The sequence below is a fragment of the Haemaphysalis longicornis genome, unplaced genomic scaffold, assembly GCF_048455015.1.
Source record: "Haemaphysalis longicornis isolate Haplotype H1 unplaced genomic scaffold, Haemaphysalis longicornis Haplotype H1 scaffold_6, whole genome shotgun sequence".
Taxonomy (NCBI): domain Eukaryota; kingdom Metazoa; phylum Arthropoda; class Arachnida; order Ixodida; family Ixodidae; genus Haemaphysalis; species Haemaphysalis longicornis.
Genome location: NW_027526407.1, coordinates 70,001,218 through 70,069,269, shown reverse-complemented (window position 1 = coordinate 70,069,269; position 68,052 = coordinate 70,001,218). Strand labels below are relative to the sequence as shown.

The 68,052-nt window shown below is 47.2% G+C and overlaps 1 protein-coding gene across 4 annotated transcripts; it reads right to left on the bottom strand.

Annotated features, from left to right (window-relative positions):
- Positions 1-12,095: 12,095 nt before the first annotated feature.
- On the bottom strand, positions 12,096-58,017 carry LOC144142902 (atlastin-2-like). 4 transcript variants are annotated; one of them, XM_077674734.1, is made up of 11 exons: positions 57,758-58,017; positions 55,659-55,755; positions 30,620-30,931; positions 30,353-30,565; positions 30,035-30,262; positions 29,640-29,804; positions 29,529-29,585; positions 29,398-29,469; positions 29,181-29,330; positions 24,756-25,028; positions 12,097-14,558 (listed from the first exon to the last, which is right to left on the bottom strand). In XM_077674734.1, the coding sequence occupies exons 3-11, from the start codon at positions 30,926-30,928 to the stop codon at positions 14,448-14,450; spliced, it is 1,578 nt and encodes a 525-aa protein (XP_077530860.1). In that variant the 5' UTR covers positions 30,929-30,931; positions 55,659-55,755; positions 57,758-58,017; the 3' UTR covers positions 12,097-14,447. The 4 variants fall into 4 exon arrangements, with proteins under 4 accessions (XP_077530861.1, XP_077530860.1, XP_077530859.1 ...); XM_077674733.1 differs by lacking the exon at positions 55,659-55,755; XM_077674732.1 differs by lacking the exons at positions 55,659-55,755; positions 57,758-58,017 and adding an exon at positions 34,275-34,459.
- Between the last annotated feature and the right edge of the window lie 10,035 nt (positions 58,018-68,052).

The following is a 68,052-nucleotide window of genomic DNA, read 5'->3' as shown; positions in this document are numbered from 1 at the left end:
TTGTGGGACGATATGTCATTCTGCAAAAGGGTTTAAGCGAGGGATCAGGTAATCACGTACCATGATATAGCTACGCATTATCGCCTCGCTCGCCGTCAGTACCTTCCTGCCTACCTTGAATGAACCATCAGGAGCGCTTATAGTGACTCCTGCAGGCGAACTCCTTGGGCTGCCGAGCATTTCTATACCGAATTCATCCCTCGCAATTACCCTCGCTGAATTGTCCTCACTGTGGGGAACTAGCCACGCGGATACTCTTTATGTTGGATTGCACTCAAGGTCCCTTTGCCTGCAGAGTTAACGAAGAGCAGTGGGATAGAGGGCTGCGCAGCTTGGACCGAGAGGTTTAGATACTTCTGGTCACCCGTGCGGCCAACGTCGCTGCCGGCCTCAAACCGGCGGCCACATTGCTCCCCTAAACCAGCATAAGGCTCAATAAGGTTATTTCTCTCTTTTTTCCCTACCGTCTGCGGGTGTCCTACTCCGTAAACTCTGCAGGCGTCCTACTCCGCCATTGCCTTTCGCCTCATGGGTGATGGTGACCTGGTTTGCAGGTTCAATTTTTACGTGCGGAGTACTTTAAAAGGCCCGGGTGGGTATCGACACTAATTTCGGTATCAACACTAGGCTGATACCTAAACTAGTCAAGAGAGGGTGCCACAGCCCCTTTGGCGAATCACAGCTCTGCACCAGAGGGCTTTCAGGTTGAGTGGCACTGCTTTAATATTTAGCGAGTGTTTATTGATTTTCTCCCTCCACTGAGTTCTTTGCCCTGGTGTAACCCTTGCCTCTAAACTCTTGATCAATGCGTTGAAAATGAGGGGGTAACGGGACGCCATCTATAATTAGCCCACAGATGCCCTGCAGTGGTTCGGTGGACGACAGCTTTTCATAAAGATTCGCTTTTTACATGCAGCCCCCGCTCTATCTTTTTCTTCGCAAGTGTAAGTTCTTACCCGCTAAATTACGCAATGGTAGGGGGTAGAATCAAACACGTTGAAGTAGTTATGTACCACAGAGATATATTAGCTTGAAGTGTGATACGTCTTGGTATTATACGGAACTTCTCAGATGTTCAGGGAAGGAAGTTGTGGGATTCTTCAAAGCTGCCGGCCAGTTGCAGCAAAGCTACTCAATTGTCAGGCCCTACGCTCCGATAGGTGAGGCGATCGTCTGCCCCAAATAAGCAAGACCAAGCAACTGTTTGCCAAATGAGTACTGCTACGCGAGCGGTCCTTCTTGAACCGTGGTGCCCATTTCAAGGCAGGTTCTCTCCGAATACCGAGTGATGCAACCACGCTTTACGACACGCGAGGAATCCTTTGAAATTTCAATGTAACCTAAGGCGAAGGAATAGAATACTATTTTAAGAGCATGCGATATTTGTCTGGGAAACATGAAGATGCAGGAGACTCAGCTGGTGGTTCAATAAACAAAAATTAAAGCCGTTCCACTCAATGGAAAAGCTGCCGGAAGTGCAGAGCAGTGATTCGCCATAATGAGCTGCGCCGTTATCCGCGCTGCTACCACCCAATGCATTTCAAATTTTCCGCCTTCGCAGTGCTCTCGCGCCTCCTCCTGCCTGAAACTGCGCCAGCGGGAGTTTTGTTCTTTTTGCGCTCGATTTAATTTCGTATGCTGGAGCTGTTTTGCGTCATTTCGAACGCGCCCTTTTTTTCTTGCGCGGCTGCTTTTTTCTCTTGGAATCGTGAAAACCAGTCCAACGAGCGTTCCTAACTAAATGATCGCGGGGGCTGCCGGTTATATACACAGACTTTGCCTGAAATGTACCTGCCGTCTTCTTTGCACTAAACAACGGGGAGATGTGTGACAAGCGCCAGCTGTTCACGAGGTTCGAACGGCTATGACTACTTAAACCAAGTGGTTTTCGAAGCCTCGGCGTGACTCGGATCCCTGATGCATGGACAGAAGTCTCTAATTGGGTCCGTTATCTCGCTGCACCGCCTGATTCCGGCAGTCGCATCGACCGTTAGCGAGCTAAGACGACAAGGCGAGCCCATAAAGTGCTCTGCACTTAAACGGTTACTCCTCCTTCCTACCGCTTAAAGGTGAGAGAGAAGCCACTTGGAGAGATTGGCAGGAGATGCGGCCACACGAGGACTTGGTTGACCATTCCCGTTCGACTAGTGTTGCAGGTTCTTACGCTCTGATCCACGGGTCCCTGTCTAACTTCCACAAGGACAACGTGATGCGTTTCTGTTTGTTTTGTTTTCTTCCTGGGTGTTACATCGACATGTTGTAACGGTGCACAGTTTGGCTGTGGTTGTGCAGGTTTCGATGTTCGGACTAACTGAATTGCTGAGAAAAATATCGACGGTGAAGGGGGGTCTTTTGAAGAGGGATTTCTCTGCAAATAGGAGCCCACGTCAACAAACGTTGATACATATTGTGTTGCCAGTCTCAACCAGCATGGCAACGTAAAACAGGGGGAGGATATGTAAGAAAAATACAACTAAATCGGAGCACACGCCAGTACTGAAATAGGCATACGCACAAACTGGCACCTCATTGAAGTTCGTCATCTTTCGGAACATTTCAAATGTAATCGTGCAATGAACGGTATGCTTTTGTTGCAGGTTAGCAGTTCAAAATAACTTTCCATAATGGGTTTAATTGGAGCGATATTGTGGCCATAGGAGGCCGCACCACCTATGAACACACCTATTAAAAGATTCTATCACGTTACACTATACACGCAAAAAAAAGAGGGACAAAGTCAGCGGTGGCCATCGAACTGTCCGTATTGCGAAAGTAGTCTGCTTTGGTGGCGATATCGGTTGAATTCAGCCATTTCGTTTAGGCTGCGTCTAATTTCACGGCGACCGTGAGACTTACCTCCCGGAAATTCTCATGGAAGTTTCCATAAGAACTGGCTGACCTAAAATTCCCTGAATAACATTACCTACCAACGTATCATAACAAAATCTAACCTACCGTAACCAAACCTAACGCAACCCAGCCTAACCTACCCAAATCCAGCCCAACTGCAACAATCCCTGCCTAATTCAGCCCAACGACACGGAATACAATCTAAATTTAACCCAATCGAACCCATTCTAGAAGGCCTGTGTGTCGATCTTCTTATATATTAATAAACAGGATAAAAAAGCATTAACAAAATCCCCATGAGCGAAAACTTCAAAATTTCCAAAGCTGAAAAAAAAAAAAAAAGAACTTCGGCAGGGCCGGACTCGAACCTGAGACTTCCCGTTTAAAATCAGTTGCTATAACACAGCGCCACCGGAGCATCCGTATGAACCTGTTGTTAGGAAATATTTGTCCCATAAAATCTCTGGGGAGGGGGGGGGGGGGTGCTTAGCTAATCAGAGGCGACTGCCGTGAGAAATTCCTGACGGTAATCCTCACGGTTGCAGGGATAACAGACACTGCCTTTCGTTCATCATTACATTTACCATTTAAATCGGCTTAGCGCGACACCGCAAGTATCCAGGAGAGAATTACACCGCAAACACCCCCTTCTTTCTTTCGCGGCGGCATGGTAGAATGTGGTGAACTCAACTCCGCGCGCTGCCGTGAGATTAATTCTCTGAGCTAGGTGTATCGTAGCCGCTGGAATAAGCTCCATAAGATCATGAGTCTGAGGTAAAACTTCGTAGATACCAACGCATTTAGGCTCAGAAGACGAGCTCCACTCCGAAGCAGCGTTACCTGCGTGGTGTCAGATGTCGAGGTCAGCGGGCGGTACTCGCTCCCGGCCTGGGCCATGGTCGAGGCGCAGCTGACCCTGTCGCTGTGGACGCTGCTGCCATGTGGGAGTGGCGGGTTAGTGGTCGGCTGCATGTCCTGCTGCCAGGTCACGGCGTGGGGCCAGAGCGCGGGTGGCACGAGGGCGTTGGCGGTCTCTTGGTCCTCGTTCACGATCGCGGAGCGGTCACGCATGCTGTTCGCTCGAACGGCAGGTGGTGGTGGTGGTTCCAATGAAATGGCGCGTACCCACTCAGGGGGATTGGCCAGGAAATGGGCGCCTTACCGAAAGAAATTAGGTAATTTTTGAAGGGAAAGAAAAAAAGTTAATTATTAGGATGGATTAGCAGTATATGAGTAGAGAAATAAAAGTAAGGAGATTAGAGAAAGAAAGAAAAAAAGTTACAGCCGTTCTACTCTACGTGAAAACTGTCGGAAATGCAGAGCACTGATTCGTCATAATGGGCTGTAGCGCCGTTATCCGCTCACTGCTACCACCCGACGCATTTCAAATTTCCCGCCTTTGCAGTGCTGGCGCGCCCCTTGCCTGAAACTGCGCCAGCAGGAATTCTGTTCTTTTTTGTGCTTGTTTTCCCTCCAGCATCGCCGCCCGACGTTCACGAATGGCTGCGGCTTCTCGCTGGCGAAGTTCGGCGTCGGCGGCTCGCTTGCGGCGCTTGCGCTCAGCATCCGCAGCACGCCGCCGCGCCACCTTCTCTTCCAGCGTAGACATTGTCGATGAAGTAGATGGTGAAACGTGAAACGTGCCGCGAACCCCCTGCCGCGGATATGACGCAACGTGGAGCGGCTATGACGCAACGTGGCGCGGCTATGACGCAACACAATCCAACACAATCCACTTTAATCCAATCCAATCCAAATCCAAACAAATCCAAGCCAAGCCAAGCCAAGCCAAGCCAAGCCAATCCAATCCAAGCCAATCCAACCGAATCCAAACCAATGCCAGACCGACGGGGAGCGATGCGGACTACGGCTACGGACGTCAACGCGGATGACATCGTGAGTTACTGAAATGCTCTGCATTTAAAAAGGTAAAAACGAACACCATTTAATGAAAATTGGAAGTAAGAAACACGAAGAAAGTGGTGCAGACGAAGCAGTGAGCTTGGCGCGCATATTCTTGGCAAGAAAATCCTGTTAAGCTAAATGCTCCGCGAGACTGTTCGGCTGGTGGGCAGCTTCAAAAACCACGCATGCTCGCCCCGGGTATTGGCCAAGAAGTAGTGTCAAATAAAGATTTAAGAAGAAGGGGGATTGTAAAACAAAATCAATGAAGAGCATCATAATAGTTGATACAATGAATCCCGTCCATGAGGGACTCGCGAAGATGACCTCACGCACAGCTGGTAGCCCAATGGCGTGAATTCCTTTCCGTGGCTGCGGGAAGTGCGAGAGGATATTAATAAGGACTTATCTAGAGCGCAGTCCGACGGTATTATAAGCACTCCACTATATTGTCGCCAATCGGAGTTTTATAACAAAAGTGCCGCGTCTGGCACTACATCGCTCTAGATAACGTAAAGCTAGGCAACCTAATCTAAACATAACATAACATAGCATGACCTAACGCACACAAAGAAATTATCTAAATCACCAAAAGTAACCTAAGACATAAAAATTATAGTTCAGATTAAAGATACATGTCCATTTCTCACAAGAAAAACAAATTAAATTTTCAATACTTTCCAAAGAATGCCATTCTTTCCGAGGTTCAATCCTACAAATATCTTGGGTTGTGGATAACAAGCGATCTTAAATGGACAAAACACATTGACATAGTAACTTCCAAGGCTAATCAGAAACTATTCTTTTTACGAAGGACTTTGAAACTTTCACCTCCATCGGTCCGTATTCTCGCTTACAAATCGATAGTCCTGCCCATATTTGATTATGCCCCGGTAATCTGGGACCCATTTACTCAAATCAACATTCATAAAGTAGAAAAGATACAAAGAAGAGTAGTTCGCTTCATATATAACAGTTATGGACGAACCTCGGTAACTGAACTGTTAGTCAGAGCAAACTTACCCTCACTTTCAGAAAGAAACCGCATATCCCGATTAAAATATATATATCAATTAATTAATGGGCATTACAAGATGGATATTGGAAAAAGTATTTCATGTTCTTCAGGTTCCGCCACTAGACAACGCCATGATCGTACAATAACACCATTCCGTACCCGCAAAAATAATTGCTTCAAATATTCTTTTTTTTCCCTAGAACTGTGCAGGAATGGAATAGTTTAAATAACCCCGAAGTCACAAAACAATCTTTAGCATCCTTTGTCGCTGGTCTAAATAGCAGAGAAAATAATTTTAATTGTGCGCTAGCTTTGTTTTCTTTTCGTAAAATGAGAGTGATGTTTCATCTGTGCTGTTTTGTTACGTTTGTTTACGCTTGTAAAACGCAAGTGATGGTTCTTTGTTTGCCTTGTGTTATATGGCTGCCTACTATGCGAAATGTGAGTGACTGTTCCATCTGTTTGCCTGTAGCTATATGCTAACATTTTCGTCTTTTGTACCCACCTGCTAAAATCCCTCAAGGGGATTGCAGTACCAATAAATAAATAAATAAATAAATAAATAAATAAATAAATAAATAAATAAATAAATAAATAAATAAACAAACAAGCAAACAAGCAAATAAATAAATAAATAAATAAATAAATAAATAAATAAATAAATAAATAAATAAATAAATAAATAAATAAATAAATAAATAAATAAATAAAACAAGAGAGGCGAGAGCCGGTCCCAAACCACCGTCCTTGGGATCAAGAACCTAAGACGGATCCTCTCCACTACAATGACAGACGCTTTGGCGATGCTAGCCGAATCTTAAATATTCGAATGTCGTCGGACAGCACACTTGCCATGCAGCCAGCGATCAGCTAGAGGGCCGTAGGAAGGCACTCTAGACACTTCGTATTATTAAGACGAACACATTCAGTGCGGTATTGTGCAAAAAATCGCTGTAACTGTTGATGTAGTAGTTGTAGTTATCCAGTCAAGAAAAGGGCCGCCGCAGTAAAGGGTACGTAAATAAAGAATACATGTGATCAGATTATATTTGAACCCGGGCGTGCTCAGTAGCAGCCCAGCACACCACCAACTTTGCTACCTCTTTTTAAAGACGATAGTCCTTCTTGGGCTACTTAAACCCAGAAATTTTGGTCTGTCTGTATGTCTTTCCGTCTGTCTGTCTGTCTGTCTGTGACTCGATTCAGCCACCCGGCCAAAGCAAAGCAATGCCTGTGCAATAGTCTTATATAGTCACAGCTAAATCTACCCTGTATGACAGCTGCATCTTACCGGTACTCACCTACGGGGCAGAAACTTGGAGGCTCACCAAGAGGGTTCAACTTAAATTGAGAACGACTCAGCGGGCAATGGAGCGGAAAATGATAGGTGTAACATTAAGGGACAAGAAGAGAGCGGAGTGGGTCAGGGAGCAAACTGGTGTTAAAGACATATTAGTAGAAATTAAGAAGAAGAAATGGACGTGGGCAGGGCATGTAATGCGAAGGCAAGATAACCGCTGGTCATTAAGGGTAACAGAGTGGATCCCTAGAGAAGGCCAGCGTTGCAGGGGGCGGCAGACAGTTAGATGGGCAGATGAGATCAAGAAGTTTGTAGGGATAAATTGGTCACAGTTGGCACAGGACCGAGATAATTGGAGAATAATGGGAGAGGCCTTTACCCTGCAGTGGGCGTAGATAGGCTGGTGATGATGATGATGATGAAATCTACCCGCCTATGTCCGGTGTAAGGTTCATACTTGTCAACATTGTTGAAGAAGAACAAGACATTACGCAAATATGAGACAAAAAATCAATACAGAAGTGGTATTTGCAGTGTTCCTTTATAAAACAATCAAACATGCTTGAATTTTGCGAAATTAAATACTTCATCAACTGCAGAAAAAGAATTCACTCCGCCGTCGCCTGCTGTCGCCCGTGCCATTTTAAGAAATCAACCGGCAACAGTTACGCAAGGTTCCACTAGATAGGTTCCACGTTCTGCTTGCAACGCACGTGGAATAGGGAAACGCGGTTCTATAAACGCTGAAGTAGGGCGCCTCGATTAACGCGCGTCTTCGCCGTACGACAGCGTTCGCATCGAGACACCCGGTTTGGAGCAGTGGAACGCTGGAAATTTAGAATGATTTAAGCAAACCTTTGGCGTCTTTACCTTGGGAGGAGCGCGACGCAAGAGGAACAACATGAGAGGTGAGCGGGAAAGCGAACGGAGGCATTTACTTCGCAAAAGCCGATAAAGACTATCGTCTTTTGACGACATTAGCAACGAAAGGAGCAGATACGCGACCATTTTTTTCTTTATTGCATGGGAGAATACGCTCAAAAATGACAGCACGAGGACACTACATAATCAAGCAAACGAGAGAATACACTAAAGTTACTAAGTGCACAAATACACCAAAATTCTGGCAAACACATACAAGAGTTCAAATGAGGGTATACTCATTGCACTACATGTCAATGTATCATGTAAGCAAATGACACTGCAATGACCCCAGCAAGAGGTCGGTGAACTATAGTCACTGATCAAGCGCGACAAGCAACAAAGCAAACATATTACAACAAAACCGTAGTTACAACCACAGTCATAACACCACAATAAATCACATTAAAAGTGAGGAATTGAAAAGCCGCGATCTCAACATTGCAAACATATTACAGCAAAACCATGGCTACAACAAACGTCATAGCAGCACAATAAATCACATTAAAAGTGAGGCATTAAAAAGCTGCGATCGAAACATTGCAAACATATTACAACCAAACCGTGGCTACAACCAAAGTCATAATACCACAATAAATCACATTAAAAGTCAGGCATTGAAAAGATGCGATCGAAGCATTGCAAACATATTACAACGAAACCGTGGCTACAACAGTCATAGCAGCACAATAAATCACATTGAAAGTCAGGCCTTGAAAAGCAGCGATCGAAGCACTGCAAACATATTACAACTAAACCTTGGCTACAACAAGTCATAATAGCACAATAAATCGCATTAAAAGTCTGGCATTGAAAAGCAGCGATCGAAGCACTGCAAACATATTCCCGCGAACCATGTATGGGTTTGCTTATTTATTGTTTGTTTTTGCTGCCCGGCCATGCCCGGCTGTGTTATCTGCGTGCCAAGCAAGGCGCGAATTCTATTCTTTATTTTTATGCCGAACGGGCTATCACATTCAGATAAGCAGACTGTTTCGCCCTAACGTCGCTAGCCCAGAATAATCTTCTGTGATCTACAATGTTCTGAATGTGAATCGACAGTTCCAGAAACACTCGCGCCAAGAGATAAAAGCCTGCAGAGCAGACGCCATGGCATTAGAATCCCGCAGTCCCGGAAGCGGCGGCTCGACGGATGAGCTTCGGAATCCATACCGGCGTGGTAACATAGAGAAAGAAATAATTGTTTATTTCTCTATGGTGGTAAAGCCATGGCTGACGTGTCCTAGAGCGTGGTTGCAACGATGACGTAGCGTTGGTGATGCCGCTGTGATGGTTGCCGCGATTGCCTTGAACTGCGGTTCGGTATCGTTTTCCGGGTCGCTAAATATGAAGTGGACGTGAGGAGATGTCCTGTCTTCATTTACTGCAGAGTGCTGAGCGATCAGCAGAAGGCGAACTGCGGGGGAAACGTGCCAGCCATGGCGCCGGTGCTGATCCTGCGTGGTACAGTGCGAGCGCGGTTCTTTCGGATTGGTGTCGCTACCCCAGATATTTACCTGCAAGTAGAAGGGCACACTATTCCTCGAGTCCCGTGGATCAGGGTACTAGGACTCAGAATACAAGCTGATGGGTCCAACTCAGAAACCATTCGAGCGCGACACAAATAAGTCACCTCATCTCTCGGATCGCAAATAGGCATCATGGGCTCAAAGAAGTAAGCCTTGTACGGCTTGTACAGACATTTATTATCAGCCGAATTATGTCGCGCCATTTATGGCTCTCAAAAAAGCTGAACAAGATAAACTTAACTGCATTATTAGAAGAGCTTACAAAAAGGTGGTTGGAATTCCCGTCACCACATCTACTGAACATTTCGAAGCAATGGGTATGCATAATAGCCTTGAAGAGCTTCTTCATGCGCAAAGAATAGCACAACTTCAACGGCTCTCCAGTAGCGAAACGGGGCGCACTATCCTTCAACAGCTCCACATTACTTACGCCCCCCAGCATGGGGGAAAGGTGATGCTTACTGACTCAGGAAATCATCGTACTAGCGAACAATAAACAGAGACAAAAGTAAAAGAGGTGACGAAACGCACGCTAGAACTTCAACTCAGTTTATGCAGCAGAAACAAGAAAAAAGGCTATATGTACATGAAACGTGGAACGGGTAAAAAGCATTGAACACAAACCAAGTAAAATATCGCAATCATCACAGTTGCTCATATAACAGAGCCACCTCACAGTGCCCGCCAATATCACTCGGCGTAAATTGAACTTACACGTGTGTTCGGCTATAACCCCTCACCCGTGCACAACCTGCTCCCCCTCTCCAAAAAACCGATTTCCTTTGCAGGCAGTGCCAAGGATGGTGAACTGGTGCACCTTTCGCTTTCTCTGTTTATCATGAAGGCCTCAAAATTTCTCGATCTGTCTACGAGGAAGACCTCTACAGGATGCGCGTCTGCAGAAAATCTGGAGTGCAATACTTACACCCCCGGCAGTGATCAGCCAGGTGGCAAGCCCCCATCTGCGCCTTCACTGCCGCTTGGTGCTCTTTCAGCCTTACACTAAGGCACCTGCCTGTTTGAACGACGTAGCATTTCTCGCACGACAGGGGGATCCTGTAGACTACGCCCATCGCACAATCCACAAACCTACTTTTGTGCTTCGTGTCACAGCGGGGCGTTGTGCAAGGGTTGTTCACCTTACGCAGCATCTTGGAGAGCTTCTCAGGTGCCGAGAATAGAACCTGCACACCGCACTTCCCACCGACCTTTTTCAGGCGGTGGGACACTTGATGCACGTACGGAACAGCCTACACAGGCACTCTTTTACCTTTGTCTCTGTTTAGTGTTCGCTAGTACGATGATTTCCTTAGTTAGTAACCAACTCGCCCAACTTACCGCCTTAGTTGTCCTTACTGACTCACAGCGGGCGCATATCCGTACATCTCCACTTCCTCGAAATATGCACCCGGTATACAACGTTGATCGACGCCTAGCCAGGGCGGCTGCTCTCTATCGCCGCCTTCGAGAGGAGAAACAAGTATTCTACGTCAACGCCGCGGAATACCCAGGCAGAGCGGCCATGAGCACAGTTGCAGTGGATCAGCAGGGCAATTCAACTGCCTCTGGTTCAGTTTGTACAACTCACCCAGAGACCGGGGAGGAAGCAGCCATTGCACTTGCCATATCCTCCACACGCGCAAAAATATTTGTGACTGATTCGTAAACAGCCACTAGAAACTTTGAGAAGTGTAGAATTTCACCCCAAGCGCAGCGCCTTCTTCAACCCTTTACTGGCTCTAAACTCCGCGAGGTCCTTCTTATATGGACGCCAGCATATTCGTCCTTGCCAGGTAATGAGCATGGTCACGAAGCGGCCCGAGGTTTCAGCTACCGGGACCGCCTCGATCTTGAGTAATCGCTACATACGGGGGGCAGGGACAGGCTTGTGACATATAGGGACATCACCACTCACTATCGCTTAGGCCGCCTGAAATACCCGGCGGCGCATCCTTCCCTCAGTCGGTGGCAGTCTATGGCCTGGCGACTCTTGCAGTCCAACACCTTTCCGAACCCCGTAGCCTACAGCCGCCTATACCCAAACCATTACAAATAGCTATAGATGGTGCTCCGGACGAGCCAACCTGCAGCACATGGTATGGGCCTGTCCCGAGAAACCACAACACACATCACAGACAATAGTGATAAGGACTCTGGAGCAATGGGAGGCCGTGTTGCTCAGCTCCGACCAAGAGACTCAACGCCGCCTTGTCCAACTGGCCGAAGATGATGCTCTCACAGGCTCCTGGCCGCCATCTGACGGGGAAGGACCGTCGAACGCTCCCTTTCGTCACCTTCCCTCCCCCAGTTTGGGCAATATAAAGTTTTCTCATCATCATCATCCACTTCAACTGCCGGCCGCGTGAGTCGTCCCTCGTGGCTCGCGGCTCGGGATCCTATCTGCAGTCACACGGTGCACTGCTCGGGCGGCGCGAGCTTGCTCGGCTGCCGCGGCGGAACTGTTACAGCTTAAGCAGCTCCGCTGTGAAAAAGAATGAGTCGTATATTTTATGGGGCTACGCTTTTTCTGCGGAACACACTACGGCACTAAAGTTGACGAACAAAGAATAGGGAACAAGGCCTGATTACCAAGTGCTTTATTTACCAGGTAACACAAGTACACAACAACGCCATCGCCGCGGTGGTAGTGGACCACACGCGACAAACCCTTTCCTCAGTGACAATACTCCCAAAAATGCTACTTCTGCAGAACAGGCATCAAATCGATGTAGCCTAATACATGGAGCCAGATACATATTCAGCGTCTCCAAAGCCGCCATACGTAGCTACAGCAAAGGACGGATATTACAAGTCGCCGGAAGAATACTTCAACAGCAACGAGCACCAAACTACAGGACAACTAAACTAGTCTGGACTCTCCTGCACACGTAGGGTTACACGTCAATAAACAGACCCACACAGCTGGATGCGAGATCGTCACCCGAGTAGCAATAAATCCACCCGCAGCGGCAATAGAGCACTCACAGAAGTTTGTACACAGATACAGAGATAACGGACTTGTACCGAGATTAAACATACCAGGCGCAACTTCCTAGCTTCCAACAGCAAAGTGAACGCTGCACAAGCCAAGGCATGTAGGCAACTACAAAATGAATAACATACCTTAACCCGGTGGCCTATAGTCGCTTCCATCCAGAAATCTTCCCGAATGAGTGAAAAAAACCGCAGCCACCGCACAGACCTCATGTACATTACGTGGAAATGCCAACAGAAACGACAGAACAAGACGCCCTACTCCGTATAGACATCACACATCTGAGCACTAAGAAGCCCTGCTGCGCAGCTCCGATATCCTAATGCAGCCACGAGATGCACAAATGGCCGAAGAAACTGCCACGAGCCAAGATGTCCAGGCTGACTAAAGCGGTAGAGATAGCCCTAGCTCTCTACTCCTGGCTGAATAATGTTTTATCTCTCTCTCTCTCTCCCCCCTGAAACGTTCCGTATATACGGAATTATGGGAATGCGGAGTACATTCCTAGCATGACACAAAGCCGCCACAAAACAAAAAAAGATTTTTGAGAAGCAAGTGAAAATGAAACTGTGCATGGCTATTTAAAACATTTGACACATGTTTTAAGTCTGTATGATCATTAGAACCGCGAAATCATTGCCCGTATGAATTCCGTATATACGGAGTATACGGAAACCATACGGAGCGTGATTTTGCTTATTATTGAAGATAAAAACACCAAAACTGTGCCAAGCGTTCATATTGTGCGAACTCATATAATTCCCGTGTTTGTGGATCCAATATCGACATTCATTACGCTTGGAAGCGGAACATTCCGTATAAACTCCGTATTCTCATAATTCCGTATATACGCAACTTTTCAGTAGGGCTGTGTCTCTCACGTACACAAATCCTACAAAAACAGACAGGCACAGAGGAGAAAAGATCTATGAATGTTAGCCATATCGCACAATCTAGAACCCCCTTACCCACTTGGTGAGAGGATCTGGTGTGCTCCTGCTGGTTCGCAAGAACTACACACCTATTACCCCCGGCCCGGCCAGGGGTTCAACCGAAGCCGCTCCTCGAATGCAGCTCATCATCCTTCATGCCCAGTGGATTGCGACAAAACCACGCTATCCCGCAGGTTGGTACAAAATCGAACACATCTTACAATGGTTCATGCAGCTTTCTAACGAAATGTGAACATTAAACATAAGGATTTCCTACTTTTTCCTCAAGCAGGCCAGGCCCTTTAGAATATAATTTCGCGATTCATTGAGCAACTAATCACTGCAAGTTTGTTCATTTATTTTTACACATACAATTCTTATACATCCAGGCCCAAAGCTTCACAGAGGGAAGTAGGTACAAAAATGTTGCGTAGGGCGTTCAGAAAGCTGACTTGTAATAGTGAATCCGAGTCCGAATTGAGCCCGAATTGATAGCTTTTTAAAGGAAAAGTGTAACGGCAAGAAATCTGACTTCATACCATTGGGGTATCAATGTGTTATCTGATTGATTTGATTGTGTCGTTTAACGCGCCGACACTGCACAGGCAATGAGGCCCGCCGTAGTGGAGGGCTCCGGATTTATTCTGATCACCTGGCGATCAATGTAACGTCTAGTTTAAATGCAATTTAACGCATTTTTAAAGTGTAGACAGTCTTCGTACATAGCGCGAACGCGAGTTATCGGCGGTGCTGGTTTTTGTTACAGTGTTTATTTCGATTCGATTCGCATACCACTCTTCCGGTTTCCAGCTGGGGATTTGTGTTAAAACCTGCCCGTGCGAACACAGGACCCAACCTACAACACTCCAACGAAACTACTCTGCATTACAAGAGAGGCGTGAGCACCCGAAAGAAGAATTTTTCTCTTATGGCATACAAGCACTTGGGGATGGGCCTTTGGAGCCACCACGGTGACCGTTGGTAACATAGCGCTTCTTAGTCAGTCGTTCTTGCTGCCTTTTTGCTTTGCCAAAAGGGGTTGCTTCTCCTCATCATCAGTTGCCTTGACGTCCAGATCTGGAGCCCGACCTCCCCGCCGGAGGTGGGCAATCTGCAAAAAAGAATTTCTTTGCAACTTCGAACTGGCTCTTTTCCTGGAGACATTGAATCAATGCCGCTAGCGCCTCGAAGTGAGCAATAACAGAAAATTACACCAAACCGACCCATTTGACTTTCACTGCATATTTGAAGTATTCTTTTAGCGTGCAGTTTTTCTTCACAGCGTGACCGTTAACCTTAGGTGAGGTGAGCAAGTTATGGTTCCTGTAAAAGGAAAGCTATTGTTGCGTTATCAGTAGAAGGGTATTGTCGGCAAAAATTTAACGCCGTCCTTCGGCACACGAAGTGGCTGCATTGCAGAGGGGAAAAGATGGATGGAAGTTCAGCGCGAGTGCAAGGGAGGGACGTATTGCAGCAACAGCCAATCCCCCACCCGCTCGGACTATCGCGTCAAGCCGAAGTGATGTCGGTGGCAACTCTTTTTTGGCGCAGGTGTCGTTCCACTTGCTCAGGGTGACGTTGGCAAGTGGAGGCAACCGAAATGGCATTGTTGCTCGGGTTGCTGAGTCTCCTCACGCCGCCTTGTGTACGCGTTGATACTTAGTGTTAAATGGAGTGTGAAGAAAGTGAGTGGCCGAGTAGGCGGCAAAAAATTATGCATAATGAACGACAGCAGCGAAACGCTGGGACCATTGAACAATCAAAAGGAGTAACAGACAGCGACCCCCGCGCAACCGAAATGTGACTTTCCCGCTTTAAAAGGCATTTGAGTGGCTCTGTCATGCTCATTCTCTTCTTGATTTGTTTTTAACAACGGAGCTGTCCTCGAGCTGGCCCTTCCGACAGTCTCTTTTGGTGTCGTGTCACGCTCTGTCTAAAGCAGCTTTCTCCGCGGCGGAAAACCGGTTCGCGCTATTGAAATAGTTCATTAAATTTAAAAAAGGGCTGCTGCTTGACTTAGCTAACCCTGGATATGCAAAGCGGAAGCTTGGCTTAGCCTGGTTAAGTCTTGGTTTCACTTGGTTAACATTTGATCTACCTCTTATTATTATAGTATTCATCTAAAGCCTGCCTAAATCGGCTGATGTGGTCCCGCCTCTGGCGTATGGCTGGCCGAACCATATGTGCGGGTGGTCAGGCGCTGCTTGCCGATGATGATTAAAACACTCCAGCTCCCGCGCAGCGCTTAGAGAAGACGGTCCGGCCTCGTTCATATCCATGGCCAAGCTCGCTCGCATGCACACGGCGAGTCATGTGGTCAGGCGCGAACCGGCTGCAGAGTGTGCATGCACCAAGGCGACAGTGGCAGTGGCAGCGGCTAGCGAACGCTGCCGTCGGCTGAGCTCGGCCTGGTGAATGACGTAATGCATTGCCAAAGATACGGCGCAGCTTCGGTCAAATGAAAGCCAAATTTACTGTGACGGCAATACCACTCGACAAAATTTGCATAGGTTTGTCTTAAAAAGCTCATAACGCCTTTATATTTTGATATTATGCCTTTGCTCCAACAAAACATACGGGCTAACAGTTGAAGACGACTTTACGGCGATTTGTAAAATCTTGGTCTTTGTAAGTTAGCTTCTCCGCATTGTGGTTGCGCAGTCAAGTATGGCCTTCTAAGGGGCTATTATTATAGAAAACGGCTTTAACTCTTGTGTGGTCGAAAGTATCCCAAAAAAAGTACGTGACATTTAGCTGCTAAGCTGGCTCCTCCATTACGCAGACTTTCATTTACTTGTCATAGTTGCCAGTGACGTTGTGAGCGTTACACAATGGCTGTCTGCTGTCTGCTAATACATGACCAGCTGCAGGGGAGTATGGTTGCAGAAAGCAGTTGTAACTGTTGTTTCATCGAAACCATTCCAAAACAAATTTTATGAAAATTAGCCCCTAACACAACTCTAGCATCACGCATCACAGGTTTGCTGGTCCTCTCGCTTCACGGAGTGGGAGGGCACTGAATTTGATTGATTGATTGTAGGGTTTAACGCGCCGACGCAACGCAGGCGATGAGGCGCGCCGTAGTGGAGGGCTCCGGATTAATTTTGACCACCTGGGGATCTTTATCGTGCGCCGAAATCTCGTACACACGGGCGTTTTTGCTTTTCGCCTCCATCAGAAAAGCGGCCGCCGCGGCCGGGAATCGAACCCGCGACCTCGTGCTCAGCAGCGCAACGCCTTAGCCACTGAGCCACCGCGGCGGGTCAGCACTGAATTTCACTTTTTGTGTTTATTGGGCTGGGTTGGCATGTGAGCTACTACGTCGCGTTCATTCTTTTCGGCGTCTGTTTATTTATTAGTCGCAGTTCATATGTGTAACGTGCAACATCAAAGCATGGCGTTTAGATCCGTGTATTAGGATTAGCCACATAACAGACCCCAAATGCATATTTGGGGCCAGGCCACAGCCGTACACTCTGGTGTCACACACAAAACTTTTTTTTTTTTCAATATACGCGAGTCCATATCCCTAGTAATTAGGTACTAGTTCAGGGCTATATGCACCACTGAAATTTTTTGGTGGTGAAGCAATATTGAGCCTATGGGCCTCGTGCGCTTGTATGGTGGCGCCACTGATGTGCTGTGTTCAGCGCCATCTTGCGGACAACGGAGGCATAACTTCTGAAGTCCGTGAGCAAACGACGTCTGGAGCATAGTATTCCGCGCAGTACGATTATTAGAAGAGAAAGAACAAATGACCGCTATTCTGTTGCCATGCGATACGAACAGCCAAACGGTACTTTATTAAATAGAATATGGTTCGCAAAGCCTAAAGGCGACAGGAAAGCGATTCATCACACAAAAACCAGTTTTATACAAGCGCGGGATTGTTTCCGCGCAGCGCGCGGTCACGCTGTCATTTCGCAACGGCTTCCACTGAACACCAGGCAGCGCCGCCCAAATAAAAGATAGAAATAAAAAGACGGAAGCCCGCGATGTTACCAAGAAAACGAGAGGAGTGCAGGAGTGTGCGTCTGTGTGTGCATCGCCTCCCGGAAGCGATAATGTATGTGAGAGGGAAGGCGTGATCGCTCCACCAGTGGAAAATTTTTTGTGGGGAACGTCCCAACGACGCCAGTAACGAACGCCTTGGTTGCGGTGGTCGCTTTGGTGGATTTCATTTATTGAGCTTTAGATCAGAACGGCTGGGTTAGAACTGCTGGCATAACCAAGCAGTTGGCGGACAGCTTATTGTGAGGAGAAGACCGACTACGCGACTTCATGGTGCTTGCAGAAGCGAATTTCTCCCGTGTATACACTCCACTGTGCCTTGTACATGTCAGGAAGTGATTTGATGTGTTGTGTGTGCGAAATAGTGGCGAAAGGTTTGTGTGTATATTGCGACACCAAGGATAAGCGGCTTCAAGAGCCCGAAGATTCAGGTTTGTAGAGGCAGGTATTTGAAAATGCCAACTGCTTGAGTAAACTCTACCTCAAACTGCTGAAACTACGATGAGTTCGTTGGATGGGCTCATAAAAATATCGCAATGCTTTTTGAAGTGCTTTCATAGGTTTATAAATGCGTACTTAATATGCTAATAATTTTGGCGTAGATGCGCGAGACGAGGCTTTCATGAAAGCCTCTGAACGTTTATTTACCTTGTTTATCGCTCGACATAGACACGGGCACAGATATGGTAGATCGCTCAACAGGAGCTTTAATTGTGCACGAATGATTCCTCTCGCATTCGGACTGCCCTTGATAAAATAACACCATTTTGAATAATGTAGATTAATTGTTTCAAAGCTGACAGAGTTGTACGTGATGTTTGTGTGACTACGCTGGCATGACTACATGCCAGCGTGAATAGTTGTGCTGGTGCAAGTTATCTTTGTCAGCAAAAATATTTTGCGCAACAAGCCCCACTTGAACTCGTTTTTCACCCACTGTCGCAGAAACGCCAACCACAAGTTGTACAGGAACATATGTTTGAGATATTTGAGAGTCCTTTCAATAAAAGTGTAGATGCGAGTCTCTGAATTGTGGCTGGTGTGTTCTGTTTACGGTTGTGTCGCAGTGTAGCGTGAATATTTACGTTTCTGTTTTCATTTTAAAGCTTCATATTTTGCTGGTATGACTACATACAATTCAAGCATGCATATCCGTGGGTTGTTCCATGTGTTTTCTGATGCGTGCACAGATTATACTGACACTAAATGCTATTTGAGGCGCGACAAAAATATGCACTGGATACACGGCATAGCGGTCTTACGCCAAGTAGCGTGCACATACGCAAATGCACCTATGGATCTGTTCTTTTTATTTCTTTTCGGGTACTATGTGCTTCGTGAACGTCGGCGTCGCAGGCAGCTGATCCGTGTACTGTCGTCTGCGTTTATTGGAGAAGGGGCGCTTTCTAAATTATTTCAGCTTGTATTCCCGCACAACTCGTCAGCGTAACATTTCTATTAATATAACAATTGTGAATTAAAAAAAAACGCGGTAATTGTTGTATACTTATTTTATGGTTGTTGTTTAAATTAAGCCGCGTAGCGAACTGCTGTATATGTTTATTTTGTTCTTCAGAAAAAAATTCCGCCGCCGCTCCCAGGTGGCGCCACGTGTTTATTTAAAACTGCAGTGCACGAGGCCCATAATGTGATCGTTGGTGAAATTATATCCGGCCAATACTAAATATGCAAAACTAGGTAATGAAACTTAAAACGGCTAGTTGCAAAGTAAATCCCATAACTTCCCGTGTATCTAACCCTTTAGGATCACGGACCTACATGTACGTCCTCTGCAAACACCTTCAAAATTGTCAATAACGTACATGTACGTCATAGCTTTTTCGCCAACTTCTCTTGCTTGGCAAATATGTGCTTCCACACTGCGGAAATACGTCAAATTATGTTCTTGCGCCGACAGCTCTTCTTTTTATTTTCTTATGATTTACTTCAGGCGCGCGCCAGCTATCGCTTGCGAATCCGGTAACGAGAGGGCGCGCTGGTTATCGCCCACCTAAGGCCCCTTACGCCCATCGGGCGCCTCTCGCTTCTTGCGCTTGCCAGAGACCAAGGGCCCCTGCGAAACTGATGGTGCTGTTTTCTCTTTTTTGTATTTTTTATGGGTGGTGCGTCGTCTATCGCTCGCGCATGCGGCCGCGCGCGCGCGCGGGCGCAGCGGCTGGTTTTGGTATCGTCCTCCGGGTGCTTCCCGTTTTCTGCGCCCGCGGAACTGATGTCTATCTGATTTCGATTCACTCAAAAGGTGACGTCTTGTTACTGTGTAGTTTTTATTTAGAATTTTTCTTGTGTTACTCATGAATAAACCACATTAATGTAACAACACAAACGATTTTTTGTCACTGTATGGTCACCCTAAAAAAATTACGATAATTTTTTTTTCGAAATTTATTCATCCGAAGAATTTAAATCAGCAATAAAAAATGACCCCGGAGAGTCGCATTTGACGGAAAAAGTCGGCCCTCAAAGGGATAGACAGGTGTTTTCAAACTTCTCACACCACACCGTTCTACTATAGAAAGTGCCCCGTTAAAATATTCCCATGCTTTTATTTCAGAAATCCGTATAACCTCGCATCGAGTACGTCACAATGCTGCCAATCGCATAACCGTTGATTTGTTTGTCCGAACTTTTGTTTCCTGGTCCGCACAACATCTGGCGAAACACCAACTCAGTTGGACTGAGGGTTCCTATCATGTATTTCAAACGCTTGGTTGACCTTTCCGCTTTAAAACAATGGTTTTTAGTTGCGGAGCACCTTAGGACCGCTCAATGTCCGTCCGCGTCCGTGCACATAGCATTTACAATCGCAAAAAAAAAAAACAGACAGGCACCGGTAGGACTCGAGCCTGCGTCCGGTAGACCAGACAGAGTTAGTGTCAGTCGTCGTCTTACGCATTGGGCTACGACTGGGAGTTAGTACCCGAGAGTCAAACGGCTTACTCCCTCGCCTGTAACGGTGCAGGACCTCGTAATGTCCGTCCGCATCCATCCGTGCGCACACCCCCAACAAGCGACAATTAAGCGAAACTCAATTTGAGCCGTGAGTTGCAGTTTCATTTAGGGAATAATCAAGGAACAACTCACGGCTTAAATCAAGTGACGGTCAGGGCGCAAATGGGATGTCACGTGCTGTGGGTGCAACTTGGATGTAATTTCAAGTCCCCGTTCTCCGCACCCTCGCCATCATCCACGGAGTGGAGATGGTGCCATTTTTTTACAACCCCCTTGGGCCACTTATTCCCAATATATATTTAAATACACCCTCTATATCTCTATAGTTGGGCATCAGATTATTCATCCACCTAAGCTAGCTTACGTGATTCATTATGCATGTAATAAACGCCTGTTATATTACTCTCCTGCCTGGCATGACACTGTGTTCTCAGTGGCTTTTCTGGCCAGTACCTCCAACAAACCTTTCTTGGCGTAGTTTTTCCACGAAGTACTTTCCGGTCTACGCTGCGCAGCTACAGTTTGGTACCACTGTGATGTGACGCTAAAATCCGTCTGACTGGGCTTTTCTGCACTGAAAGTCACCGTTAGGGAACTAGAGAAGCATTAAAATTGTTGCTTGGTATCCAGGTAGCTCAAACGTAATTCCTCGAACGTATTTCATTGCTTTTCAGGTAAAGTTGGCTTTTTAAGGGGAATGTTTAGTGTTCTCACTCATGGCGTCTTTACCGCGAAAACGCCGAAGAGAATGAAAAAACCCTTTCCGGGGACGCATTCGCCCCAGGGTACCCCGCGTTACGACGCCGACGTCTATCCCATTTCTCCCTTCTGACATGATCGAAAGGGTTTTGAAAATATAGACGATAACCAAAGTATCCGTCACGACAAAGCTTCGCGTTCAACCATCGTCGCGATTTGACGGCGATGTGCATTATTTTCGCCTTACATGTCGCCACATCGACACCTTTACCGGCATTGCCTGCAGCATTCAAGCGGTCATCTCGAAGAGGACGAAATAGTCGCTGGTCAGCGTAACAATGTCTCCGAGCGGCTGCGCACAAGACGCTAAAGGGTGATCGAATAACAATCCCTGACTATCCGCTAGGGATATAATAGATGAAAACGAAGCAAAATGCACAGGGTCTCTGATGTAATCGGCCACATTTACGGGAAATCTCAGTCTCAGATGTTACAAGCGACTTGAAGACAAAAACACAAGTGGTGATGCATTAGACACAAGCCTATGATTTACTTTTGTTCATGGTCTATTTTGCCGCAGCCCCATTTGCCATCGTCTTATCTTTCTTTTAGATGGCACCCATCTCATTCACCCGCCTTGTCCCTGCATCCGGCGTCGGCATCGTCGTCGTTGTTGTCGGCGTCCACCCCTCCCCATTCTCCTCGCCGCGCCAGCTTCGCTCTCCACCGCTCACCCCCTCTCCTCTCGGATAGCGAACACTCTCTCGCGAGGGGCATTGGATTGGATTCGATTGGATTGGCTTGGCTTGGATTGGATTGGCTTGGATTAAACTGGATTGTGTTGGATTGTGTTGCGTCACAGCCGCGGCAGACGCACTGGCGCCGGCGCGATGCGCGCTATAAAACGCGGTGCCTGCGCCGCTCCGCTCCATCGTTCCAGCGCCGTTCCTCCGCTGTCCAACGCTGCAACGTGAACCCGTCGCATCTACACAGGGATTCCCGCGAGGGGAGGTGGGAGTTTTTTTGTAGCTTGACTCCTTAACCGGCGACCCTCCTACCTGCTTCCTCACAAATTAGATTGTCATCCGCATTTTTCACTGTAATTATAGTAATTCCGCCCGTTAAATGGCTATCTAATTAGTCGCCATGACTACTTGGCGCAGTTGTCTTATTCGCCCCTTGTAAGTCTTAGTAATCGACATTAAATGCAGTGTTCATTCACATAAATCTCTCCGTCATCCATCGAAATATCATGTGACAAACATTATTCCCTTACTCATCCAATTTACATCATCTAAGTATTCTGCTGTGATCCGTGACCCTACCCCAAAGAAAAATTTATTGAATTTGTTAAGTTTTTATATTTCTTAATTTATTAAATTATGTGATTTAAATCCCTGTCATTCATCCTTATTTCTTGCATTTAATTTGATTTGCCTTACTTCGCTTTGATGTGCCAGAAATTGCTCTGTCATTCACTTTGATTTCTTTTTATTCCTTCTGAATGGTTTTGATCCCTCCTAATTCAAACTGATTCTCCTTAATTTGCTTTGTTTCCCTTCCTAATTACCTTCATTCACCTTCATTCACGTTTATTTCAGCAAATTTCTTCCATCTGCTTCACTATCATTCACTATTACTCCTGTCAATGCACTTTGATTCCTCTTACCCCACTCTTAATTCGTGCATTACTTTCTCATGTGTAACACCCTTTCAGTGCTTAGTACCCATCATAAATGAATTTATTCACTTCGATATATTTCATTTACCCTAATTCGCCAATTAACCCCCTTAATTCACCGAACTATACTTCGATTTTTATTCATTCACTTCAATGCATCCACAAATCCGGACTTCTCCTCCCTTCCACTTCAACTGCTGTAACTCGCTGGAAGCGTTTCGAACATTTCGCAGACGACGGGTTGTGACGAGCGGTTTTCGGTCAGAGGCGTTCATGAAAAACTTAAACGCACCGACAACCGATTTTTGTAGAGTATATGTTCTCTATCCCAAATGAAAGGGCATCCCTTACAGCACCTTAACGAGAAACGGTTTTGCTGATAACGCCCTAGAAATTCTAAAATCGAAATTTTTAGGTTTACGAGCCAACTGTGTCCTCCCATAAATAATGCTGGCAACCATGACGTACAGTAGCACGGCGACATAATTCGTCTGTATGCGAGACGAAAAGCAATGTTTAAAAACTTGTCCCCAGCTGAAAAAAGTGTAAATCTCGAGCTTTCTTATTCCTTTATGGGTTTTTTGTAATTCACTAGTCTATTTAAGTCTATTTTGCACGAAGGCGCCGTCAGTTAGGATGGCTGATTGCTAGAATCTGGCTTCACGTTGTAGACGTCGGCAGGTCGATTCACCCCGGGCGCGTCCTTTTTCTTAAGCTGCCATTGCCGCATTTGGAAACTTAAATCGCATATTTCGGCAGGAGAAACACCCCTGCCTCAGGCAGAATTGTCAAAGCTCCTTCACTGGGTCAGTTCACTGAACGCTGCCGTTGCTTCTGGGCACGGAGGCTCAGTTAGCCACACTGAGAGCAACCCAGCTACGGCGGGTGGCGTGTCTCGAAAATTTTCAAAATAAATGTTTAAAAATACAATAGAATTTCAACTTACACAACTATTTGTGTTGAAAAGTTTTCAATAAGGGAATAAACGTTTCAGCAGTTGCAGTAGCTGCTAGGTCTGCAGATCACGTGACTGGGGTCTGGGACAGATATTGTAGTGTCAAATTTCTACACTACGAAACGCCACCCTTGCGATTTCAGAGAGTTTGGTGTCAAATTAAAATGATTTCCGCCAATTTGTTTATACATTGCTTGTGGTTACCAGGCCATATAAAACGCTGGCTTTCATTTGGGATAGAAGACATACGCGCGACAAAAATCGGCGGTCCCTTCCTTTAACAACGAGGCATATAAGGTTTCCGCCCAATAAATATGACAGCTGGGTGCTTCGAATGGCTTGGTCAGCTATCCTGACGCACAAGGCACCCGCATAAGAGTACATTTGCGGAGGCGCCAAAGCAACGAGCTGCAGCTGCTTGTCTCGGCAGAAGTGCCTACCCAACCCCATAGAGAAAATGAGTCGCTTTGGAGCGCTACTGACCTTGAAAAAGAGGTCCGAAGTATTCTTCTAGTACATGCAAGCTCTAGCACTGATCTATGACGCGCTTACGTGCTCAAAGTAAGATGAAAGCTAATGGGTATGAAGAAGAATATGTAGTGCGCAAGAGTAAATGTGAACAGGCAAACAGCGTATTTGAGAGTTCCTGAAAATAGAAGAGGGGATTCGGATGAAGAGTATTAAGATGATTGCAGCGAGAGGTGTGCGTGCGCACGCGTGTGGGTGTGTACACAGAAAAGCTGTCTCCGCTAATATGAACCTATGCATACAAAAATACGCGAAATATACACACCTTCAGGAACTTCAGTTCCCTATTACCGCACGCGTCCTTGTCGTAACAAGAAATTGGAAGTGATTTTGATAGGTGTGGCCATGCGATCACGAAATATTTCGATAGCGGGGTACATCTTTTAACGAAAGTGCAATAACTCAAATTCAGCACATCCGGTTGTTTCGCAAATGAAGCTTGCAGAAACAGACAAAATACTTACGCTGTCCCATACATAATTTACTGGTGTGTCCATGAAGGTGAAGATTTTCCTCCAATGGCCCCTTGAAGGGACGTTATTCCTCACGGCGGCGGCAGCAGTGGTTGCACCGGCCACCCCCAAGCAGGCAACTGCGCCGCCAACCAGCCCCACACCACCAAGGCCTGCCATTGAGATGATACTGAGTGTCGCCATCCCCGAAAGCATAACCGTAGTTCGAATCCTTGCCTTCCCGTCGTTGCATTCGACAAACCGGTTGAACGACTTGTCGATTTCCTGCACAAGCCCGTAAAAATAGGAGTCAGTTACGCATGTCGTACCCTAAAATTCCGCAGAAGAGGATATTTATCTGGGCATCAATCTCGAACTGCACAGGACGCTTGCGGCTAATGTACAAATGCGGTTATTTTCCGCAAGTGGACGGACAGTTCATCGATAAAAGCTACTTTGGGAACTTAACGAACGGTTTTTAACGCTGATAGGCCAAGTCATATTGCTATGTCCACTGCGCGTTGCAAAGTTGCTGTTGCCAGTAAGCGGCGTTCACACAGCGGGAATACAGTCTAGTCTACTTATAACAATATCCCAGTGTCAAGGGAATCCCATCGTTATAACCGATAACTGTTATAAGCGGGTTGCGAAATAAAAAGACGGAACACAGTTCAAAACATTTTATTCGCATGCCAGCAAGGTCTTACTACTACTAATTTGCGGAAAAGAAGCCACAGTAGGTCACCATTGTTTGCCGCGTGTGAAGCTAGGGCAAATCTTTTCTTCCAAGAGCATCTATAGGTGCTTCACCTAGCTGAGGTAAAGGTCCTTGGCGAGAACAAAGTCCCCCAGGGACTGTGTCACGCATTGGGCCTCCTACGAAGACACTACCTGAGTAGGCTGCGCAACCGCGTCAATACAGTCATCACTGTTGCCTTTTTGGTGCACAATATAACCGCATTCAATCGTTATATCCGATATTGTGGCACCGGAGCATTCTAATAAGCGGTTTATTTTACCATAGAAAGAATACAAAAGTTGACGGTGCCATAGCTGTTAATCGTTATATCCGATATATTGTTATAAACGGTATCGTTATAAATGGACTCGACTGTACTACAACGCCATCGCGGCAGCATCTAAGGCCCGCCACAGCATCAGTACCGGTAACGCGAGTGAGAGAGGCACAAATATCAGTCTCACATTTCAGCATTGCAAATAAGAACGCCGACATCCGAAAGCCCTCACTTCGCGCGTTTATTAGTGGCAAAGCCCCTTAGGGGCTGGTGTTGTTGGCACCTCCTGTCGTCGTCGTCGTAATCGGCGTCTCGTGTAGTCACGGTACTAAAACGCCGGGAAACTTGCTTACGCATAGCGCTAAAACGTAACTCGCGCTAAAAAACACAGGGACACTCGTTCACGCCTCGTGCTGGAGCACTTTGTAACACGTATTAAAAAAAATCCCGCGCAATCTCCGCTAACGTAAACCCTGGAGAGGGGCGAAGCATAGTGTATGAGTGCATCTCCACGAAGTGAAGAATGCGAGTGGGCGAAGCACTGGGATCGTTCTTACCGTAAAGCACCCGTGAGAGTGCTTACTGCTGCTAGAATGATTTGCAATCCAATCCAATCCAATCCAATCCAATCCAATCAAATCAAATCAAATTCAATTTAATTCAGTCCAATCCAATTCAATTCAATCCAATCCAATCCAATACAATACAATGCTCCTCGCGCATGGCCAGCATGGCTCTCCAGGAGCACTCTCGCTCTCTAACCTTTTGTGAACCTTTTATTTTGTTCCTGTTAACCTTTTGAGAACCTTTTGGTCACAGATGTTTTGGTTTACACCGTTCTGTGCGTCTATCTCTCTCGCGCGCTGTACCCTTTTGTGAGCCTTTCTTGTGAACCTTCTGTTCACTGATGTTACGATTTACATGATTCTGTGCGTCTCTCTCTCTCTCTCTCTTTCTAACCTTTTGTGAACCTTTATTTTGTTCTTGTTAACCTTTTGTGAACCCTTTGTTCACAGATGTTTCGATTTACATGGTGCTGTACCATGAGCACGGACGCCGGACGCCGGACAGACAAGCCTCGGCCTTAAGGTGCTTCGCCCCCTAAACTACCGGGACACTCGTTTACGCCTCGCGCTGGAGAGCTTCGTGCTTCAAAGACATGAGACTTTTAAACCAAACCTGCATACTACTGCCCCCCATCTCCGTTGTCAAAAACTCCAAGGCGCCAAGCTTACACTCATACACTGTATGCTTCGCCCCTCTCCAGGATTTACGTTAGTGGAGATTGCCCGGGATTTTAGGGGCGAAGCATCTTTAAGCCCGAGGCTTGTTCGTCCGGCGCCCTGCGTCCGTGCTCATGGCACAGCACCGAGTAAATAGAAACATCTGTGAACAAAATGCATGTTAACAAGGACAAAATAAAAGGTTCACAAAAGGGCAGAGAGAGAGAGAGAGAGAGAGAGAGAGAGAGAGAGAGAGAGAGAGAGAGAGAGAGAGAGAGAGAGAGAGAGAGAGAGAGAGAGAGAGACGCACACCACCGTGTAGATCGAAACAGCTATGAACGAAAGGTTCACAAAAAGTTAGAGAGAGAGAAAGAGAGCGAGAGAGTGCTACTGGAGAGCCATGCTGCGCATGCGCGCGAAGCACTGGATTGCATTGAATTGGATTGAATTAGATTTGCATTGGATTAAATTGTATTAGATTGGATTAAAATGGATTGTATTGGATTATATTTAATTGTATTGTATTGGATTGGATTAGATTGGGAATCGTTATAGCAGCAGTAAGCACTCTAACGGGTGATTTACGGAAAGAACGATCCCCAGTGCTTCGCCCACTCGTCATGATTCGCTTCGTGGAGATGCACTCATACACTGTATGCTTCGCCCCTCGCCAGGATTTACGTTAGTGGAGATTTCCCGGGATTTTTTGTTGTCGAGCACTACGCGGAATATGCATGAAACTGGAAGTTCTAAGCAAACTGTATTGCACAACCTACATATCACGGAGAGGTCAGGAATGGACGTTGCGGACATCGAGGAGACATCCCGCTTTGATCAAGGTTATGTATATGGAACGTTGACCCGACGTCAAAAATCTTTTGCCCAGAAAACGTAAAAACACGTAGCATAGAGCCAACACAATACTTTATTACGGTTATGGGATGTTACCTTAGTGTTATATTTCGTGGGTATTGTAGTGGTACATAACCAATAGATATACGTATGTCTATACGTTCGTTATATGTCTTTGGCGCTAAATAGTAGTTAATCAATGTCTAGGCTATATTGCTGTTACTATGTTACTATGATCTTGCTGGAAGGTCACGTGCGCCATAAATCTATTTTATTTAGAGGTTGCCAATTTATCAGAACCGTTTGACAACTTCCATCTTACGACGCAGGTGTAGGCCATTTTTGTTTCTTCGTGGCAAATGATTAGGTGAAACAATGTTTTTCAGTTAGATAGAACTTGATTACGGGAGCTACAGGGAATGCACGAAATTATTGCGAGTAGGCCATGCGGTAAGTGTTAGCTGTGGGAAGAAGGGCATTAAATTTAAAATAGTCGGCACAGTAGTACTATTGCCATTGTATAAAAATACCACTCGGATTTCTGTTCCGTTTGGAGTGCCCTTTTTAGAGTATTGGATTTCTGATGGGTCGAGAATTCATTTTGCAAATAATGCATTGTGTGGGTCACGAAACCTGGTCAACAATAGGTTACTCCAGTTTACACAACACCGCGTGGGCTTGAAAAGCGTCGCATGTAGCAGCAATGACGGCGTCCAGTTGAATTCGCACGCAACTGGACAGATTTATGTTACGCCTCGTCATACAGACCGCACCTCTAGTCAACAACTCGTCGGTGCACAGGGAAGACGCAAGGAAGACGCAATCATGCCTCTGGGTACTCGGTCATTGTGAGCTGTTTGCACTGGCCGTTTTTGTTCAGCCTAAAGTGGCCGGCGGAGGTTAGTTTAGGCCAATTTTGCTTAACCTTTACTACGAAAAAAATTCTGCTATGAAAGATACACGTGTTAGTTGACGTGAGGATATACTTTTCAGCCTTGAACACCAATACAGTGCGTACCTAAATTTCTTAAAGGACGTCAGAATTTGCCATTTCTGATTGCCATTTCTGTTCCTTGGGGTCATGTTATTATGTTGCGTTATTTAACGAGCAATCGCAAAGCTCAACCGATGCTGAAAAAAAGAGATGCATTTGGAATACGTTTTAACAAAATTCTGTCGCATTGCCCGATTGAAACAGCCTTCGCAAGAAAGATAATTTTTGAAGCTTTTCAATTACTTGTTATAGTTTATAAAATATCATATGGCACTGTTCTCCAAATTGGTGATTTGGAGCCTCTCTATCCTTGGCGTTCGTCTAGGAAAATATTAAGGGGTAGGATACTTACATCGTTCAGCTCCTGTTGGCACACATTGGAGTAGAAGCGTCCGCCCCATTTAGTGCTTTTCAAGAATAACTTCAATGCGGACTGCTTCTGTTGATCATGGTATTCTTGCAATTTTCTGGGCTCCCACCAACGCCCGTTGAGATTGCAGCGCTGCATTAAACAAATTAGTTGTTACCAAAGACGAAACATCTCGCCTCTGACCTCTTTCTTATCTCACTTTCTCCATTGCAGACTTGTATAATTTTTTGGCTTCTTTCTTCGCATGATGGTTGCACACCCTCGCGGACGCCTGCACCACAAGAAAGGCGATTTTGTTCCAGAGTGCAATGTGAACCAACGTTCCCTTACCTCCAGTGTGAACATGGGATGCGGCAGCACGCCACTACTGAATATGTCCACATATGCCTGGAAGAACACTTAAACAGTAATACGTGCGATAAGGGAATCTCGGCAGCCTACCTTGAAGTATTCTAGCAGCTGTGTGCAAGAGACCTTTCTCCCATGGATCTCTTTCACTATGAGCTTGTCAGGTGCTAGGATGGAAGGAACCAGCTCTTTCAAGTGGTGTTTAAACGTTTCCGCGATGCCAGACAGTCGCCCATCAAAATATTTTTCCGTCGCCACCTGAAAGGTACAGAACAAGTAGGCGTTATTATGATGTCAGCGATTGAAGTACTGGCAGATGCTTGTCATTGTAGCCGCTGTCTTCAAGGCGTGTATTCCCCTTCATGAGCACCACCCTTATCTAAAAAAATTGCATCCTAAACATTCCTCTATGGTTTTCACTGAATTACATTGACAAAACGGTGCACCCCATTATCCAATGATGCTGTAAAGGGATTTACACATCATACCTTTTCGCCTGGATGGGGCAATAGGAAGCAATCAATATCTGAAAAACAGAATCTGATGTGCTGCCGCAACGCGCTCAGCTGTTTCGGCATTTTTGGGGTGATGTCCAAGCGTTTTTGAAGCAGTAATTTCCCTCCTTGGGCACCGTAGTTCAAATCATACGGATAACTCCAGTCCCGCACCAAAAAGAGCAGTTTTTGGAAGGGTTTGGCTGGGGTGTCTTGCTGTTCCTGCGAAAGTGTCGCAAAAAGTAGAGGGAAGACGGACCAACATTCCGCTGCTGCTGCAGCGAAAATACTCGCAGTGGAGCATATACTCGCCTTCAGAGCAATCTGCCCGTAGTCCGCAAAATACTGAAGGTATTGCAGGTCGTCCTCCTGGATATTCTGGGACAAGTTGTACACTTGTACTGAGCTTATCATGGTGCTCAGCGCGAAGATGGTGGCGCAATCCTTCGTCGTGGATTCGCAGTCGAAAGTTCCCTGAGTATCCATGAGGAGGACAGCTATCTGATCTCCATGAGGCGTTTCAACCTGCGCATTCGCAGCGCTACAGCTGCGCCATGCGTAACAAAGTCGCCACCTTACCAGGAATGCTTCACTCCAGACCCAGATGCCTTTGGTGTCGCCATCGCAGCCTCCTCTCCCCTTGAAGCCGCTCAGCGGAGCATCGACATCACCAAGCCAGTTGTCTTTGTCCGCGCTACGCATGTAGCGGAGGAAGAAGCCCAGCAGGAAGGACTTGCCCTTGCGGAAGGCGCCTGCCACAGAGACTATCGCCACCGGCTTGTCTCTTACATGTGGGGCAAGGAGAATGCCTCTTAGTGCCTCTTTATCCATCTCGAAGGTGCCGTCATCCTTTGGGCGCAAGATTTGCAGCGGCCGGCCGCGCTCCATCCCCTGCGCCATAGACATCCGGAGTTATCCTTCAACAAAGAGAGACATTAGACATTTTGCTTCAAGACAAACATGCCACGAGGCCATGGCGAAAACAGTAAAACCGACAGTTGGGCTAGTTGGTGTTGATAAATCGTTAAGTAGCGTTAAGTAGAAGACGACGGCGCTAAGTCGCAACTGATTTTATTACGCATAAACACAAATGTATATTCAGAATGAACACGTGCCCAGGTCAACCCCCCCCCCCCCCTCCGAAAGTGCGGTTTGATAAACACAAGATTACCAAGGCTACAGGATTACGATTCGATAAACACAAGATTACAATGTCCACATTCAACAAACAACCCACCAAACAGCTAAGTTAATGCATTTGATAGGAAAATAAATTCCTTTTTATGTAATGCCACCGACGCGTGGCTGGCACACATTTCATCGTTATTTCCCCGAGAGATAATTGAAGCTTTTTATGGAAGCTTTCCATATAAGAAAGAACGATGAAATGGGTGTCAGGTACGCGTCGGTGGCATGCTTGCTACGAATCACGGTGTACAGGTTCATCGTCATTATTTCGGCCGATCTGAGTTTTGCGATGTGTCGCCGCTTTTCTGACGTAGTAATAAAAGCTTATTGTCGCTTCCTTGCAATACACTGAACGTTGAGGGACCGAACTACAGCATACCGTTCTTGTCTGCGCCTTCCAATGGCGTTCCAATCTATTATAATTCTTGGGATAAATGAATATTCTTTTGATAAGTTTGTGCAAAAACGGGACTTATCCTACAGGAATTGTGATGTCGCGTGGGTGTAGTGGTTCAGGGCTGCAGGCAGGTACAGGAGCCAAGTTTTAAAAACCGATGCCAGAGTTGGAATACAAATTTCACCTTAGTGAGCTTTCTTGGATATTCTAAGGAGGCAATTCCATTAGTGTTCATTGGTTCATTAGGCGAATCATGCTTGCTGTAACGCTTGAATGTAAACTGAACAGCAAGTTTTTTTCATTTGTTCGTTTGTTAGTCTTTTCTGTAGATGGCTCCAAAGAAATATATATACATTTTAATCTAGAAATAACTAACGTGTTGTAAGCTACAATTTAGCAATGCCAAAGAGAGTATCTGAGCCGGTGTCGTAAGAGGCCAAGTCAGCGGCGAGTAGATACGCAGACAGAATCGATGTGCTTGGTCCATTTCTATTCACTGGTAACTGTCATGCCCAGGTACTCAAAGCTTTCCGTTTGAAAAAGTGCCGTCATTTACACAGTACTGGTATTCAAGGACACAATATTGCTGGTAATGTGCATGAACAGTTTTTTGTAGATTAAATTTTGCGTAAGATTTCTCGCGCCATTTAGAAATAGCGCTGACACATCACTTAAAATAATTCCTCATCATGTTTGTTTTCAATTTCCTTCTGGACTAAGCGATAGCTGGAAAACAGTTTTATACTGACGCTCTCAGTAATGCAGTGTATAAGATCACTGATGTATATTAATAAAAGCAATGGCACTAGAGAGCGCTTCCTTGCGTGACACCCGAGTTTACGGGAAGGAAGTGAGAATGGTGCCCAGCTACATCGACGAATAGAAAGAGTGGCTAAAAGTAGCACAGTATTCGTTTAACTAGGTTGGAAGGCAAGTTTAATCTGCTAAGTTTTAATATCGAACCAAAATGAGAGACCTGGTAAAATGCTCTTTTAAAGTCAAGAAATATTATAACACTTTGGCCAGATTTTGGGGGACTTGACGTGAGTGCACGAACGGTAGAAACAACCCGGGTGGTGGTCGTCAAGCGTTTACAAAACTGCGTTATCATGAAACTTTATCATGAAGTTCCTTATAGAGTGTTCCAACAGCATGCAAGATCAGCTTGGGAGCGATATCGGACGATAGTTTCCTTTTTGACCAGTCACCTTATTTTAAATACAGCGACGACAATTGCGGTTAGCCAGTCTAAGGGCACATCACCACCCAAAAGTTACAAGCGAAATATAATACATCGGAAATATTCGAGTGAGTCGACATAGCCGCGAGTAAACGCGTTAGAAATGCAAACAGGACCACACAATAATTTAAGTTCTAGATTCGACGATATGGAAAAGATACCTTCATATGTAATAAACTCAAAGTTAAAGGGACTGAAATCCTGTTTGTTCAAGTATATGTTCCTAAGCTCATAGAAAGCCAGCGTTTTATAAAGTGGGGTAACCATGCACACAAGCAATTTATAAACAAATTGTCGGAATAACTTTAATTTGGCACTTAACTTTCTGAAAACAGAAAGATAGTGGTTAGCAGTGTAAAAAGGTGAAACTACATTACGTGTCTTGGTCAAGCGACCTCCAAACCTTGCTGCACTGAAACTGCTGAAACGTTTATTCACTTACTGAAAACCTTTCGACACAAATATTTGTATCAGTTGAAAGTATATATGTTTTGTTTAAACATTCTTTCGAAAATTTTAAGGTGGCGTTGCCGTCGCTTGTTTTTTTTTTTTTTTTGGTGAGCTGTCTGTATTCGCACTTGTAAGGCGAATAATATTTTGAAATTGCCCCTCCTGGCACGGGTAACTTTTAAAGTTACTTAACCCGATTTTTGAGGAGTGCATGCCGTCTAGCTCAAATGAAAATCAGCCTTTGATACACTCGGGCAATTCTGGGGTGCGCAGAGGAAATGTTTAAATAAACAGGCGGAAATACTTTTGCACGAAGTTTTCTGAAGCATGAAAGGTGGCGCCGTGCGGCGTGTAACCGTGAAACAACGTTGCCTGTCCAAAGAATTCCGCCGATTTCAACGCGTGATTAAAAAAAACGCGTGAAGGAATACGAAAGGTTGAACAGTACTCTTTTTTTAGCCGGGACTAGTTTTTAAGTGCCTGTTTTAACCATCTGGGGCCCTATTCTCGACTGCACAAATTCACAGTGAACTGTGAATTTGCTGGTAGTTTTTTCTGATTGGCTCTCAATTTTGGTCACGTGCTTCCGGTTGAGAAAGCGGTTGTGTGTGCTGTCGTCATTTTGGCGTTTCGTGACGTTTACAGGAGGCAGTTCTAAAGTTTGCTATATCTCTCTGTACTGAAAGCGCATAATTGTTGGCCGGCGACGAAAAACCAGACCAAAAGCAGCGGCCATGACAACGTACGCCTGTGTTTGTTATTCAACAACAATGCGGCTTGTATATCACGCACTCTCTCTCTGATTGGCTGAGAAGGCATGACGTAATTTAAACAGCTGGCGGGAACGATAACGTCACACATTGGCAACTTCAACTCACGTAAAAGTGACGCAATGTTACGTAATAGCTTGAAAATGGTGGTTGCTGTCGCCGTGAAATAGGGCAAAAACTTTCACCGACCTTCGGCGCCGTGAAAACCATAGAGTGTCATACTAATATATACTAGAGGGAAATCTGGCGCCACTATCTAGGGGAGCCGCGCTTCAGCGAGTGTTCCGTCATGTTCCGGGCAGGCACGTTCCACTTGCCCTTGGCATGGCTCGTGAACAGGCTAAGAAGTTGGCTCTGGCTGCAAAAAAAGCAAATATATTACTCTACAAGGTTCATTAAATATGTGTTGTTATTAAAATATTAAACCTCCAAAAAGGCTAATTTCTCAGTGATTATGTAGAAGCTTCATGCACGATGAACAACAAAAAAATGTTACTCTTTTTTGTTTGTTTTGGCTTCGTGACAAAAAGAAGCCATTAGGATAGCTAAGCCAAGTTGGCGTGGAACGTCGCTAGCGGCAATGGCGCCACCCAAGGCGGCCCGCGACTGCAGCGACAGATTTCCCTCTAGTATATATTAGCATGAAACTCTATGTTGAAAACCCCGGGAATGTGCATCAGGCGCATTTCCGCATGACGCGCGGTTTAAAGCATGTGTTCTACCGAAAGAAATAATAGTTTTAATTATTTACAAGTCAGCGATCACGCAGAATACAAATAACATGCCGTAGTTGGCTTTTATGTTTGGCAATAAAATAAATTTATTTGTTTGGTGTAACAGCAACATACGAGGGAAGTACAAACCTCTTTATGACAAAAAGAACCCAGTGCATGACATTTGTCCACGCTACTACTACTAAGCTGCGGGGTCACATGATCGAACTCGAGAGAAAAATAACAAAGAAAAGTGGCTGTTTTAATCATTACTGCGCTGATTGAAGTCGAGCTTGATGAATGAGTGAATCGGCGACATCGGTGCGCTCCGCGGTTATCAGGCGTAGCGCTTCGCTGCTATTGTGTGTCATACAAGCGATGGTCGCGGCCGTCTTTTTCTATGATCATGCCATAAACTTGTAACATAGCAGCAGACGATATCGTGGCGGCTGTGGCGGCCGGGAAGGTGAACACGCGACAAAGCTTGCATTGAAGCAGATAGCTCAACTATATTACTAAAACCGATTGAAAGAAATAAATAGACAAGGTAAAAAAGATTGTGTGACGTTCTTTAGCTCAACATCCCCTTCGCTCGCTTTTGGATTAACGTTACTCGATCGCCTTGTGGCGTTGACGCCAATTTTGACCCACAGAAATGTGTTTCCCTTGCCAGCCTCCGGTACCATCTTAATTTTTATCACACATGCCAAGTGTTTTTATACCTTTTATGCGAAATATCTGATAGCCTGGTTGTGATCTTTATGTGTGAAGCGTCAAATTACACTGCATGTCGTCATAGCTACACGTGCATCACGTCACTGATTGGTTACGTTGTGCTTACAAAAAAAAAACAAACTCCCAAGCATTTCCCCGAGGGTGAACATGGTTAAGTGCGAATGCACGGGGTGATGCTATGAGGGGGAGTAAAGTTAAAATCCGTTGGCATTCGCCCGTAAGCGCGCGCGAGCCGACCCACGGAGGTCTGGCAGTTTATCGCTGCATATATAGGGGGGTACGCCGCGCCGAGCGCGCCGAGCCAGGTGGCTGAGAGAGGAGGCGAGCGCAAGGGGAGAGGGACAGCGGCGCACGGCAGCTGCAGCCGAGCGAGGGGGAGAGGAGAGAGTGTGACGTCACGGTGGAGAGAGAGGCGCGCGGCAGCTGCTGGGGAGAGGAGGCGCGCTGTGACGTCATGGCGCGAGGAGCGGTGCGGGGAGCGGCGCGCACCCGCGCAGCCACGGCGAGGAGGCGGAGCGAGCGCGGTCACGTGGTGAAGTGACGTCACCGCGCCGTTGCTACCGACGCTCCTCTCCGCTCCACGCCGTTGCTAGGGAGAGGAGGACTGCGGACGCCGCCGCCGCCGCCGCCGCCGGCGGTGGAAGGTTTGGGGTCGCTTATAAAGTGCATTCGCACTTAAAAAAAAACATGGCGAATTCACTGTGAATTTGTGCAGTTGAAAATAGGGCCCCTCACGTGCACTTTAAAGTATGTTGCCACACGGCTAACTGTCATGGTTGGCAGGATTCCTTTTGACGGGACACGTACGTCTTGTTGATCTAAAAATTCTGAATTCAAAAGTTCTGGGGCGCTTTGGAAACCCGTTTTGGATTAAGGTGTTTTAAGTGATGCCCTGGATTTTGGGATAAAGAAAATACACTCGACAAAAATTGGTTGCCTGTCCCTTTAAGGTCTTCCGTATTATTATGGCACGTGTCACAATGGCTGGTTTTTGAAAGAACGGAATGAAAGTGACCGTTGAAATGCGACTGAAGTTATCATCTGGAGTGAATAATTTTCTGTTGAATGAAACCTATCAATCGACGTTTTGCCGTTTTTTTTGGATGCTGCCAGATTTTTGTAGGGTTATTCTTTAGGACGCTTGTAACTGTGTTGGAACTGTAGAGTTGTTACCCGCACGATTATTACAGTCAATGTTTCTCGCAACGCTTGCAAAAGCCCATGGTTACCCTTCAGTGTTTTCTATGCCGCAGGTGCTCTGCGCCACTATTGTGGTTAATGAACTGTTTTAGGGGAACGCACACAGCAACTCTTCGTACGCGAAATAAATGGGGGAGTGCTAGTGCGCATGCGTAGAACGCAAGCGGGAGCAGCGCGCTTTGCGTGAGCCATCCCGTCTGGAATTCTTGCGTTAAAGATTTTGCGGGCTTTGCGAGTCGTGCGCGGAGCCCACCCCACCTCCTTTTGATCTCCCTCACGCGCGAAAAGACACGGGCGACTCCCCCAAAACTGGTTTACGGCTTCTACTGGCTAGGAATAGGCCTGGCGCTGCCGGACAACGGCGTGTATCGTTCGCCAATGTAGCGTTTAGTGGCGCGGCGTGACACACAAAGCGCTCATTTCGACGCTACTGGTCTATCCACGCACCAACTTCTGCATGCGGTCAACTGAAACTGGTTCTTCAACTAAAACTGGTGCGCGTGCTGCGCTGCCGCTACTTGCGTGCGCATCTCTCTGCTCAGCTATAACTGTCTATTTGTTGTCCCGCGCGGAAACACTGCCCATTGTAGTCTGCTTTGTATTTCAACCAGCGTTCCTTCCAATTGCGCCTACGTGGGGCAAGCGACACAGAAGTTTTCTTTTTTTGACTAAGCATTGGCTCGTGTTGCGCAATACGCAGCTGCAACTGATCCACCGTTGCCTGTATTGCAGCCGCTGTTTCGCCGCGGGTAAAGGTGATGCTGATCCGAAAGATCGAGACAGTGCTGCAAATATGGACGAATTTTTTTCTCCATGGCTACCCTTGGTTGTCGCCGTCATCCAACAATATCATGTGGACCAGGTGTGTTTGTGGTCATGAAATATAGCAAAAGCTTTAAATTAATCCGAAAAAAGTACAGGTGTTACCCCTAAAGACGAATTTCCCAAAATCAACAACATATCACCGCAGCATGAAACTCGGAGCCGGGACTCAGCGACAAACTCAAAGACGAGTAATACTCATTTACACATAGACCAGATTTAGGAGAAATCTCCAAGGTGGAGTAAGTTTCTAGGAAAGAACATATGACATCCACCTCTATGCAACCGTACGACCACAAAGAAAAGCTGTACAGATTTCTCAGAAACTTTGCAGATGAATAAAAATTTTTCATGGTCCAGGATTCGAACCCGGGACCACTACCTATCTAGGCCAGTCGCTCTACCAACTGAGATAACCAGGAGGCTATAGCCGTTTGTAGCGCGAGAGCGAATTGATCAACAACTCGAAGTGATGGACAGCTGTTAGTCGACCAGATTTAGGGGAAATCCCCAAGGTGAAGTAAGTTTCTGAGAGGGAAAATTTGGCATCCACCTCAATGCGGCCGTACGCCTACAAAGGAAAGCTGTACAGCTTCCTGGGAAACTTCGCAGTTGAAGAAACAATGTCCTGGCTCAGGATTCGAACGCGGGACCACCGCCTATCTAGGCCAGTCGCTCTACCAACTGAGATAACCAAAACGCTATAGCCGTTTTTAGCGCGAGAGCGAATTGATCAACAACTCGAAGTGCGGGCCCTATAGCAATCAAAAGAATTGCTGAGGGCCTACAGAGGTTATTTACCCTAAAATATATCCCCGCGCAGTCACTGCTGGAGCTGTTATCTTAACTATTTTTAAAGCGAAAGCTTCCTTGCTGAAACCGATGGCGTCCTGTAAAAAAACTAATGCATTTCCCCGTAGACCGGTTGGTCGACAGAAAAGCTGTGATAAGATGACTGGACACACGGCGCATGCTTGAAACCGGGATTCCATTATGTCAAACCAGTTACTTGAAAATTACGAAGAAGGAACAGTTCTAGATGAGACAATACAGGCGTCTATCATAAAGGAGTATACAGTAGCACCTCGTTAACCATGTATTGGTATACAGTTGGATTGTTCGTAGATGGGTTTACCTAGTGCGCAAAACGTCTTCGCATGAGTTCGTTATGTGTTTGCTTTTGCAGTGTTTAAAGCTTTGACAATCACTGGATGCACTTTCATCGAAGTTTGTACAAAATTTTAGCCAACGGTTTTGCGCACTTTTGATGCAGTTTTGACATGAGGAAGCTGTGGGAATCGTGGAGAACCGCGACCTGCGATCCCGAGCCGGTGCGCGCTTCGGGAGAGACGCTTGTGCGCTGAAACCGGTCCGGCGCTCCGCTGGTTCGTCGGCGTCCCCCGAGAGATGGCACCACCGATGTGTGTGGCATAGGCACGCGGGCGCGGGCGGCGCGAACGTCGGGGAGACGGGAGAGTCTCGTCGGAGACCCGGTCGGGTCGAGATCGGCGGAACATGGCGGCGGTGATGGATACGTGCATCTCAGGTGGGAGCTTTGTTTGTCGCGCGCCGTGAGTGCCTACCTCCCGTTCACGGTCACGACCAGGACGGCGTGATTCGTGAATGCCGTCGAGCCTTGTGCTCGCATGCTTTGGGATTCCCCAAATAAGCGGCTGTGCTTCGGCACTACTGTGTACTGTGTTCTCGTATCGGCGAACCTCGCTGGGCTGCCGTAGCCATGGGAGCCCGCCTGGTTGACACGCCGGGAGCTAGCCTGGGGGCCTACTCCAGAGTGCTGGCAAGGTCCCCGAGGAACCCCTCACATATCTTACAAAGCTTTGGCGTTTCTCAACTTTCTCCAAGAAAGGATGGTAATCTTTTTACTTTCCGTATCGTAAACAAAATGGTATATTGGACGCAAATCGCTCTGCCACTTATGACAATGTGACAGGAAATGGAACCTATACTACGGAAACACCAGAGTTGGGGGGAAAAAACTGGAAGGTGAGTGCGTGCTCTGCTCCTTTTTGGGCAGTAAGCGCTATTTACCGATCATTTATTGATTGTAAAGTTTAACGCGCCGACGCAACGCAGGCGATGAGGCGCACCGTAGTGGACGGCTCCGGATTAATTTCGACCACCTGGGGTTTTTTAACGTGCGCCGAAATCTCGTACACACGGGCGTTTTTGCTTTTCACCTCCATCAGAAAAGCGGCCGCCGCGGACGGTAATCGAACCCGCGACCTCGTGCTCAGCAGCACGATGCCTTAGCCACTGAACCACCGCGGCGGGTTATTTTCCGATTATCCCTCGGAGCCAGATGTAATAAAGCTGTGCCCGTGCCTGTGCTGTAGTGTAGGGCTCCGAAATTATTTTGACCACCTGGTTATCTCTAACGCCTGCATAAATCTCCACACAAAAGCGTTTTTAGCTTTTCGCGTCCACCAGAAAAAGCGGCCGCCGCGACCGGGAATCGAAGTAGCCTGTTTAGCCACTGAGCCGCCACGGCCGGTCAGACAGCAGTTATTGTGGACCCTTATCCCAGAAGGAAAAATATTATTATTTTACTGGGGGCAGCTCTTAAAAATCAAAGCCCTTTCCTTAGGCGAAAGATAGTTGTTGGAAACTCCCGCGTACGGCGTCTAATTTTATCTAAGAACGTCCCAACTTTGCTAGGGAGCGTCTATTATTTTTGCGTTGCGTTCCTTGACGTTGTGCAGTCGCTCGAGTTATTGCGCATTTCCCCTCTAATTCCAACCTGGAAGGCCCTGGAAAACTGTCAAACCGGGCGTCTATGAACCATCGCCCAGCCGCCGGCGCGTAGTTTCCCGTACACGCCGCAAAGTCAATAACAACATAACATCCCCGCCGCTGGGCGATAACCATAAAGTTCGACAGTATTATTGGAGCCACGTAGTATTGCCAGAATCGATCCGCGCCGAACTTTCGAGAGAGAGAGAGAGAGAGAGAGAGAGAGAGAGAGAGAGAGAGAGAGAGAGAGAGAGAGAGAGAGAGAGAGAGAGAGAGAGAGAGCAAACATTTATTTTCCGCAGGACCTAAGTCCAGGTCCAAATTTGAAGGTTCAATTCACCAGATCCACGCAGTACTCCTGAATGCCTGTGTGGATCCGGTGCACGTGTTTGTAGAGAGCTTCCTGGGCAGCCTGGATGTTCACTGTTGGCGGGAGAGACAGCCAGAGCTCCCAGGAGGTGATGGAGGCGAGGGATGGGGCAAGAGATGGCGGGGTGCAGTCCCAATAAGAATCAGGGATTGATGGGTAGGAAGAACAGGTGGGACAGGAAGGATGGCCAGGGCGCCCATAGATGCGGTGAAGTATGTGATGGGAAGGGGTGAAGAGGTTTGAGCCTGCCGAATGAGGCGCGCAGCCTCACGAGTTAGACGAGAACTGGGCGGTAGTACAGGGTGCGTAAAGGTTAATATTCCAACCGACTGACCCTGGCACTTCGTCTGTTTACCTCTCTCCGCGTTAGCGCTGCTACAAAATTAGCGCCGGAGCCGAGGCGATTCTGTATCGCTGGTATGTCGTGATGTTATGGTGTTTTTTCGTCTGTGGGTACATCATTATTGGTGACCCGCGTCTTTGAAGACAATAACATGGTCTCGGGTTCTTGAATGACCGTGGTCTTCATCAGACGACCTGCCCTACACCGAAGCAGTGCTTCACAGGCAGGCAACATCGCCGCGGACAGCGGTGCATCATCCGGTCCAGTCGCCGAATATCGTGGGAATTGGTGTCTTACATATTCATTGAACTTTTCACGCTTACTACACTCCTCTTTGTAGCATTCGTTGTTTACGCTCCTTATTTGTATCATTCTATAGCATATCCTCCTTTGTATCATTCTGTAGTTCGCGCACTTGCCCCGTTTTCTTGTCACCTCTCGTAAATGTGTCATACTCTGCTACCTGTACCATACTTCGCCAGTTAGAATATGTCTGTTGGTTCTGAGATTAAGTGTTATGTATCATTCTTTCCGCTCCTGTAGGCGAAAACCACGCATGAGACGGCCGCCCCCTAGTCACAAATGGTCTGTAGAGTTGCCGGTATTCTTTCTCGGCAGAGGCGACTAACCCAACCTCTCGACAGCCCACCCCTTGAGAGTGGTGACAATGGTTGCACGAGAAGCTTTCTTCATTCAAACTCAGTCAAATCAAAGTCAAAACTCCGCGCTAACAAAGTGCGAAATCCAAAGTTCTGAAGTCAACTTCAACTGCATTTCAACGCCAAAGTCCACGTCAACTCAGCCGAAGTCGAAAACGTACGCCCGCGCAACGAATCCAAAGAAATGCAGAGCTACCCAAATGCGATGATGGCGCAGTCGGAGACGTCGGCTTCAAAACGCAAGAGACCCAGGTTCGATTCCGACCACGGGAGACAATTTTACCCATAGCCTTCTATCACTCTACTACTCCGAGAAACGCTTTGAGCTGTATCGTCAACGCCATCATTACGCATACCTATCCCATGTGATTTCATCTTGCAAACAGAAACCCCACACACTTTGAAAAAGTACGCCATTTTATTACAAACTCTGAACACAGAGCAGTAAGAGGCCGCGCTGCTCAGCACCCACCTTCTTCCTCAGGCTTCACTGGCCTAGTTGGCCGAAAATCCCGCCGGCGCCAGAAGGACACTGACTTCGATCTAAGGCTGCACCCAAGGCCCCAATAATGTTTTTTTAACACGAAATTGTTTTATGCCGGGGTCCACCAAGATCTGATTGACGTCATATCCATTCCGGAAATGACAAAGCGAGAAAACCTACGATTGACGCGGCTGCGCCGGGATTGGAACCACGAACTCTTTCGCCCCAACGGGAGGTACGAAACGAGCTCCGGACTGCGCTATGAACAGATGCGTAAATAGCGCGTCAAACGCGCCTTATATCTTCCCTTCAGATGGTGCTGCCGTCTAGGAGATGCGAAGCGGAGTATTACATCATGACGCTGATGAGCGCCGACAGTTGGCGCCTCGATACCAGCGCCTACGTGTACTGGGGACGCGCAGCGTAACCTGCGTAGAAGCCTGTAAGGAAACGACCACGGAGTAAGATCGATGCCGACTTGCGAATGTCGCCCCCGTGACACGGTCCGCTGCTCCTTTCACTGCAGCGGGCCGTGCGGTCACCAAACGATGCGCTGACAATACGTGTGGTTTCGTTCGCACGAACTGTTTGCGAGCGCCTGTGGTTTCAGTCGGATTTACGCAATGCTCCGATGCGTGCAATCCAGTGTCTAACGTTGATGCGTATAACGGTGCCATACCGAAGATATATAAATAGCGATGTGCGAGTTCGTATCGATGCACAAAAACATTCAAATGCTCCTGTGAATGCACATTACACTTTCGTGTTTTACCGGTTCCTATGGGAGAGGGAACAACCACATCGTGGTTCCAATCTGCTCCTATGCGCTTGATTTTTGAGGCTTGATGTGCATTTGTGGAAACCCATTTTGTACGGTCGGCTTTCCTGAACCACGCTTTGTTCGAACACGACGCCATGAGTGAGGGATAGCATGCTTCGCTTCAATGTCGTTGGCAGCATTAAATCAAGGGGAGCTCACCGTTCTTTTTTACTTCCTTTGATGACTTCCCTTTACAGCAAGACGAAATAAACTGCCGAAATCTGGATTGAAGTCCGCGGAACGGGACATGGAATATGCAGGGTACCAGCCGTAGGTGAAAGGTACGGAATAAATAAGAGAATCTAGGGTTCTTTAACACTCTGAAAACTCTGTAAAAAGGTGCTTTGCTATTTTGGCCTCTGTCGTATTGACCATTACATCAGCTGGAATCTGATCCCCCGACCATGGTGGGTGCACAGCAGTAATTCACCTTTTTTGCTGCTTAGCCATGGTTGCGGTTAGCGATGTTTTCAAATGCACGGCTTAAATCAATAGATCGTGTACGCAAGTTGTGAGACAAAAATTTTCCATTCCTTTGTAAAAAAAGTTGAGGGAAGCGGGAAAGCTCTTTCATCTCAAAACCGCGTTAAAAGTGCGTCCGAACATTCGCTAAAAGCATGCCCAATGTTCTCTGAAAGTGCTCACGATCGATCGTCCGGCCTTAAAAGACCCAAATCGCAAACGAAGAACGACTCCATTCGACGAGTTTTCACGCACTAAATAACCGAATTTACAAACGATCTGACTGTATACCGATACGTGGTTTATGTGGGAAAAGTAAAGGTATGCGACAATCGATGCGTGTATTGTCTTATCTAGAACCGTCTCTTTTTTCCCAAGTTTAAAGTAGCCGCTTTGACACAATGGTTTCACGTACGCATCCTGTGTCGAGAGATATTTTCAGAGATTTTCGGTTTCCGAACTGGCCTACGGGGAAATTCATCAGTATTTTGACAGGATGCCATCCCGCCCACTAAGAAAGCTTTCGCTGTAAAGCTTTTGGATATGTTTATTTCAGATACTTCTCATCAAGGCCTTTCGGAGAGGAACCATGAGACCAACAGACACATTTTTTTTTTGGCTTTCTCAATCGGTATTTAATTTACGATTGGTTTGACACCGAAAGGCGCATAGCGGCGAAAGGAAATTGTCAAAACCAGCGATGTCCTATTTTAATTTTATCCTCAATAGGCCAGAAAATGAATTGTAAACGTTATCAACTACCTTCAAGATTCGCATTAAAAGGTGTAGCCGAGCTTTTGGGCCCGATGTACCGGCATTTTTTTTCCAGAGAGTGCTTTTTGAAACCTGTCTTCGTCGCACCTTTCCCCCATGCCGCTTTGCTGATGTGAGGCGAGGCGTTCGCTAGTGCGCACGATTACATTTGGTAAATTCCCTGCATGATTATTCACTAAAAGCTTTGCCTGAACAAAAAGAAACGATAATAACCTCAAAATAGAGGACAATAAAGGCATCAGGGACTTATTTACAAACAGGACTGCTTCTCTTTACGTCAGCAGAAATGAGCCGGGTGCCTTTGCACTGGGTGGTAGGGGTACACCTGAAGAGCCTTTGCTCCCCCTTTACTTTTCAACGCCTCACTACTAGGGCCTGACAGCGAAACTAAGCAACATCGAAGGCCTTCACCACAGTCTGTACGCCGACTTCGTCGCGCTGTGGATCGGTGGCGGCAGCGATGGGCACATTCAAGACACCCTACAAGAGGTAGTAGAGACGGTGCGGGAGTATGTTCAAGAAGGGGGACTGCACTGTTCTTTTCAGAAATCCGAGTTGATCATTCGCCGGACTACCAGTAGGGAACAGTAAAGAGACCCGTCGAATCCCGACATCTGCGTCTACGGGTACGACCAGAAGATCCCAGTCGTAAACAGCATTCGAATGCCCGGCCTACGACTGCAATCTAATGGTTCAACAAAGAGACTGCTTTATTTGGTGAAGAGCACTCAGCTCACCATGCGACTCATCTCCACAGTGGCAAATTAGCATACAGGTATGAAGGAAGGCATGCTCATACAAATAATACAAACCTTCGTGATTAGCGAAAGACGACAACAAAGTGAAGTGGTGCTCGGCCCGCTCTGCGCTTTCTGGATTATATTGTGGGATCTCAAGTCTTTACACCGACAATGTGGTTAGAACAGTGTTCTCCAACATTCGCGATGCTGTCCGCGAGCTCCGCGAAGCCTCGGGGGCTTCCCCACCCGCCCGATACACATCTTAGCTCGATGGCTGCAGCCATAGGCGTGCGCAGGGTTCTCGATTAGGGGGTCGAAGTCTTACCGCAGCGCCCCCCCTCACCCCCCCGCCCCACAAGGCAACTACCGACCTCTTCCCTCTGAAGGCCTAATGGTCAGAATGCCAGAGCAAAGACGAGGAATGTGTATAAAATTTTTATTTCAGTGATGGAATTGCAACCCATGCAAAATATTTCTGAGCAGAACCTTTAGTTTCGTGTGTGAGCAGGTCCCAGTGCAGATATAGTGCCTAGAATGTATATTCTAGGCACTATAGTGCGGATGCGGAATCGATTTCACAACGCGCTGTCGAAAGAACTTCCATGCTCGCTAAAGCACAGAAACATGACACATCTGTCTTTTATAAAGATAAAATTGTCTATTCTGAACCTCTCTTTACGCAGCTGTATTGCTGGGTGCTACGCACGTTATTTACGAGGAAAAGGAGAAAGAGGACAAACCCTGCAATAGATGCAACAATGAAAATTAAGCGATAACGTGTTTCTCACGACGGCCTGCTTTTGGTCCCCGCCTACATTTCCGGGGCTTAAAATAAACAGCTTTTGGAAGGTAACTTATGGTGGCTCTTCGGCTGCCATTGTCGTGAAAACACACGCATGGTGATAACCCTACGGGACAGGTTCGATTCGGTAAAGGTACGGGGCAAATTTGGCGCCCCCCTAAGATGATTTGGAGGGCGGCCGCCCCCACTGCTCCCCCCCCCCCCCTGTGCGCACGCCAATGGCTGCAGCTGCTCCTGGGGCGCTAGGTCTACCATCCACTTCTGATGCTCCGCAGAGTGTGCCTCTCCGACCTCCTGCAATTTCGCTCTCTACGGGGACTGCACCACAGGATGCTATTGCGGCCACACGCGCTGACGTCACCACTGAAGGTATGAATCACGACATCAGCTCAATCTCTTCCGAGTCTTCGACCACCATGACCTATGAGTACGCTAAAGACGGCACACTCCCCTCCAACGAGAAGTTTCAACTTGTGCCTCCCAAACGACGTCGAGGATCTGAAAGATCTCTATCTGTCGCGGCAAGCGACGCAGCTCCATGTTCCCCAAAGCATGGCCTTACTGTGATCATAAAGCCACTGGATTCAAGAAAAAGTATTACTCGCTACAATCCACTGTCGCTGAAAGAAAGCCTGGAAGGCAAGGCACCGGACGGGGTGCTGCAGCTGCGACCAAATGACAGGCTCAACCTCATGGCTATAGCCACAAGGAAGGCCGATGCTACTGAACGTCTAATGCAAATAACAGCGATCGGTGACGTTCCCATGCGTGCCTATGATCCTAGCCCACCAAGCTGTGCTGTTGGAGTTATCAGAGGAGTACCTCAGGGCATCTCTGACATTGAAATACTTGAGAGCGTGTGGCAGAGAACACCAGCACGATCGGCGCGACGCATGGGAACGTCAGAGGTTATACAGATTATTTTCACCACTGACACGAGTCCTGAATATGTCATTCTGGGATACACCCGACACCAGGTGTACGACTACGAAGAAAAGCCGGTGCAGGGTACGCGATGTCAGCGTTTCGGTCATATTGCTGGAACGTGGAAGCGCAAGTTGCGCTGCCCCCGCTGTGGAGACGACCATGAGCTGAAGGCCTGTACTTCAACTGAGAAGCGCTGTCCAAACTGTGGCAGGACTCATGAGGCTGACTTCAACTTTTTTCCAACGTTTCGACAAAAGAGAAGCATCTACAAGTAGAAGAGCCAAAACAAAGTAGATTACAAGGCAGCGAAGGCGGCGGTATCATCCAATAAACGCTCCACGCGTCACGACACCAAAAGAACGACAGAAGAGAGGCAAAGTCGGAACACCAATTTTGACTTCTTTGAGTTCCCGCCGCTACCACAGCAGATGCCTGATCAAGTTCCTCAAGCACCAACCCCTCCCACCACTTTAGCTGCCCCACGGCAGCGCGCCTGGACACGTTCCAGCCAAGACGGCATGAGCCGGGAGAGCGTGCAACCATACACGAACTCTGGTGCATCGATAATCTTCCTCATTGATGCCGTATGGTCAGTTCTAGCACCTTTCGCGTCTCCTGTGACTCGTGCTATTCTTACTTTACTTGACACCATCACCCCATTCCTCCGGAACTGGCTGTAACGTCTTCTGGGAGTGCTATGACGGTACCGATGCAAACTCTTCGGAACCAGGCAACAGTGTTCCAGTAGAATGTCTGCAGACTATCATCCAGGTTGCCTAATTTTAGGCAACTCATCACTAAACACAGGTTCCCAGTCATCGCGATTTCGGAATCCAGACTGCGTCGGGATGTCCGTCTTTCGGGATACTCTGTGTATCGGTCTTTGACGAGCTCAGAAAACAGCAGATTCTCCTTTCAATTCGTTATGGCTTGACTTTGATGACTTTACTTTGACAATATGACTTCACTTGGTGAAGCACAATCACGTGACGTTCACTATAATCACTGGATACATTGCACCTAAGGCAAAGTTCAAAGTTGCTTACAGGGGATTTCAACGCGCACAATCCTGCTTGGGGCAGTGTTAAGACGACACCAAGGGGAAACCGTCTGCTCGATGTGGCCAGCCAAGCAGGTCTAGCAGTGCTCAACAGTGGTTGTCCCACGTTCTTTGGGTGCAGGACTTCATGCGTATTGGATGTGACTATGGTGTCCACTTCTCTGCTGCCTGTCACATCCTGGTATCCAGACATTGAAAGCTTCGGCAGTGACCACATGCCAACGTACACCATGATTGATGGAGTCCGCGGCAGTACCATCAAACGACCACTGTCGACTGTAAACTGGACGACCTTCCGAGACATGCTGGAAGATAATGCTGACGCATTGTCTACGAACGAAGAGCTAGAGGAAGCTATTGCCAGGGCCCAGTCACAGTCAACACGGCAGAGCTTGGTGCCAAAGGCGTGGGCACCAGTGGACGGAGAGTATGAACGCCTTCGCGCTATTCGCAGGAGAGCAGAGCGCTGTGCGAGAAAAAAGCTATCACCAGATGACATTCGAGCTTCAAGGCATTCCCAGAAGCGCATTCAGAAGTACTTGAATAAGCTCACAAGACAGCACTGGAGAGAATTTTGTTCCCAGCTTAAACCCCGCAAGCCGCTGACTCGCATTTGGCAAGTTTTCCGCAGCCTGAGAGCAACACCGAGTCAAGCTCATCCGTTCCTATCAATAGCTCTCCAGCGTGGCGTCAGTGAACTGGACGTAGCTGACGAATTTTGGGCCAAGGTCAGCGCTCCCCACAACTCTGCAGTGATTTCAGAGGTCCTGACTGATTGGCTCTCCACAACGAATGCTACGCTCATGGATGAATTATTCACTGTGCGCGAGCTAATCACAGCGTTAGTGTCCGTTAACTTGCCTTCTTCACCAGGCGCCCATGGCGCTATATATTTAGCTTTGCGGCAGCTCGGCAGTAACGCCTTCCGGCGACTGCTTACCTTCTACAACAAGTCGGGGCAGACAGGCCGCGTGGAAGCAAGCTGGAAAGTTGATCGCCTAGTAGCGGTCCTCAAACCAGGAAAACCGCCGACTGACATCAACTCTTACCGTCATATTGCTCTACTAAGGTGCATAGAAGAGATAATGGAGAAAATGGTGTTGCAGCGACTCGTCTGGAACCTTACGGGCCGAGAAGTGTATCCCCCAGAGGTGTCAGGGTTGAGATAAGGAAGAAATAGCATCGACAACGCCATTGCTTTGGTGAGGGATATTCATAGGCAAAAGGCTGCAAAAAATATCACAGTAGCTGTCTTTCTAGACATGAAGACGGCTTTTGACAGCGCTGCTCATGAAGCTATTCGAAGGGAAATGACGTTTGTAGCGCTACGAGGGCGGATGCACACTTGGCTCTGTGACTACTTGCAGAATCGGTATGTCTATATGACCACCAATGAAGGCGACACAAGGCGGCATCGGATCACACAGGGTGTCCCTTAAGGCGGAGTTCTAACTCCAGTCCTGTTTAGAATCTGCCTCATCCGCATCACGAAAGTACTACCCCAAGGTGTCAACATATCTCTCTACGCTGACGACATTTGTCTCTGGGCTTCTGGCAAAAACCGGAGAAGTATACGATCCAAACTTCAGAAAGCTCTTCTTGCAATTCAAAAGTACCTTAGTACCTTCGGATTGCTAATTTTACCTGAAAAGTGTGCCGCAGTTGCCTTCACGAGGCAGGATGTATACCCCGCTATCCTCTGGTCATAAATAACGCAGAAATACCGTACGTTCATACCCATAAATTTCTTGGAGTATTATTAGATCGATCACTATCTTGGGCCCCCCCTATTTGTCACTTCAGAGAACGCCTGCACTCATTTCTGCCCATTTTCCGGATGCTGACAGGAAACACATGGGGCTGCTCAGTGTCTTCACTATTGCGACTCTATAAGGCACTATTTCTTGGCCTTCTGCTGTACAACCTTCCAGCGATGACTGGTTTGTCTAAGACAAACTATAGAGTGCTAGAGTGTGCACAGGCTCAAGTTCAGCACATGTGCCTGGGCCTTCCAAGGTGCACATCCACGAATGGAACTCTCTGCGAAGCAAGGTGCATGTCCGCCCAGACACTCCAAGCCCAAAAGTTCCTTCGCACCAGCCTCCGTCACGTAACCCGGTGTGCTGACCATCCTCTAGCACAGGTGTCTACCCCTCATGTACGTAACCTCCTACCGTCCAACTTCGAACGCCCAATCAAGCCTGCATTTCCACCATGGAAAGTTGCACCATAGGATATATGCCTCACCGTACCAGGTATAGGCAAGAAATCATCTCTGTCTGAGCCAGCCTTGCGGTACTTCACGCTGAAGCATATCAGCTCGCGCTATCTTGGCCACGCTCACATGTATACAGACGGGTCCGTAGGTCTGACTCATCAGCCATTGGAGTTTGGATTCCGTCGGTTGGACTAACTGTGAAAGAGAAACTCAGTCACAAGACGTCGCCCACCTTCACTGAGTTAGCTGCTATTAGGGCGACACTCCTTCACATCACCAATAGTCCCGCTCGACAATGGGTGATCTTTACCGAATCGCGGCCTGCCCTGCAAACACTGATGAGGCCATCCCACCACTGCAACCACTTGTGCATGATCTACACGCACAGCAGACACTTGGGCTACGAGACGGGCACCGCATCTCGCTTCGATGGTTTTCAGGTCATTCCGGCTGCCAGGGGAACGTCGTCTCTGACGCAGCAGCGAAAGAGGCGCACAATCTGCCTGTGTCTATTGGAATTCCGTGTTCCAAACAAGACGTAAGTACGGCCACGAATGCACTGGGATGGAAACTGCAGTTGCCAGATTGGCAGGACCCTCTTAGGACACCCTTTCCTCTGCACGTGATCGACCCTCAGTGCAATGTCCAGTTTCCGCGAGGCTTACAAAAGCCAACAGAAGGTGTCCTTCACCGACTACGCCTGAACGTTGCCTTCACTAGTAGTTTTCTTTTTAAAATAGGCTGGGCGGACTCGCCATTGTGCTCTGTGTGCTCTGTGAGAGAAGACATACGGCATGTCTTGTGTTACTGCCCGCAGCATACAGTTCATCGCGAAATAGCGAAAAGAACTCTTGCGCGACTGTTACGCGGAACCTCTTTAGAGCTGCATCACTTTCTTGGTCTGTGGCAAAATCACGCTGACGCGGCGCGAGGGACAAAGGCTCTCTTAACTTTTTTGTCTGACTCGGGATTAATCGAGGTTCTTTAACCTTGGAATCCTCAATTTTTTCCCCTCCTGGGGCTGTAAGCTTTGTCTACGTTCCTAACTGATTTCGTTTTCTTCTCCCTCTTATTCATGGTTACTATGTACTTCTTCCCCTTTTCTTTTCTTTTTTCGCCTCACTATGTTCACCCCCCATCAGAAGTAGCAAACCCCTTCATAAATGGGGCCAAGCTCTTCAGTGTTCATTAAAACTTTCTCTCTCTCTCTCTCTCTCTCTCTCTCTCGTAATTAGCATAATCACCTACTGCATTCTTTTCGTGGAACTAAAAAATGGGGTGAAAATAAAAATTAATGGCGCAATTAAACAGGTTTGTAAAGAATCAATAAGATTACCAGCTACCACGCTCAACGAACGCTTCGAAGAACTAGACATGCAGGAATCGATTCAAGAACTAATCGAAACGCAAGAAACATCCCATTTGAAACGCTTGTCTAAAAGCAAAACGGGAAGACTCATTCTGCAGTCACTCGGAATATGAAGCGGAAGTTCCCCCCAAAATGAAGGTGATCTTCCACACGAATGGCGAAAATACATTCGCATTCAGCTATTACCCAGAAATGTGCACACAGAGCTAAACGTGTAAAGAAGGCAAGCTAGGGCACAAGCCCTTGACAAACGTTTCCGAAGCCATTGTGAGCCACGTGAGATTGTCTACGTTGAAGCTGCCGACTACTACGACGGCGGCTCTTGTCTCAATTAACGCCATGGCAATTGCAGCCGTCAGCAATGACCGACTCACAATGGCGTTAGCATCCACACCGGCCAAAGACCCCACACAGGGCGAGAAAATGGGCATAGCCTTTGCTATACATTCTACCCGAGTGACCAAAAGCATAAGCGATTCGAAGTGCGCCATACGTAAAATCCACAAAAGGAAGGATCTCCTCTACAGCAGCCTCGCGGTTAGAGGAGACTATCAACCCAAGAAAAATTATCTTAATACGAATTCCGGCCCGCTGCGGTCTACAGGGGAATGAAATGGCCCACGCAACCACTCGAGTTCTCGCGAACCGAGCTGTGTTACCAGGACCACCATCACGTGCTACCGAATTATTTGGTGGCTACCGAATAATATGAAGGTGGCAGCATGCTCTCCACGTACTCATTTTCCTTTGCCAATATATTGCATTTGATCAGTGAACGCTGAATACTACACTTGAAAAGTCAGCTCACACGGGGCAAGCAGTAATAAGGCGGTTTCTTTTTATTCTCAGCAGCTATTGGCAGTTGCGTCCGTACAGTTAACCTTATTTTTCCCCTCTGGAACTTTCCCGACAAACTTTTCTATGAACTCCACAAAATATCCACCGACGCGGGTTAGATGCCCGGCCACGGCAGCCGCTGTTGTAATGAAAGCGAAAAGAAAAAACGCCTGTGTGTTTGCCCTTTCGGCGCTAGTCAAAGATCCCTAGTTTGCCTAAATTAATCCGGAGCACTCCTTTACGGCGCGCCTCATCGTCTGTGTAGCGTCGGCGTGTTAAACCTCAATGAAAACAAGTGTCGACATTGTGCGTACAATAAACTACAAAACTCTCAATTCAGGTTCACCTCTTCTAGATTGAAAACGAAGCAGTTTTAAATTGTTTCCCTGTATAGCAGTTGCCGCAGTTTACTGCATGAAATATAAACCATAGTCTCGTAAACAAGAACCCAAAGAAAGCGTCACGTACTTATTTTAACAGCAGAACAGTTTAGTCTGAAGCAATCCCCTCTGTCGTAGACACAAAATCTCGCAGCCTCAAGAAAACAAAAGGGGTTAGAGAGGGGCCGGAAATCGAACTCCGGACCTTTAATGCGTGAAACCGGAAGGCGAACCACTTGGCCACTCGAAAAGCTCGAGAATTCGGGGTTAGCAGAGGGGGGAACAAGAACAGGTGCAGCGAATTGGAAAGAAAAAAAAAACGCTTCCCAGTGTCGGAATCAAGAACTTGGGTTTTCGTGTCATATGAATCCGGCGTCTATTCGATTACACTATCTTTTTTTTTCTTTAATGCATAGAAATTTTAGAAAAACTCATACAAGACAATTAACACTCAATCTGAAAACATAACAGACAGCAAAGGGTAAGCCCGTCCGTCTAACGTAGATCGGCACCATTTGAAAACTCAGGCAAGCAAACGCACGCATCAAAAAGAGGCAGCCACTCCGGTGGATCACTGTGCGCCGTATAAACGCTCCGTACCAACGCCGCCGGTTCCCGAAAAATGCACTTGGTTCGCCTAGCAAGTTTCGCTTGCCGGTAAGTCATGCGGCACTTCCACAAGCTAAACAATCCCAGGGGAACAAAAACGCCATATGGCACCCAATTAACGTGTTCAAATAGCAAGAAGCGAATGGTGTACGGGGTGATGTCAGTGTCCTTTTTTAGTGTCCGTTCCAAAGCGTCCCAGATAAAGACCGCGTCACGGCACAGCACAAAACAATGGTCTCTGGTTGCTTGCAGAAGCGGCAGTTGTGTGGCCAAGGGATCCAAGTTACTTGTTCGCAGCCATGTTTTCACTGGAAGCGTTTGCGAGTGAAGCTTATTCCCGGTGCGCCGCATGTCTTTTGGGTTCATAGCGCGGGCGTTGGCTGTGGACTTGGCCGCAGGTTCTAGCACACGCTAAAGCGGCCCACTTTGGGAGAGATTTGAAAGTCGGCGGATGAAACGATCCCGGCCTGCCATTCATGGAGAGCTTTCAGCGGCAAATTCGGAAACAAATGTGAGGTGATGGCATATGGAGCGGAAACTTGGCGCCTTACTAAACAACTTGAAAGAAAACCTAAGTGGGCTCAAAGGGCCACGGAACGAATAACATTCGGAGTGACATTTAGAGACCGAAAACGAACTTCCTAGATCAGAGAACGAACTGGAGTAGAAGTTATCATAGTTCAAATTAAGCAGATGAAATGGACTCGGGCTGGTCACGTAATTAGGCGAAATGACAATCGGAGGACTACTAGTGGGACAGAGTGGATATCGAGAAACGCGTCTACAAAGAGAGGAAGGCGAATTATTTGATGGAGGGACAAAATACGGAAATTCAGATGCAAAGAATGGACTCTAGCGGCACGGGACAGGAGCGGTTAAAGGTGCATGCAGTGAGCTTAGTGGGCTGCTGCCGCTGATGATTATGCAACAGCCGGGTCTCCGACGAAAAGAGAGGGCCCACCAGCGCTGCTGTTTCTCTCGCCTTGCCCAACTAGTGCAAGTTGCGCCATTTTTTTTTATAACGCTATACTTGCGGATGAGGGCAAAGTATTCTGTACGTGTGCCGACGACTGTATTCCGTAGAGGCAAAAGGACTGAGCCGAAGGTCCGCTACCCAGTACCACTCGCAGTTCAAGAACATTGAAAAAGGCAGATGATAAACGCAAATTATTTTATTTTTAGCACCTCGCTCCTTATCTCGTCTTATTGTCAGTGCTGATAGTGCAGAAGGCGAAAAAAAAACATAGCACAACGGAAGTGTAAAGCGGAACAACGGACGTGTAGAGCCTCCTCCAATCAGCAAATTTCCGAAGCAGAATAACTTTAACACACAATCAAGGAGGAACCGGCGGGAGGTTAATTCACAAGACTCTCTTGAGTGGAGCTTGACGCTTAGCACCAATGCAAAAACAAACAAGAAATAATTCTTGAGAACATGTCGAGTGCGGCTCTGTACAAAGTAGCTCGCGTGCACTTAAATAACTGATGCACCGAACAAAGTGCAACTATGCACCGAACAAAGTGCATTGGGAAACTGTTTTAACAGCTGTTTTAACAGCACGCAACACATTCCACTGTCTCTGAAATTAAACTTCGACGACGCTGTCCTCAGCAAAAATAAAGTGGATAAGGCAACAAGCTGAATACACGGTATCACGGCATAATTCAGGGTTTCATGCGAATGGTCCCAACAGTGCCTGCAGTTCACGATTACGGCGACTTGTAGAGCGAAGTGTAATAACGCCGCACAAGACGAGGGACCACTAACACAAAGGGGATAAACGGTGCGCTACTGTGTGTCTTGGTTGAGTTAGTTGTCCATCGTCTTATGCTGCACCTTAACACTTCGCTATGGGTCCAACTCGCACAAACCGCTACTCTGTGGGACTCGTATAGGCTTGCCTATTTCTGTATTAACCAGTTTTGCGTCCTGAACCGTACGCCACGGAAGCACATGTTTTCAGCTATCCCGAGGGATGACAGCAAGGTTCTGCGAAAGAGGAGTGTCATGAAAGCACCGGACGAATGACATTCAACCATTTACCCGCACAGCAATGACGCGCGCGAGAGCTGACTGCGAAAAACAGAAATCCGCAGTTTTCGGGCTTTGGTTGACCAGCGAAGACCATTCCTTGATATTTTAACCAATGTGATAGCGATAAAGCTCGCTAAGTCCCATTTTGGCTCAATAAAATTCAACCGCCCGTTTGCTTATCAACGCAAACCCATGCGGAGCGTCTGCTCTTGTAGTAGTCACTGCGGGAGGGCGCGAGAAGGTGCTGCAAGTCAACCTAACTCCAGAGCAGGAGGACTTTTTGCATCATGTGCGCGAACGCGACGTGCGCCTAGCACAACACAGGTGCGCAATGCAAAACTGGCAAGGTTGTCATCAAGCAGAGCACGTGCACAACACAAATCCTATTCTTCAGCTCAGCTTCACGGAATACGAACGAGTTTCTCGTCTTTCGCTACAAGGACGCAAAAAAAAAAATAGTTACTTTGTTGGTGTTTTTGGCGTCTCTTTTTCTGCATTATAATGTCCGAGAAGACAGCAGCAGCAGCGATGGCCGTTTTCGCGCAGGCGCGCCGCCAGTACTGCCGCGGGAAGGTGGAGAGAGAAAAAGGAGAGACGTTTTCACCCAGGGTCGCTAAATGTACGAGCGGAATAATCCAATCGAAACTAAAAAAAGTGCTACACTTCGAAAAGCACGCGACGCGGAAGTTTCCTCTTCGGCGTAACAGCATTGCATCCGGTTGCGTAACACACAGCAGTCGCCTCTTTCAAGGCCATTCGGTGGAAGCCGCATGTTCTCTGTAGAGTTTTTTTCTCTTTTTTTTTTTTTTGAAGCCGAAGAAGCACCTGTAAACTGGACAGAACATTTGGGACCGCGAATATATGCATTTAGAGATGCGAACAGCGGTGCTTCTTGATAGTGGTGCTCTTTGGGAAGAGTAAGACACTGCAAGTGCTTGAAGCAGCCGTTGTGTTAGCGGTTGCGCTGAGACGCGTGGTTAAAAAGAATGATCATGTGCTTTTTTGAAACGGGCAAAAAAAGTGACAAGACAAGGCGCGTGAGGGTGACGCAAGAAGGGAAACGCATAAAGAGGAATCTCAGAATCTAAGGTATGCAAAACGGACTCGCCCTAAGGAACGAGCGCAGATAGGTTTGTGAGCCGTTTGTTCGACAACGGCGGTGCGGCAAGCGGCTGTCCTGCAGCCGCGAAAATGCTTTTAATGCACGATACGGATGATAGCGATAAGTAATATGATTATTAGTGTTTGCTAGAAAAAAATCTGTATGCATAAAAAAATGTGGAAGCCAAGTGTACAACAAAGGCTTATTCTAATTTTGGCAGCCGCCAAAGTTGTTTCCCGGACGGGCTACATGCAGCATGGTTTTTGGGAGATTCGCACCAATAAACTTCTGCTTGTCGTAACGTAATGGTGCTGTTGATGCATACACAGACAAAATAACAATCTGCATGCTTTTTCGCAGCCAGAGGAGTATCATCTTCGCCTAATTATGGAGGAGGTATTATATCCAACCCCTTCCACCATCGGATATAAAATGCGAAATCTAAATACTTCGGTTCTAAAAGCCTATAAACGTTGTCTGTTAGTCTCCTTGTCTGATCTTCTTGAAGTAATGTCACTTTTTTCTTGTCGACGCAATGGCATGTCGTCTACTTTGTGCGCATATCTCTTATATTCTGGTGCTTCCATACAACGGGAATTTTCCTGATATTTTTTAACCACTACGTGCCACTTTGAACCAAAAAGTCGATCGATTTCCGCATCATTCTGCGACATTTCTGCAAACAGTAGTTCCAGCTAAAGGGGCTGACGGAAACTAAAAAGAGTAACCTTTCTTTGGCGGCTACAAATGAAGCATGCTATGCCGTCCCTTAGATCTCTGTGAAGGAAATATCGCCAATTGTTCTTGGCAATGATTTAGATGTACTATTACGAGCAATATGAAAGGGAACACAGGAACGCGTAAAAAACACCCTCAGACCCAGCTATCAGTGATACGCAGCGGCCGCCGTCCGAAACAAAGTGGAAAGGGGGACGCTGTTCTAACAATTGCTCCCATTCCCGCCGTGTGCCTTATCGGTTGTCGGAAGATACCATATTATCGGCGTAATGAACTTAGCTGCTGCTTTGTAGAAATTCCAGCGGGGCGGGAGTGCCAACAGTTAGGGCAAGAGCGCCCTCCTTTCCCACTTTGTTTTTCACAGCGCCAGCCGCGTATTGCTCCGAGCCTGTTTCGAGGCTGTTTGCCACGCGTTCCTGTGTTCCCTTTCATATTGCTCATAATAGTACAGTGCGCTACACACTTGTCTATAACAGGGAGTTTACATTCTTCTTGGTACCTCTGGAGACTGCCCACAGAAACTTTTTTTTTTTAAATGTTGACGGCAATAGTGGCGGGTGAGGCTTCAGAATACCACCGTAGTTCTCTTTAAAATCTTTTTCGGGCGTGGCAGGACGGGGCTAGAAGTGCGAAAGCGGTGTTATACACAAGTGTGTTGCCGCCGCACATGACCAAGATGCTACAAGAGATACAACTGAATCATTGCATATACACTGACGTACCTTCAACAGCGACGCCGACCAGTAGCCACAAAAGCGTTGAAGAACGGGGACGCGTGACAACAATCCGCTCGCGGCCCAGGCGTGGGGATTGAAACAAGCGGGAGAACAGCGAAATCGTTTCTTTCGAATCCCTCTGTCACCTATCCATCACACTGTCGGCGCTCGTAGGGTAGACCGGCGACTGCAACAGCAAAATGAACGTACACAGCTGGAGAGGCACCTAACATACCACTCAGCCTCCGAGGAGGAACGCACAACCATACAAAACACAACCGAGCCGGAAGTGGCAAGGAGGCGGAGCGCCACCGAAGTGAGTGAAAAACAGACGGGCGCCGCTTTAGACCTTGGGAATAGAATATGAACAACAGCATCACCCTCCCGAAGCTGGCTAGGGTCGCTGTGCCTATAGAGTTCGAAATCAGGCAACTTCCTTCGATCCTCGTTTCGCCGTAAATGCGCCAAACTCGCGACAGGAGTTTTCTGGCACTGCGTTCAACCAAAAATCGGCTGTGCTCTTTCAGCATTACTACGAACGAGGAATCTAAGCAGGGCAGTGGCCACGAATGGCATTCTATGAGGACATGACTGGAATTGCTTTTTTTTTTTCAAGTAGTGATAGGTTATTCGCTATTTCATAGGTGGGATAATTTACTAGCTGAATGAAATCTTGACTCGCGTAATTAAGTTACTCTTATTGAAGACCCGCCAATCCTCACCTTTCGTTTTTGCAGGCAGTTCCAAGTGGTGGGACTCAAGTTGGAGATGGGTTAATTGTTTTAATAATGGTCATAGGCCAAGTACAGCACCAGTAAATTTATGAAGAACCGCATCTTGGAAACCCACTACAGTGAATTCTATACTCGAAAGACGTGATACGGATGAAGAAAATTTAATATTAGATTGCTTCGTAATTTTGCGCTGCTCGACGCCGGCAGGAAAGCGATAAACGAGCACTAAAAAGATAGTATTGCGTGCAGCTGCTGCCGGTTAACGTTAAAATAGTATAACCAAATTAAACTACACGCACTACTGCAATTGCACAGTTGTTTTTTGGCAGTGGCTGTGGCAACAGAAATTAACCGTACAAAGGGGACTTAGTGCGAAGGAACGTTTGACATCCACCTCAATGCAACCGTACGGCTGCAAAGGAAAGCTACACAGCTTTCTCAGAAACTTCGCAGTTGAAGAAAAACTCGTCCTGGTTTGAGGCTTGTCGATTCTGAGGCGTGTCAAAAACTCGGCGAGAAGGTGGCTGCAGAGTTGGCCTTACTCGTGTTTTTTTCCTATCTGTATTATTCGCCTAAAGGCACAGACAACCTGCTTTTGTCAAGTATGTGTTCTCTATCATAAACGAAAAGGCACCACATAAAACACCTTAGCGCGAAACGGTTTTGTTGATAGCACCCTTTTTTTTTTTTTTTCAAAATTAGAATATGTAACCCTCTACACACTCTGAGTGTGTTGGTATTCTACACGTAGATTGTGTTGTTTCGTTCAGAGCACAATTTCTGCATACGCTGGCTCCTTAGCGACTGTTGCGAGCACCTGCAACTTAGTAAGGGGGTCGTCATTGTGAGTAGTAATATCATGCATTTGGGGCGGCGGAAAGCGGAGTTGTAGTAATAACCAGCCGCGGTGGCTCAGTGGGTGAGGCGTTGTGCTGCTAAGCACTAGGTCGCGGGTTCGATTCCCGGCCGCGGCGGCCGCTGTTCTGATGGAGGCGAAAAGCAAGAACGCCCGTGTGTACGAGATTTCGGCGCACGTTACAGATCCTCAGGGGGTCAAAATTAACCCGGAGCCCTCCACTGCAGCGCGCTTCATCGCCTGCGGGCAAGGCGTACTTCAGAGTCGGTACATTAAGCTATTTTCATTCATATTTGCAACGTTTCTGCAAACTTTTATTGTTTATTCTTCGATTTTTCGGGGAGATGAATAAGGTGGATATTCTTGTTTTTATCCCATCACTTTTGTCAAAAGTCTATTTCTTCTATTCTTTTCTTAGTTTATCAAGATTCTTCCAGACCAATTATCGTCATTTAAACTATTATAGCGATTTAAGCTCTTCCTTTTTCCACCCCGCCGGGGACACCTAGACTAATCAAGGTGCATGATGACTAGCGCCACCACGGCCCCGAGCTCCGCAGGGGTGCCTACAGTTGTAGGCATTTGGTATTTGCACTACCACGGTCCCGAGCACATGTGGGTCGGACCCACCCACGCCCCGGCTGTGCGTGGCTTAGCCGTATCCGGAAAAAAGGGCATCCTGGTGGATGAGCCAAGGCCAGGGTTGTTTTGGACATTCATGGCCCCCTGGCATCGGCAACACGCCACTTTGGCCCCCCTCCTAGCAGTGGCGCCCCGGTCTGACCCGCCCAGAGGGGAATCAGCCAGTCGCGTTTTCGTGTCCTTTTCTCAATTCTTTCTCTTTCCTATTTCCTTTCCTAGCCCTGTACTCTCTTCTCCTTTCTTCTGTATCACTAAGCTTTTCCAGGCGGCGAGGGTTAATACTGTGCAAAGACGTCACTCTCGATCCAGAGCATAGGAATACAGTGGCAAGCTACGGCTAGCGTGTGAAGTCACGGGCTCTGTGTTGGGTGGCCGGCCTTACTACCGAATGTACACCATGAATTTATGGCTTCACCTTTTTCACCACCGAGAAAAACCGATCGGTCTTTAAAGAGAGGCCGTACCGAAGTAATTAGCTTCAAACCAGCGCTTCCAGTCAAGACCTTTAGCAAACACCTAGTGATACATTCAGAAGAACAAAGTTCACCTCTAGCCAAAATGTCCAGGTTCCTCATCGTAAAATGCCCTGAGAGTATTGTCGGGAAAGACTGCCATGCAAATAAACTTGCCTCGGGCGATGTGCTAGTAGAAGTACAAACACAAAAATTAGTGCCCTTCCACTCTGTGAAGAAGGAGGACCTGCAAAGCTGGACCAGATTCCTTTAATGCTTCTCTGGTCATGAAACTCCCGGCCGAGTTTCGTACGGGGACAAATGCCACCACGAGTGGCGCCACCGCAGATGGGAGGGCATCGGGTGGCCCTGGCTGCTCTGTAGCCAGACCGGCAGGCAGGAACGCAGTAGAACCATGCCCGTTCGCACCAAATTTTTTCGCCACTCACAAAAAGATAAGTCCATTTGAGCGGCCCACGACACGTAAAGCGAAAGCGCAGTGCTGATAAGGCGGCGAGGGTCTGTTTTATCTTACTCCGTGGTCCGTTCCCTGCCAAACGCGCTCTTACCACGCCCCGGCTGCCCTCCGATCAACACCAGCGCCGAGGCGCGGCAGCGTTCGAAGCTCTCCCATACCGTGATGGCGAAGTTTCATGACCAAAAATGCATTGAAGGACGCTGGATGGACGCAGCCCACGGAGGGCACGAAATAAAACACGTTTATCGTAATTTGCGATGGAGCATATTTCCTAGCTAATCAGCTGAATGAGCCTCTGAAGGATCCAAGCTTTGTTCTTGCAGATACACATAGAACTGCTTGTGGCCCTTCCGCGTCGTAAGCATCTTACTGTTTGTGTAAGGCCGAGTTCAGAATGTTGCTGCAACTGTTGTAATAACTACAAAGAATGACGTCAATTCACGTCTCGGCCACCGCAACTGTGTGACATGGGATTTTTTTCGTCCATAGATCAGGATACGGGTGGTTTTGCGTAGGTAATCTGAACATAGCCTAACCACGGGCCCTCGATCAAGCGCACGCAACACCTTGCGTGCGCTTGATCGAGGGGCCGTGGCCTAACACACAAAGCCAACCGCCCTACCACTAAGGATTCTGGACAGGTCCCATTGGGCCATTTAACGTCCGCGTTTAAATCTCGCAACAGCACAATGGACATGCCATCCATCAGTACGGGCATAAAACTTGTACCTGCGCATGCACGCCCCCTTCCTCCCTCCCACTATTCTCTACTACCTGAGCACGCATAAACAGGCAACCCGTCATGGGCGCGTGTTTAGAAGTGACCGACGCCATCGAAAATATCCCTTGAAAGCCCTCTGACGAAGTGATGTGATATTGGCGGTCAATTTGGTGTTCATTCGGGAGGGATTCGCTGCTTTTCCACGAGCTGAACTTGAGGCGGTAATAGCAGTGCCAGCAGCTTTCCATTGTTTTTGCATCCAATCGCGCTTGTGTTCGGGCGCACGCTTCGATTCTTGCTCTTCTTCCTCCAAACAACCGCACGAATCCGCCCCATAACGATTTAAAACGATTAGAAGGTTTCTGCAAATGCAGAAGTTGTACGTCTGCCCTTCGCAAGGACGGACACGACCGCCCTTCTGTTTACCATTCTCCGCCACGCCTCGGCGAATCACTGGTCCCACCCTGACAATCGTCATAGAAGATTACACCGCCTGGACCCCGACTGCAAGTTTCGGTTACCTCCTGGTATTCAGCGAAACTACGCCACGCTGTTTCATCGACTACGGCTTGGCGTAGCTTTTACCCGTCGCTACAAGCACCTCATTGGCTTTACGAGTGACCCCGACTGTGAGACATGCCATGTACCAGAGACTATTTCGCATGTTCTCTGCCACTGTCCACGCTATGCGCAACCTCGAGAACAATTAGTGAGAACATTGGCCCGTTTGGACTGTCGTGTGGTGTCGGAGGAAGTGCTGCTGGGACCTTGGCCAGACGCGAAGCGTTCCTACAGTGCATTTAAAGCTGTGCTGACATTTCTGCGCAGCAGCGGCCTCTCAGAAATATTGTAGTTGAGGCCCGTCCGGCTGAACTTTAACACATACACCGTATCGGTATAGGCATCTTCTATACATAGCCCTTCATTTATTTCTCCGCCATCTTCATCTCTCTCGTCCTCTATCCACACTCTTTCCTCCACTTTCCCTTCCCACACACAGAATAGCTGGCCAGATATACTACCGTCAGGCCGACCTTTCTGTGTTTATTTCATTTCAATAAAATTCCTCTCTCTCTAGACACCGGAATGAAAACTGGGCGGATTACACATATACTGCTTTGCAGTAAAAACCAAAGCGAGAACCTCCTGAAACAGGACACTCTGGCTCTACTAAAAGTGACAGTCCCAACCACATCGCCGCCTAAATGCAATCCAAGGCGTCATCTCTAAACGAGAGCTACTTCATGAGAGTAAAGATGATCTCCTTGAAGGGCTTAACGACCAAGGCGTCACAGCTGTGAGGCGGATAACTATGTGTCACGCAGGTGAGGAAATTCGAACAAAACGCGTTGTTCTCACTTTCAATTGTTCAACACTTCCAGAATCGGTCCATGCTGCATGTATTACCTGTCCAGTGCGTCCATACATACCTAATCCGCGAAGGTGCTCCAAGTGCCGGAAGCATGGCCATGGTACTCTGTCGTGCCGTGGCCGATCCATCTGTGCTCACTGCGCAAACACTGACCACACCAGTGACGAGTGCAACAAGCCACAAGTGACATACCAGAACTGCAGTGGACCACACCCTACCTTTTCACGTGCATGTCCATCACTCAAGAAAGAAAAAGCAGTCATCCAACTGAAATTCATTTAGAACATTAATGTTCCCACAAGCGAGCCTTAATCACGCCTTGCTATCGGGCAAAACTTACACAGACGCAGCTCGCCGGGGGGCGGGGCGTCGTCTGGTAGATGCGGGCACCCAGTGCAGCGAGGCTGACCTGGTCCCGTCACAGTCCCCCCACTCAGCAGCAGAAAGTCACAACTGTGGCTTCTGCTGCTGCACCTGGACCTTGTACAGGGACAAAGGCAGCCAGCGCGACTTCTGTCCAGGTCAGCGATGTTAACCTGACCTCGTCTCAAACTCCTGTGCAACAGCACAACGCTGCCCCTACCGCCACTGCTATTGCTGCTGTGTCCACTGCTGAGGCTACAGCCTCTAGCACAACCTCTGGTTTACACGACACGGTTTCACGCTCAGAAACCGCGGTTGAGAACATGGATGTCTCGCCAATCACGTCTACTCCTGAGGCATCACAAGAACGCCGTGGGGCCACTGGGGCCACTGATCGTGGTTAACCGACCAAACCAAAGGCCCGTAATGTCACTGCACCCGTAAATGACTCTGTAACCTAACGAACGTTTGAGAAGGGCTCCCAAAACACGGCCTAATAAGAAACAGAACTTTTAAAAACCAAAAAACGATGATTCGTTTTTCTGTTTTGCTGATTCTCATGGCTGCTGAAAATGTCATGCACTGGAATTTTAGCGGGCTGTTATGCAATCTTGATGATATTTAGGACTAGAGATCGGAACTTTAGGCACGAAAAATTCGGGTTTTAGGCGCATATAATAAGCACTTAGAAGTGCCATTTAGGCATATATAGGAAACAAATACCCTCGATTAGACCTATATATTCTGAATTCCTATTTTCTTCAGAAGCATATTTTAGCACAAATTTTTTACTTGCAGTGAAACCGCGGACAAATAATTTGGAGCGGGAAAGTAGTTTCAGTTTCTACCGGTAAATAAGCAGCACAAGAGTTCTTATTTCAAAATTTACGCGACATTTACGGTGATTCAACACCAAAAAAATTCAAAGCCATGGAAAACCACACCAATTTCAATGGTTTGCTGCTTGAAGTTGTACCCCCTTTCAGTCGATATTTGTGTGCGAAAAAAAACAACGCTCAACGTCCATTGAAGTTCGCGGAGCGTTCTTGTACTTCGGGACGCTCCATGATCTAATTCCATCTGGAATATCACTATTTGGGCTGCTCAGAACATTCGAAAGTTATTTAAGCACGTGGAATCGAGAAGTTTTATGTCAGGCAGATTTAATCAACCGATCCTTAGGGGATGGTGGCAGATCTGCCCTGAACCTCTCAAATGAACTTGGCATCCTTAGAGTGGCGCGAACTCTCTCTGCTGCTGAAATGCTTTCTGCTAAGAGTGCGAAATAAGCCCACGAATGTGCCATGTCACGTTGAACTGTAGCGTGGGGCAAATACTTTAGGCTGCGACGCTTTTGTCCGTTGCAATTCTATTGATAGAAACCGGAGTGTTTTTCGTGTAGTTTTCTGCCCCCAGTCGAGTTCCTGAAGGTGTAACAACGCGCTCCGGTGGAAGAGGCACAATCGGTAACTGCCCCTTAAAGACACAACTGTGCGTCGAGGAAAAAATCTTTACTGCAACGTATTATTCATTGACGCAGCAGAGCGACCTCCTAAGCTCTTCACAACACCGATTAATCCCATGGATAGCACAGGGAAGTGCAATAATTCTGAACAAATTACTGATCTATTTTGCTCTGCAGAAGCGGATGACTAGTGAAGCTGCGGGAATAACACCATTCAGTAACTATGCACTATACATTGATTATCAATACTAGACATCGCGCAAGATACTAGGTTTCAAATTTCCTTAAAGATTACCGGGCCGCGGCAGATGACGGGTGTCACGACTAGACTATTGTAAAGTGATTGATTGATTGTGGGGTTTAACGCGCCGACGCAACGCAGGCGATGAGGCGCGCCGTAGTGGAGGGCTCCGGATTAATTTTGACCACCTGGGGATCTTTATCGTGCGCCGAAATCTCGTACACACAGGCGTTTTTGCTTTTCGCCTCCATCAGTATTGTAAAGTGCTGAGATCTCCCTTCCTAAGCTGCGTTTCTCGTTCCTTCTTCGTGGTACGCGTACTGAATCTTGCCAGCTGGCGGTGCACCCATTTTCGGCGGCTCACAGTGCACGTGTTCGCGGCATTACCTTGAAACTTCGGTGTCTAAGATTTGCACGTGCTTTCCACCAGCGGGCTTCTTTGAGCTTGAGTGGCATGTACGCGGCAGTGTCGCGTTCATTTTTGTTAGCTGTCTTTTTATTCTGTTAGCTATAGATAGGGCACGTGGGCAGAGGTTTTCCCTGTTGGTCCGGGGACACAGCACGCCAGAAGGGCGTAAAACAAAAGAGTTCGCGCGGATCGGGGTGTCGTCGGTGAGATTGGCTCCGGTGTCGCTGCACACGGGTTTCTGGCGGCTCGGCCTAGGTGGCAAGTTTCTGGTGGTGGTGGCTTGGGCACGGTTTGGGCTTTTTGCGTGTTGATGATGATGATGATGATGGTTGTTTAATGGCGCAAGGCCGACTAGGGCAAAGAGCGCCAGAGAAGTTATTTAATGAAAACAAGTGATTACCACAAAAGGTAGGTATAAAATGTGTAAACTGTACATAGTAAGATCAATAAAGATAATGGTGATGGCTGGTGTATAGGGCCAGATGTGATTACGCATGATAGGAAATGAGGTTTAAAAACTTAACATCTGACAAATATTTAAAAACGCGTTTCACAGAAACCGTGGCATCGTCACCTAGAAACAGCGATGGGTGTAGGGGAATATGTTGTCTGTAGAGTTCTCTGAAGTGTTTGTGTCGTGTTGTGTCAAGTGCCTTGCATTGTATGAGTATGTGGACTACGGATAGGCCCTCCCCACACCTGCTACACAGGGGTCTTGGAGATCCCGTGAGCAGGTGCGAGTGCGTTACATGCGTATGGCCTATCCGTAACCTAGCTAAGGTAACTTCAATGTGCCTGTTGTGTGAGTCAGTAGTGTATTGTCCCAAGTGTGGTTTTATTACGTGTAGTTTGTTGTCTGTCTGTTCGCTCCAGTCTGCTTGCCAAGTTTTACGGAGTTGTTGTTTAATGTGTGGCTTGAGGTCTGTGTAAGGTAGTGTTGCCATGTCGACTGTGTTTCGGAGTGCAGCATTGGCGGCCATTTCATCCGCCACTTCATTACCGCCAATGCCAGAGTGGCCTGGCACCCAACACACAGTCACCCCAAGGTTTGAAGAATAAACTACCATAATCGTTTTGAAGACAAGATTAATGACATGGTTTTTTGATGACTTTCCGGATGATAATGCACGGACGACGCTCAACGAATCTGTATAAATGACGGATGTAGGAATATGATGTTCAACTATGTGACTTACAACCAGAAATATGCCATATGCCTCTGCCGTAAAAATACTTGTATTGACATTCATTGTCCTACATGCTTCGAAATTGGGACCATGCGCAGCACACGACACTGCAGTGAACGTTTTAGATGCATCACTGAAGAACTCTGCTGCCCTGTATTTATTCTGCAGATGCATGAAATGCTGCAAAATCCCACTTCTTGGTGTCCTGTTCTTATTGTATTGTACAAAAGACAAGTCACATGCTACAGGACGAAGAAGCCATGGTGCTACAAGATCAGTGTGAGATGATTTGAATGTGTCTAAGAAGGAGACCCTATGAATAGTCACCTCGTCCCTCACTCTCTGCGAGAAAGGAACAGCAATGGATGGGCGGTTTAAAAAGAGTTTAGTTGTGGATGTATCATTAAAAACCGGTTTAAAGGGATGGTTATTCATTGATGAGATTTTGGAGGCATATAGGAGGTCAACATAAGTTCGCTGGTACGCTAAGCACCATTTGTCGCATTCTGCATAAAGACTGTGGACAGGACTGGTACGGAACGCTCCACAAGACAGGCGAAGCCCTAAGTGAAGCACTGGGTCGAGCATTTTAAGTGCTGTTTTTGTGGCTGAACCATACACAACGCTTCCGTAGTCCAACCGTGACCCTACCAACGCGGCATAAAGTCTAAGCAGGAGTTGTTTGTCTGCACCGTACGATTGGTGAGACAAGACTTTTAGAATATTCATTGTTTTTAGGCATTTTTGTTTAAGTCGTTTTATGTGGGGTATGAATGAGAGTTTCTCGTCAAACACCACACCCAAAAACTTGTGTTCTCTTTTTACTGGAATCGAGTCACCAAAGAGTTTTACGTCGGGATCGGGCAGGATGCCCCGCCTTTTTGAGAATACAACGCAGGTACTTTTAGAAGGATTAAGTTTAAATCCATTTTCATCTGCCCAGCGAGAAAGTTTATTTACCCCAAGCTGGACCTGACGTTCACAAACGGATATGTTACATGATTTGAAAGATATTTGAACGTCATCTACATACATCAAGCAGGATATGGTTGGCGGCAGTGCCTTTCGGAGAGAGTTCATCTTAACTATAAACAAGGTGCAGCTCAATACGCCACCTTGAGGCACGCCATTCTCCTGCACGTGAACATTTGAAACTGCCGAACCGACCCTGACACGAAATGTTCGTGAAGACATGTAACTACAAAGAGTGTTCAGCATGTTACCCGAGATACCAAAAGCTTTTAGGTCTCTAAGAATGCCGTAGCGCCATGCTGTATCATAAGCCTTTTCAATGTCAAAAAATACTGTCATACAGTATTGCTTATGAATGAATGCATCCTTTATGTAGGCCTCTAGAGAAACCAGCTGATCATTTGTGCAT

Excerpts from the sequence above, each read along its gene's own strand:
- LOC144142902 (XM_077674732.1), bottom strand. The coding sequence starts at position 34,295 with ATGGTTTTCACGGCGCCGAAG. Across the intron at positions 30,263-30,352 it reads ACGGGCAGATTGCTCTGAAG|GAACAGCAAGACACCCCAGC; the intron begins GCGAGTATATGC and ends ACACTTTCGCAG. Across the intron at positions 29,805-30,034 it reads TGCCCCATCCAGGCGAAAAG|GTGGCGACGGAAAAATATTT; the intron begins GTATGATGTGTA and ends TGTACCTTTCAG.